Source organism: Mesocricetus auratus, unplaced genomic scaffold (assembly GCF_017639785.1).
Source record: "Mesocricetus auratus isolate SY011 unplaced genomic scaffold, BCM_Maur_2.0 Super-Scaffold_100004, whole genome shotgun sequence".
In the NCBI taxonomy this organism is placed as follows: Eukaryota; Metazoa; Chordata; class Mammalia; order Rodentia; family Cricetidae; genus Mesocricetus; species Mesocricetus auratus.
Window position 1 is genome coordinate 115,884,423 of NW_024429189.1, and position 60,948 is coordinate 115,945,370.

The window sequence follows — 60,948 nt, forward strand, 5'->3', positions numbered from 1 at the left end:
GACAGAATTTAAACAACGAATATACGTGGGATTTATTAGAATGACTTACAGGCTGTATATTATGCCAGAATCCTGAAGAATTCGGTTCTAATGTCAGGAAGGAATGACATTGCCAAGGAGAGCAAACAAGCAAAGAGAGAGCATGTCCTTTAAATAGGCTGCCAGCAAAGGGTGTGGTCCAGATTAAAGTGTGATCTTCCCACCTCAAAGGATCTGAATTAGACGTAGATCTTCCCACTTCAAATGGCTTAAGTAAGAAATAAATTCCCAACAGGTGTACCCAGTGACTTGGGTTTTAGTTAATTCTAGATATAGTCAAGTTGACAGCCAAGAATGGACATCACACCTTCTTCATCCCTCTCTCCAGCAGCATCAGCTTTGAATGAGTTTGTTTGTAACCACAAACCACTTTTTTGAATCTCCTTCCATATCCATGTGACTCACTGGAGGCATAACTACCTAGGTAAAATCCAAGAGTTGTAATTAGAGTTTTAACTGGAAGATACTGATTTAAGCAGCTTTCAACTGTGTTTTGATGCTCAAAGAAAATGGCAGCTCTCTATAGACTCTAAAGCGGGAATTCATTTTTTTGCTATTAGATAAATTAAGCTGTTTTGTAAGAATGTGGTTGGTACAGCCAACTTTCTGTGTGGTAGGGAAAGGGATACTTTGCAAATATGGTGAGACCTACCAAACAGGGTCTGCAGCTGTGGTCAGCCTGGTCTCACACAGGTCACACATGAAGGTGTGCCTGGAGCCCAGGACAAAAGTTCAACTCAGCAGGGCATGGGAATCTTGGATCTTGGATCACCATCTCAGATCTTGGCAGAAGATGAAGCAGGCTTGTGTGTTTGAAGCAAGCCTGGGCTACTTCCTGAGAACCTGATAAAACAACAGCAGCAACAAACAGCAAACAATTGGCAAGCTCATCTTGAAGGCAGCATTCATGCCTAAAGCCTGATGGAAGAAGAGACTCAAGGCTTGTTTTAAGCACCCAAAATGCCTCTCCATTTTTCTTTCCTTTCTTGATAAATAATAAAACTTATTTCCCCTATTAATGTGTATTTTACTAATCTATTTCATAAAGAATTGTCAAAACCTTAGAAAGAAAATTAGCAAAGGTAAAACAAGTAATTATAATTATAATTGTATGTAATTGTATATAATTGCATATAATTATAATTGTAATTATAAACCACAGTATCACAGGCAGCGCTCTCATTATCTCCCTCATATACGTGAGGAAACTGAGGCAGGGAGTGCTGAAGGAACCTTGACAGTCATTGGGAAAGCTGGCATGGGAATCTGATTATTACTCACCATGTGAACCACTTTTCAAAATTTAGTTTACTTTTTTGTTATCTTATGTACATGCATGTGCCTGTGTGTATGTGATGTCTTCTATGTGCTCTGCAGAACAGATGATTTAGCTGGAAAATGAGATTTATTACACCTTGTGTGGTAAAAAAAAAAGCCTTGTTCCATAAATCCTTTTTGTTATGAAGTACACACACACACACACACACACACACATACACACACACACACACACACACACAAAGAAATGATAAATGTGGGCTGGAGAGATGGCTCAGTGGTTACGAGCACATACTGCTCTTGCAAAGGACATGGGCTTAGTTTCCAACACTCACATTAAACAGTTCATACTGACTGTGACAGTTCCAGGGGATGTGATACCCTCTTCTGGCTTCTAAGGGCACCTACATGTACATATACATACATTCAGGGGCACACATATGCACACAAAATAAAAAAATATATTTTAAAAACATGGACTTTAGAAAAAACATTGTGATTTCCTGCAGTAAAAATAGTGCAGCCCATATTTGTTGGATACACCGATGCTTGCAGTATTGCCTCAGAATTAAGCAAACTACCACCATGGAGTTTTGTGGAGAGCAACCACTACCATTTGTGACAAATGATGCAATGAGATTTCACATGATATTTCTTACATAATCTTGACAACATGCCCTCAACAAAGACATGGTTGTTAGAGGTCAGCTGACTGGTCCGGATCATACTTGTTGCAACAGTGGAGCCGGCAGTCAGGTTGTGGGTAAGCACAGCCTACTGCGTGCCCACTGACTGTTCCTGTTCTAATCCTCTCTCCTCATGTGGAAGGATCCTGGAGCACACTCTCACCTCCTTCCATTTTCTCTGGCAGTCATTCAGGCTGGCACTCTCACAGTTTACTATGCCTTGGTTATTTTGTTTTACTTGATGTTTAAATCTGAGGCTAAAACTTCATCGATTTCTTTCACAAGTTCTACCTACACAGAACAGTGGCATTTCTGAGCACAGGCCCCATCTGTGCAGATACAGGTTATGACCAGGATGTCTTTCCCACCTGGAAGCTTATTGCCAACGTCACCATGACTGCTACAAGAGTGGCTTCAGGATCTGGGATGTCAGCGAATGAGCCCCCTGGTGTCCCTGGGGAGAGTGCCTGGCACAGGCCAAGTTCTTCCGAATACTTTCCAAAGCAGGAGAGTGGACAGAACAGGGTGCAGAAGGAGAGGCAAGAAGCACTCCCAGGATGTTGGCCAACAGCAGCATAGAACCCAGAAGACACCTTGTAGACTGGATGGGTACTGGGGATTTGGACACTGCTCTGTCTCCCACTGAACTATGGGGCTGAAAGTTAGACTCCCTCCATCCTGTAGAAACTCACTGCTCCGATGGCTGGCCCTCTGAACAGTCTTTCTGAGGTGTGTGAGCTCATTTGATATCACTAGTTTCATTCTTTGTGAGTTCATGTACCTATACTCTACAGAATAACTTTGTTATTTGTAGGATGGGACCCTTTACTTGAGCCAATAGTGAAGAAATGCCCCCAACAGTAGGTGACAATGAACCTGGCCTTGCCATGTGTCCTTGTGGTTTTTGTTGTTGTTGTTGTTGTTATTTCTCCTTGTCACAAGCTGGAGTCATTTGGGAAGTGGAACTCCCAGAGCTGCAGACTAGCCTAAAGGCACCTTCTTAGTTAATAAAGGAGAGCCCAGCCCATTGTGGCTGGTGACAAACCCAGAATGGTGGTGCTGGGTTCTATATCAAAGTAGGCTGAGCAAGTCATAAGGAGCAAGCCAGCAAGCAGCATTCCTCCAAGGACTGTGAACCGACTTCTGCCTCCAGGGTCTTTCCCTACTTGAGCCCCTGCCCTGACTTGCTTTAATGATGAACAGCTTTGGGCTCCCTTGCCATTATCACCCTTCACTTCTCTTTGGTAGAAGAGATCAGTAGCAACTGCAAATAAAGATGGCAAAGAAAAGAAGTTAGAATCACCTCTAGGAACATGTATAGCTATAAATTCTAGCAATAAAGTCAGAGATAGCTCAAAAACAGTCAGGATACACTTCAAGGGCACAGGGAAACAAGAATAAACCAAAAACACAGTGGATGGAAGGAAGGAAGAATGATCAGAGCAGAAAAGAAAGAGAATGGGAAAACAAAGAATCAGAGAAAGAAGGTCCTTATTTCAAAAGACAAAATGTTGACACAGTTACCTAAGGAACCCATCAACTGGGTAGACTCTAAGTTCAATCAAATTAGAAGAAAGGGTGATGTTGCATCAGATGCCACTCTAATCCAGAGGCTCCTTAAGCAATGCTTTTATAACTGATAGCCCTCTCAGATGGAAAATATTAGTAAATTTTTGACAACATAGGGCCTACTGAAATTAAATCAAGATTATAGAAACATTTAAGCAGATAAACAACAACCAACAAACATCAAGAAGTAAAACAAAGCCTATAACCCCAGAAAGGAAGCCCAAGACCCATGGAATCTCTATGAATCTCCCTAAGGTTTAAAGAACTGTGACCTGTGCTCCTCAGGCTACTCCATGAAGTAGAAGGGGAAGATGGCATCATCCCCACTCATGCCATGCAGCCTTTTTTATACCTGGATAAAGACATCAAATTCTCTCTCTCTCTCTCTCTCTCTCTCTCTCTCTCTCTCTCTCTCTCTCTCTCTCTCTCTCTCTCTCTCTCTCTCTCTCTCTCTCTCTCTCTCTCTCTCTCGTGTGTGTGTGTGTGTGTGTGTGTGTGTGTGTGTGTGTGTGTGTGTGTGTGTGTCCTCAACACTAGGCTAGGGAGATGGGTCAGTCACCACATTGCCTTCCAGGGAAGCATGAGGCCCTGAGTTCAAATCCCCCAGCATCTGTATAAAAAGTCGTATGTGGTGGTGCATAACTGTAACTAGCACTGAAGGGTAGGGGCAGAAACTGAAAGACGCTCAAAGATCATCAGCCAGCCAGTGTGGCACATCAGTGATCTCTTGGCTCAGTAAAAGATCCTGTCTTAAACAGTAATGCAGAGGGTGAGAGAAGACAGTGGACATCCACCTTTGGTCTCCATGCACACTTACATGGTACACGCACATGCAGTGCTCATGCTCACATAAAGTAGACTCACACCCACATGTAAAAGAGAGTACTTAGTGAATACACTTGAAATTCTGCACCTCATAGAAAGCCACAGTTCAGCATCAAATGAGTTTACCTTGGAATTAGCAGTTACCATTTACTCATTAACAGTCAAAAGATCTAAAGAGACACAATAACATATAGGATCCAGGCTCTCTGTATATTCCCCATCTTTAGGAGACTTATTATTTTTATTACTCTATTCATTTTTAAAGGACTTTATTTTAAACTACATATTTTAATCTAAGACTGTATATATTCTTTTCTTCTGCCTTCCAAGCCTGCACACATTTACAAACACATTGTGACCTGTTTAGAGGCTTTTTTTACACATCTGAATCTGTCCTTATTGTGTCTTTCTGTCTGCATAAGCAAAAGCCATCAACCTGGCATGCAGCATGCTAACAGACCTCTCAAGCCCATAGGCAGCTAAGAGAAGCCTCTCTGTACTTCGGCCATGTGAGAGACTGCAGGAACCTGCCACACCACTTAGCTCAGGGCGGTTGATGGCTGACTCGCTGACTGGCGGGAGACTGTGAGACAAGAAAGCTGTGTCCGGCCCCATTTTTGTGTATTTAGAACCTTCTTTTAAGCTTTTTTAGGTTTCATGTAGAAATTTCAGGCATACACTGCAACGCCATATGTAGTCGGATGTTTCTCTCCTCCCCCCAATTTCCAAATAACCAACTCAGAAGTCGAATATGAATTATAAGTGCTTGGCCGATAGCTCAGGCTTGTTACTAGCTAACTCTTATATTTAAATTAAGCCATATTTCTATTATGCTTTGCCACATGGTTCACGGCTTGTTACCTCATTTTCTACATGCCCTGCTCCCTCTGTGGCTGGCATCTCTCCTGACTCTACTCCTCTTCATCTCAGCATTCTCTCTGTGTCTGCTACCGGCCTGTCAGCTTTTTATTAACCAGTGAGAATAATACATATTCGCAGTGTACAGAAGGATTATTCCATAGCAAGTGTCTATGTCAATGTCCATGACTCCTATTTCCACTGAAGATGCCTGGGGTCTGGGCTGTTACCTGGAGCCATGTTGGAGTTCAGGGACCATGCTGCCTCCAGGCTCATAAAGAGCTGAGTGGCCTGTACTGTTACCCAAGGCCGTGATGACATCCAGATCCAAGCTGCTGCTGTGGGCCACATCTGGGCCCATGGTCCTGCTGCAGTTGAGTGTTGATGCCCATTACCTGTGTTAACATGGGGGCCCATGCGAACCAGGCATGTTGAAGTCTGAGGGTCATACTGATCCAGTCCTGCCTCTCATTGGCACTGGGAGAGTTGATCCTGCCCCTCATAGTTCCTGGGAAAGCTGGCCCCAATGATCCTGGCACAGAAAAGATGATTCCACCCCTCAGAAGAGACCTTGCTCCCACACTTGGGAAAGCTGGCCCCAGCCCCCACCATGGGCATGTGAGAGCTGGCTCTAGTCCTCACCTGAGGGGGATGGTCCCAGCACCCCAGTCTGACCAACTCACCTACCACCCAGGCACATATTCAGGGCTTTGAGTTGGCCCACCCCAACATTTACCCCTGCTATGACCTACTAGAGTACATGAAGGGACTGGTCCTGCAGAACCATAGCCACAGGAGCTCTGTGACTCGGGAATAGCAGGAGACACCTGGTGGAATGAGTGGAATTAGGATGCATGATGTAAAATTCCCAAATAATCAATAAAAAATGTTCAAAAAAGAAAATATAACCAACATCTTTTATAAAACTGTATTTTATTAAACATAAAACTTTGACAAAAGAAGCCAAAGAACTAAATAAAAGGAGTGATACTCCCTTTTTCGCTGGCCCCAGAGAATTGGAATGCTGGAGGGAGGACCATTCTTCTGCAGCTCAGGAATTGAAGAGGAGCTACAGAGTCAACAGACTAATCACACAACTGACTTTTTTATCTGAGGGAGTAAAACTTAATTCTCTGGGACCAGTGAAAAAGGGAAACACACACAAACACACACACACACACACACACACACACACACACACACACACACACACACCAGGGTACTGAATGGTAAGACTTCAGTAGGCCAGGGAAACTGAAGAGGAAATGCAGAGCAGGTGAACTACTGGATAGACAGACAGACAGGCAGGCAGGCAGGCAGGCAGACAGACAGACAGACAGACAAGGACTTTTCTGAGGGCCAAAGCTTAGTTCTTCATCTATTATCCTTTTTGTTGTTTGTTCTATTTTGTTCCTTTTCCGTCCTGTTTTTCTACCCTGATGCTTCCCTTCATCTGTTTCCTGATGGCTTCCTTCTACACTACCTCCTGATGTATTCCTTCTAGCTTCTTTGTTTTTACAGGTAAAAAAAACAAATTACCCAAGAAACCACATACATTCATGTCCAAACAACTTGTCCTAGATTAACAAAGTATGAGCAAGCAAGGTATTTTTCTCAGCCAGTTCTTCTATTGACAAGCTATATGGTTACAAATAAAAACCCAATCATTTTATTATTTATCTCAAAAGACAATCTTACAAAAAAAATCTTAAGAGAATCACAAATCTAAACTTTTATATATGGAAAAATAATCAGTCATTTCTACTGTAAGTCTCAGGGTGCATATCCACTCATCAATAGTTTTTTATTAAACCATATCAGGAAATTGAGGGCAGAAATGGGTACAAGGAATTAATCACCTTTGATCACCAGCCCATCCTAACAAGAAGAGTACATCAGCCTGCAATAGCCGGCTGCCACTGGTTTTGTTCCCTTACTTCAACATGTCCCTTTCTCAACTATTAAAAGTGTGTCTTTCTAAACTTTAAATTGTTCCCCAGATTTTCTACCTAAAAGTCATTAATAAAAACATCTTAACCTAACCTAAAAATGAGTCATTATTTAAAGCTCTGTTTTAGCTATGATGCACACCGAAACCTGTGGACACATCTCACAACAATAAGATTAAAAGAACTTGAGCTTGCCTAGCATCTGGGACTCAGTTGTTTTTTTTAATCATTAACCTAAGCCACAATCTAGCTCCTCAAGAAAAACTCATAAGTCCTAACTGTGTGACACTCTCCTGGTCCCATTTATACCCTCTGTAGCCCCTGCTCTATCAGGTGTGGGGGGCAACACTATATCCTACCTTTACCTACATTAATTTTCTGACTAAACTAACCTCTATCATAATTCCTTATTACATTTGTTAAAAACTGTTAGTCATCAAAATTATATTGCAATTAACACTATTATTGTATAAAATGATTATTTCAGTTAAACGGTACAACTTAAGAGGAAATCATCTTAATAATCCACAGGTAAAAATGCCCAGTAGACTGGGATATTTCTATGAGATAATCAAGGCAATGGGGTCCCCACACACACAATCACACCACTCGGACACTGAGAAATATGGCAGCGGTGAACATATAAAGGCCCAGCAGTAGCAAGGGACCTTCTGGAGCAGCAGCCCTTGGGGCCTATCGGAGATTCACCCATCAGGGCTTTGCTTCCTGCTGGGCCAATCTCCCAAAGCTCAGTTCCCACCTGTGCTCCTCTGACGTGGCCACCGCCACCCAACAACTCCATTCGAGCAGGGAACAGTAAGGTCGGCATCACCCAAATTCCTCTTCAGAAGGCTGGTCTGAAAGACGAGAACATGAAGTAAAAACTGGCCAGGCAAAGACCCTGCAAGCTGCAGTTCCAAGAAGGTCTGTGATCTCATCATCAGTTCTATCCTTGCCAGAAATACCAGAAGGAAGTCCTGGTTTCCTGTCATCTTCACTCCTCTCGGTGACCAGGCATTTTATAGGTGTGCCGCTGTGTGGCTCCCCACTCCTCGTCCCAGTTCCTGCCAGTGGTGTTATAAGAAGCTTCCAGAATGGCAGGTGTTTGATGGTACTACTTCCTGGAACCTGTCCCTGCCATCCAAAAGCTCTACCTTCTTTCTCCTAAGCACCCAGTAATAAAACTTTCTAAAACTCCTCCTCTTGCCCATGAATTTCAAATTCACAGAAGAACTTGGAGCCACTGAAAGTTTTGTATGGCCATGAGCTTGCAGCACTCCTGAGTTAAAGTCCACCAGAATGGAAAGAGAAAACCTCTGTCAAACTAAAAACAAAAAAACACCACAACCACCACTTCTATTCTCTTCAGGACAGTGTGAGAAATCAAAACTAAAAGGGAAACAACGTATAATAGTTGAAACTAAGCAATATAACCTGCAAAGTCCAGTGACCCGTCACAGAAGGTGCAGTAGAGGATATCCTGGGTGCCTAGATTACCACAGAAGAATCTGAGTGTGCTACACAGGGGTCTAGGCTCCTAACGCAACACAGAGACACCAATCAGGTTGCCAGGCAGGGTCATACCCATGTGACATCTCTCTAGCTATCCTAAATGCAGGGACAGTATCAAAGCAACTGCCTACAATGACACCTCAAGGCCACCACTAGTACTAAGGGACATCCCCTATAGTGCCCCCAGTTCTCTGGGGGCTGCACACACAAGGACCCCAGGGCAGGCCCAGTATCCAGGGAACTGCTTTAACACTGCTCCCCAGGGTAAGCCTTTTACCAAAGGGGGTCTATCATAAAGGTCATACAGGCATCAGTATCCAGGGACCATAAACAGGCTGCTTCCTAATGTAGGGTCAGTGCTTAGGAGGCATCTGTACATCCCTCACAGCAGGACAAGCACCCTGATGGCTGCTCTCGTGGCTCCTAGGATAGACCCAGTACCAAGAGGGTTATTCACATCTGCCCTCAAGACAAGTCCAGCAATATATGTGGGGTCTGCCTCCTTGCTGAACTCAGAACAGTCACTAGAACACTGAACCCCATGTTAGGCCCAGTACCCTGGGGCAGGCTGCAAGCTGACCACCAGAGAACTGACTGGCACTTATGGAGCCAACAGCATGGTTTTCAGGGTTAGAGTTAATATCTGGGTGACCATATGCACACTGCCTCCAATGGAAGGCCCAGCATCCAATAATTACAGGCTGGTCTACTGAAAGCCCAGAACCAGGAGGTACCCTCACACTTCTGCTACTCCAGGCCCTGTGCCACACGGACCTGAGCACAAGATCAGAGCCAACAGGGTCACTTGCACCATGAAATCTACACATGTGTAGATGCAATAACTAGGGGATGACCCACACTGGTCAGAATACAGACTTAGTACCCAGAAGGCTGTCTGCATGCGGACCTAAGAGCAGGCACAGTTCCTTGGGGGCTGCACAGAGGCTGACCTTAACTCAGGCTCAGTGTCCAGGGGTGGCCCACTGAGAATACCACCTTTCACTGACAATAAGCACCCACCAGAATTCAGGGGTTCACTATCCCTGCTTCACTGGAATCTTCCCATATCCTCCATCCCAACTTCCAGGGTCCCATTCTTTTGCAAGCAATGTTCTCATTTCAAGAGCTTCCTGCAAGGCTGGGACTTCTATTCAGACAAACTGGCAAATGAGATTCTGCATTTGATCTTCAGCAACCTTGGCTTTGCAGCTACAGCAGACACCGTTCTCCTCCAGGTCTCCACGGAAGCTTTCAGGTCCTTCGTGTAGCACATGAGCTGGGAACTCAAATCCCTGAATTTGTCCTTTCCTGCATCACACTGTCCAGCAATGGAAGGATCAAGCAGCCACCCTTGCTTGATCTACTGCCAGCTCACACATGGACCACTGATGCTCTGAAGATACAACAGCCCTCTCCTATCCTTGAGAGCTGTGTTCTGACATACAACCCGTCAGTGGATGTCTGAAACTGAAGCTAGCACTAGCAATGAATCCCAAATATACTGGAGATCTACATCCCAGATCCTAGCAGCCAAAACTGAGGATCCCGGGGCCATTCAGGGAAGGATCATGGAGGCTATCATAACAACCACCACTTACCGATTACTACCCATTACGCACAGCACTAAATACCAAACTACCCAATCAACAAACCTGCAAGCACTCAGTAACCTCTTAGTACCCCAGACTACATAGCTTGCCCATGTCCCACAGACCCTGACTGCTCTTTGGAATTCAGTAGGACCCAGCAGGACTCATCTGGAGCAGAGCTCCCCCTGAGCCTCCAGGATCTGATTACAGCTGCATGTCAGACAATCTGGGAGGCCTATGGGTCTCCTCAGGAGCAAGTGGGACCCAGGTATCCTACCCACACTACATTTCTAGCCTAGTTCTGAGAGGCGAGTAGACCTCCCCATAGAGGCCAGTTAGAGCTTGCTCTACTCCTGCCCTAAGCCTTGGCACTGAGGAAGTTCCCAATGCTTTAACACCATTTCCCAGGAGGTAACTGAGGCACGCCGGTTGTTCCTAATCTAATGACAGCAAGGGTTAGGAAGCAAAGCCTAGGCTCAGATTTAGACGTCTGGCTACAGGCACCTACTCCATGGAAGGGCTGGGCAGGAAGTAGAGGCACAGCCAGGATCAGACCTTTGTCCTCACAATGTTCTCTCCTCTAGTGGCTTTGAGCCTACAGTGGGCCGTGACCCCTAACTCGCTCACATGGTGCTGGACTTGTGAGAGGTGCAGAAGTCACATGCCAATGCTTCTCCTCAGGAACTCTGGAAAGTATGAGTATCTTTCCTGCAGGTGAAATCCTTCACACCAAGGGCAGCAGGGTTTCTCGTCTCTTGAGGGCTACTCAGAACGACCAAATGCAGGATGCAGGGGGCAGGGGAGGCTGGAAATTTAGAGAGTCAAGTGATTCTGCTTCTGAAAATCCCCTGGATTCTTCACATCAGCATCCCCTGTGTGTGGTGGGTGGCAGAAAACTCCCTCTCCCCCTGGGCAGGAGGGAGGGTGCTGTGCTCATGGGTCTCACTTCTCTTCCTCCTCCCCCGCAAATGATCACAACTTAGAAACTTCTCTAAAGGAAGTGGTTGTTCTTGTGGCCCCAGGTCCTGGAGATGAAGCGCTTCTGGTTAAAATGATTCAATAAGAAACCACGCCCCCATCAAGGCTATCTCACCCTGCCTAGGTCCCGGGGCTCTGCTTGCCAAGCACGTCTACACTGGTTGGCCTTGATGCACCGCATGCTGACCTTCACCCAGGCAACTATGTGGCTGGCCATTCTGCTTGCCCTCTACTGCCTGACTTCTGACTCCCACGGGGCATACTCCCCAGGTAAGAGAAGGGTCATCCGGTCCCATCTCAGGGTACTGTCTCGACCATCTTGTATGTAGGGGAGGCATTGGGGACCTAGCCCGTTACTCTCTCAACTTTCCCAGGACACTCTTGGAGGCCTGCGAAAGACCCTGGGCAGGGGGCTCGAGATCCTGGCAACAGCTACTTCCAAGCTGTGTCGACATCAGGAAAGGGAGAGCGACTTCTGTTCTGAACTAGGGCCCACCACAGAGACAGGCAGAGGCAGAGGCAAGGGTCTCAGACAAACAGCCTGTGGCTGACAGCTTTTCTTTCCTGCCTGTGACTTTACTGTAGGGACCTCAGTAAGACACTCATCCTTCCTGCAGTCAGCATGTTGGTGGCCAGTGAGGGGTGGAGTAAGCTGAGACACTGGAAGATTATCTGACTTGCTAGCCCAGCCATGAATGCCTGTTTGCCCACAGAGATCTGGATGATAACTGCTCCTGCAAGCAGATTGGGCACATAGATAAAGTTTGAGGGCCCTGCCTCTAATGAACGAGAACGCTGGTAACTGACCATCTCCCACCAAAGGAGTGCAGCAGGCATAAGGCTTTGTCGTTCTTCCTGTTTGAAGCAGGCTAGATCTTGTCACAGTGGATCAGGCAGAGGGTCCAGGGAACACATAGTGAAAGGGAATGCACAAGAGACACCAGGGACATAGGCTCCCTCTTCATAGCAAGAAGTCAGTGGTAGTGTCATCATTGGGGGGCACAGCCTCAGAACCCAAGACCTGATGTGTCTGCTGTGAACTGGGCTCTATGGAGATAGGACAAGAACATGGGAGGGCAGCTCCTGCTCTGAGACAGGGACAAGCCACAGCAGCCCAATGGGTGGTTAGCCAACAGGTAGTTAACAGCACTGATAGGAAAGGGGACACAGACCAAGTGTAGATCAGGCCACAGCCCCCACCTCCTGCAGCCTTCATGTTTACTAGGAGGCCCTTCCTGCCTCCCTCCTGTGCCCATGTCCCAGTTGTCCAGGAAGAGACACGGGCAGAATCTGGGGGTTCATTCTACAAAGCCCTCTTAACCTACATGTGAGGTCTGGGGAAGACACTGGTGCCAACTATCTCACCTGTCCTGGAGTTTCATTATTCATACTCAGTATTTGGAAGATGCTGTACTTGCATCCTCTGGAACCTAACTGAACAGAATAGCCACATCCACAATGTGATGGTTAACACCGCTGGACAGTCTTTGGGAGATGATATTGGAGAACTCAGTTCCCCGTCTCTACCATGTTACTTTCCCATTAGTGTGTGAAACCGAAAGGAGTCCTCCCCATTCCTCCTGCCTGCAGCGGCTTCTGAGTCACCTCCTTCAGGCCTGTCTGCCACTCTCTCTCTGGAACCTGAGAACACCACAGGCCCCCTACCTACCAGCTGAGGATTCTTGAACTTCCAACCTGTTCTTAGAAGTGACCAATAAATTGCTCCTGACTGGAGAGTCTTAATCAAACTGGTTCAGTGATGGCACTCAAAAGTGCTAGAAGGCCTGGGGTACTCCCGACAGTACCCACCCTTGCTTGCAAGTCTGTGGTCAGGCCTTTGCTGTACTGTGCTAATGAACCCCACCTCCTCCCACTGAGGTACCAACTTCCTGATGCTCCTCTCTCAGGACTCAAACAGCTGGGAACCTGTGCCCCTGAACGTCATCACACACGCGCGCGCGCGCGCGCACACACACACACACACACACACACACACACACACCATCTTCCCTACTTCCTGTGGGATTCTGGAGCCTTCTGTGAGTCCAGCGCAAGGGCAACAAGGAGGCTGAATATGTCTGATCTGAACACATGGCTTCACTCTGTACCAAGGAGCTAAACTGCCCAAACCCCGGGCAGGGCCCAGGGAAGTTTCCCCAGTCTTCAGAATTTAGGAAATTGCCACATTCATTTGCTGTTGCCTTCTTTCTCAATATGTCACCTCTTCCAAGAAGGTTCCCTGCTAGAAGGTTCCCTGCTGCTGGTCATCCTCTTCCTCACCCCCTGACCCTCTCCAGTAGAAGGTCTTTTGCTTAGGAAAGAAGCCTATAGCCATGCAGCCATAGAGAGGGCTAGAGACACAGCTACACTTGGGTATGAGAGATTCCTCTAGAAGGCTCTAGAAGCTGGTACAGGCTGGGTCTGGGCCTGAGTGGACCACTGGCCCAGCCTGTGTACTAGGATTTTCAATGACTATGTTTGTCTTCAGAGATCCGGACATATTGTACCTGATACATACAGTACTGAATAATACTGACGTTATCTCTTCATGCCAACTAGCTCACTTATTCTTACCCCGAGGGGTAAGTGTCATCATCATCCCCAGATGGGACATGGAGGCTCAAGAAGGTTAAAGCAGCTCACACAAGTCAGCACAGCTGATAAGAACAGCTGAGATTCTAACAATGCCTCAAAGAAGCCCACTCTACCCTCACAACTCAGGGCCTCAAAGCCTAAGTATGACCCATGAACTAATGGCAAAGAGTAGACTTGAGGAGTTTTGCTGGTATGGTGAGGGACCCTAAGAGGTACAAGGTATGGATAACTCATCTGCAGCTGGGCAGAACCAGGCATTTTTCCCCTCAATCTCAGTCCTCAGACTTCCTTTGGCTTCTGAGGGAACATGGTGTAAGGCTGGAGAGTATACTGAGACAGTCCAGAGGACACTGTGCAGGATCCAGCTAAGAGCAATCTACAGACCAGACCCAGTCCCAAAGCCTTACTGGACAAGAACACTAACAGCATGCTACTTCCTTAAGATAAAGGGCTTTAGTGGCCAATGCCTAGGAAGCCTGGAAGCAACAATAAGTTGTAACTGAATCTTGTGTCTCTAGCTTGTGAGCCTTTTGCCCAGACAGACCCTGCTTGGTCACACAGTCATGTGTCCCATAGACCACATTTTTTCTACTTTACCTCCCCTCAGCCCACATAAGAAGACCTGTGGTGGGCTGCAGATAGAGGACTATAGATGACACTTGTGCTGTCCTGTCCCCTCGTTCAGGTCCTAATAAGCAATGAGAACAGCCTTATGCTTCACTCGAGGGTCTCTGACAGATTGCTGACATCCAGGAAGCCTCCCTGCTGACCTGAGCTACCTCTACCTCTCATATCCGGTGTGACTGGAGATGTACCAACAGGCCTGACCACCCCACACTGAGCATCACGATTCTAGCAGCCACATAGACAGCCTGCCTTAAATAAAGACTGTGTTTAATATAAAGTCTGACTCCTTCCCTGGCCTTCCAGTGGGACCCAAAGCCTCCTACTTTTTGACTCTGAGGTGTCATCTACCTACAGTATTAATTCTTAATCCCCAGGTCAAGGGAAAAGGCATTTCCCCTCCACTTCTATTGGGCCTCAACCACCAACTACTCAGTTGGGATGGGGGAGCATCTTGTCCTCAAAGGGAACTTGGGATCTATGGTTGTTATAACAACACAGTCACAACAGCTAGCACCTCTATCTTGGTATCCATCTCCAGTCACCAGCACACTAAAATCTCAGCAAAGTCATATAAATCTAAAGCCCTTTATCCCATCCCTCACTAGGCTTGAGCTTTTGGGTTTTATTGCTTTTTAATTTTTAGTCACTTATTTATGTGTGGGGGCACACATGGACAGCTTTGGAGGTCAGAGAACAACTTGTGAGTCGGTTCTCTCCTTCCACCAGGATCAAACTTAGGTCATCAGACTCAGCAGCAACAACTTTTACCCACTAAGCATCTCATCAGCCCCTTTGTTTTCTTTTTGTGGCTTCTTTTTTTTATTATTTTTTACATTCCAATTCCAGTTCCTCCTTCTCCTCTCCCCTCCCACCTTCCATCTGCTCCCAGAGAGGGTAAGTCCTCCCCTAGGAAGTCTACTAAGTCTGTCTCATCATCTCGTTGAGGCAGGACCAAGGCACTTCTCCACCCCCACACCACTGTGTCTAGGCCGGGCAAGGTGTCTCTCCATATAGAATGAGCTCCACTGTTCAGTTTGTGCATTAGTGTTAGATCTTGGACCCACTGCCCATGGCCTCATATATTGTCCCAGCCACACCATTGTCACCTACATTAAGGGAGTCTAGTTCGGTCTTATGCTGGTCCCCCATTTGTTAGACCTGAGTCAGTGATCTCTAACTAGCTAGGGTCAGCTGATTCTGTGCATTTCCCCATCATGGTTTTGACTCCTTTGTTCATATTATCACTTCTTTCTCCCTCACTTCGATTGTACTCCAGGAGCTTGGCCCGTTGGTTAGTTGTGATTTCTGCATCTGCTTCCATCTATTCTGGAAGAGAGTTCAAGTTTCTCTGGGGTTGTGGATGGTAGGCTGGGTATCTCTTGCTTTATGTCTGGTATCCACTTATGAGTGAGCACATACTATATTTGTCTTTCTGGTTTTGGGTTACCTCACTCAGGATGGGTTTTTTTTCTAGTTCTGTCCATTTGCCTGCGAATTTTAGGATGTTGCTGTTTCTTACCGATGCCTTTTTTTTCATATGCAATTCATCCCTAACCACTGAAGAAAAAAGAAAGTTAAAAATAAAGAGAAACCTTCAAGACATTAAGAAGCACAAGCCCCTCCCTGGGGAAATGAGGGGATAATGGGGGGTTGGGGGAGGGCACAGGAGGAGGGGAGGGAAAGGGAGAGGGACCTGGAACTGACTTGTGAAGCAACCTTGTTTCTAATCTAAATTTAAACTTAAAAATAAAATAAAATAAAGAAGCTCAAGCCACTTTCTGCTATAGGGAGCCAAGTAGTTCACTGATTCTTTTAGTTTCCTATTAATAAAGTCCAGACTCCGAAACTAAGGGGCCAAATGCAAACACTTGGCCAAGCCCTGCCCCCCTCACTTCAGCCACCCTGGCTGCTGGGATCCTGGGGTCAGATCCTATGAATGAGCTGGCAAGGGACTAGATCAGGGTCTCCAATGAGGTGAGTCTTTTTCAGGATCAGTTAGCCCCATGCCTCTGGGAGCAGGCAGTCCCAAAAGCGAAGTTGGAATTCCAAGTTCTACCTAGCTGTAAGATGGATTCCCCTTATGCCATTTCCCCAATTTTTTACTCACAAATATGAACTCCTTGGTATAGGAAAACAGATCTAGGTAGAAACCAGCTGACTAGCCAGGCGGTGCTGGCGCATGCCCTTAATCCCAGCACTCAGGAGGCAGAGGCAGGCGGATCTCTGTGAGTTCGAGGCCGGGCTGGTCCAACAGCCTCCAAAACAATACAGAGAAACCCTGTCTCGTAAAAAAAAACAAAACAAAACAAAAAGGAAACCAGCTGACTAGCCTCTCACACCTCAGCATACAGGCTCTGGACCCAAAACTCAAGGGATAACATTCACTCAACAGGAGGGAGATCTGCACACCAGTACCTCAGGAGCCAGTGCACAAGAGGCGTTGGGGTCACAGGCTGTGTGTAAAGTGTGCCTGAGCAGACATGGAGGAAGGCCACTCTGACAAGGGAGAGTGAGTGCAGGAGGGGCACCAGGGGAAGCAGTTAGCCTCAAAAAACAGTCTGGGCAAATTAACACATTTCCTGTCTGAAGTTCTAGTGCCTGGGGCTCCATGTTCAGAATAAGCCTGGGTTCTGATAAAGGTCATATAAGCAGGGACCAGGTGACAGGAACTATACTATTGTACAGCCCATGGCATGTCCTCAACCTCGAGTACAGCACACACTGAGGGCGCAGAGTATCCAGGAGGTTGGCACAGGTGAAGACGGGCGAGGAGCTAGGACCACAGAGCTGAGAGAACAGGGAACCACCAGGGGATAAGGCATAACACGTTGATCCAGAATTCCACTGACATCCATGGCTTTTCTGATCCTTCTGTTTCTTTCAGATTTTTGTTCCAAAGATTTGAACTCCAGTGTGAAGCCAGGATTTCCCAAAGCAATAAATACCAGTAAGCCAGGAGTGCTTAAGGCAGCCAGGCACAGTGTGGAAAAGTTCAACAACTGCACAAATGACATCTTCTTGTTCAAGGAGTCCCGGGTCAACAAAGCCCTGGTACAGGTGAGGAACTAGGACCAACAGCTGGTAGCTCAGGACAGCTCTGAGGAGCTGGGCCACATAACCTATTACCTACAGCATTCGGGCAGAGTTGCACTGCGGCTAAGAACAGTGTCACCCAGCATGACAGTTGGGGACCTTTACTTAGTAAAAGCCTCTGGCCAGAATCTATCACTGACAAGAAATGGCAGCAGAGGAGTAAGGGTCCCACAGTGGTGTGCTGAGGCTGACGGCCCAGCAGGGAGGCCACGGCAGTAACTAATGAGCTGCCCTACCAGGGCCCAGGGTCTGGTCATCTCCTGCCATTATCCCTCATCCACAGTCCACAAGCCATTGTACTATTTCCACTGGATCCATTCATTTTCCTCCTAGAGCTGGGCCCACTCCCTTCTCAGACCCACAAACCAATTCTTCCTCCAGTCTGACTAAGTGTCACCATCCAAAGTCAGCCTTCTTAGTGACTGATTATATCCCTGGATATCCTAGAAGGCACAGCCAGCCTTGCTAATGTTTGTGTCCCAAAACCAAGTGTTAACATGACAGGAGGGAGACACCTGGCCCTATGCAGCACTTTGCTGACATACCAAGCTGGCTTTAGATGCCTGTGTGCTGGGGCCTGCAGAGAAAAGGCTACAGAAAGGTCTTGCTCTGAGGACAATGGCTTTACTGCATTCATGTTTGTTCTGGGCCATGGCGTGGCTTCTATAGTCTTCTTTTGGCAACTATAAGCTCTTTAAGGGTGTAATGGTGTATTGGGAAGAACACTTTGTGGACACGCTGGTGTGTGGCACTATCAGCACTCCAAGGACCAGCCTCAGATCCCCGGGCCTCAGTGCCCATGGTCCCCCACAAGGGGGATGAGCATTCTCCCTCTGTGCTACCGTGATGTTGGAGACTATTTCACATGATATTTGGTTAAGACTGAGATTAAAAGCTGAGGAACTTTCCTCCAAGTATACAGAAACCACAAACAAGAAAAGAACTAAGACTCGATTGTGTCCAACTCAAAATAAATTAATTTCCACGAGAGTGCAGAAGCCAGCAGGCTTGACACCCATTTAAACATCACTGCAGGTTAATGTTGGGTAGGTTGAGATGACAGATAAGAGGAAGAGTCTGGCAGGCTTGACCTGTGGCTGTGGCTACCCCACCCTGATGTTTCTCCAGAATGCAAAGCTCCAGGCAGAAAACAGCTATCTAAAAGGGGGCTGTAAGGCACGCCAGCAGGCGAGGAGGACAGATGGCTCAAGTCTGGGTCTGCTCATCAACAGCAGCTCTCCTGGATGTCCTGAGCGGGCCTCCCCTGTGCCCAGCACCACAGCACGCTCCTCACCTCACTCACCAGCTGGAGAGGCAGTGACCCCCCACCCCCACCCCTTGCATCCTAGACCAAGCAACCTAGTTCTTGGGTCTTTGGTATCTTCAGGTGGTGAAAGGCCTGAAATACATGCTGGAGGTGGAAATCGGCAGAACGACATGCAGGAAGACCACACATCCCCATCTGGACAACTGTGACTTCCAAACCAACCCTGCCTTGAAGAGGGTAAGCAGAAGAGGCTGTCTGCTGAGTCTGGTCCTCTCCTCACCCAGCGCACCTTTCAGGATGGCAGGCCCTTCAACGGCCCCACACCTCCACACCTCACTCCCAAGATGCTCCTTCCCAACCATGAACATGGGACAGCAGGGGCAGGCGCTCTCTCAAGGGACACAGGGTTGAAAGGCAGTATCCTCTCACCCCTCACATGACCTACCTGACTTTCACTTCCTGAGGCATCTTTGCAGAGAAATACTCTGAATTTGGGATAAGGAGATTATAGCAGGGAAAGTTTTCAAATAATTCAGAAATCATACACAATACCTACATACATAGAATATTACATATAATATACATTACATTAATCATACATACATTAAATATATGTATCATGTATGATATTACTACATATGATCTCTACAGAGAAAAAGCAAAAGCTATGTGGGAAACTTTAACATTCCATAACTACAGGTGAGAAACATACACTCTTGAATCACTCCAACTTTTAGTAGGTTTGAAGATTTTCAAGATAAACACTGAAGGTGGGTAAGGAGAAACTGCCTCAGCACAGAATACATGTGCATGCATACACTTTCACACACAGCTCCCGTTGCCTAGCATGCACAAGGGGTACCAAAAGAGCTGCCCGGGGTGGGCAGTCTCTGTGGCACTCGGGGTTCTCAGATGAGTGCTTTTGATGTGTTTCAGATTCTACACTGCTACTCTGAAGTCTGGGTCATCCCCTGGCTCCACAGCTTCGAGGTACCTGTTCTCCACTGCCACTGACTTCTCCCTCTTCAGCAAGATCAGGGCTGTGATAAATATACTCACATGTACCCCGCTACTCCTTCCTTTCCACCCAGCCTGGCCATCTCAAATCTCAGGGCTTCTTCCCAGTGAGCAGATGGAAGCGCCAGGGGGTTACCAGGTGACTGAGCTGGCCAGATTAACTGTATCCACATTTTCTTCTAAAATCAATTCTTCTGGTGCTGCACACCCAGATTCGGGATGTGGGCATAGACAGAATCCTTTGATGGCATTACTGGAGCATGGGTAGAGCAAAGCAGATACAGTCAACAAAGTAGTAATGTGGGAGGAGTCTTGATCCCTGACTGAACAGATTCTGTATCCATCTCTTGTCTACCACTGCTAATGGGAATGGTCTGTCACAAATAAAAAGCTCATCATCTCAAAGCAATACTTTGTATGCCACCCTTTATAGAAACCCAAGAATATGGGCAGCCTGGTGAATTTAGCCTCAGGAGGTTTGATATAGTAATAAGCTATAAGCACAAGCGTGCTGAAGACCTAAGCAACTGGCCCAGACTTGTCATCAACATGGTAGCAGCACCCAGGGAATGGAGAGGAAGTATTTCTGAAGGAACAGCTCCTCCACCCAAGTTCTCTGCTGCCATGAAGGCAAATAGTTTGGGGTGCTCAACACATGGGGAACAGGCTCAACACAGAGTAGAGTAAATGATGGGACCCGTCACAGCCATCCACTGGAGCACAGATGGAGCCTGGATGAAGTGACTGGCATGGGGTAACAGGCTGGGTGGGGCAGTGGAAGAAGGAAGAGGCAGCCAAGAGATGCAGGGCACTGGGAACTTGGGAAAGACAGCAATGGAACTTGAGCTGGAAGATGCTCAGGGACAGAGCAGAGGGTAAACCCAGAACGAGCTGACAGTTGGTCTCAGAGCCTTCATCCTGAGGGAACCCTGACTGCGTACCAAGGAGCCCCAGAATGGACAGAGGGGCCACTCACTGGACTTCTTTTCTGGGTTCTCCTCAATTACAAATGCAAAGCAGAAAGATGTGGATAGAAAGCAAATCTGCATCCAATGTGCATGGCAATACAACTGCTGTAACCCCTACAACAGATCACCAATCATCTGCCTTGATGCCCTTCAAATTCCATTTTATCTTTGTCCTGACTATCTCCAGGATATTTTAACTCAGGACAGTGATAGCAGCAATGCCACAAGACACTGACTTCACTGGGCAATTTGTGGAGCTTTTAAAGCCAATTTTGAGAGTCACAGGGTACACAGCCAAAACCCTCAGGACTCAGCTGTGTGACATCCAAGATAAAGCAGTAGGTGAAGGGTCCCATGTCCTGGTTTTCGTAAGTATTACTGGCAGCACACCAAGGTCTGGAGAATTCTGACAGAGCTCAACTCTGATGTTCTAGGGCTTTCTCCAGTCATACCATTGCCACACACTCCTCACTAGAGACATTGTGCCAGCTTGCTTCTGCTCGGTTTAGCAACCCTTGCAGGTGGCAAAGTGAGCTGACCGACAATTACTGCTCCATAAAGTATCACTCTCATCCCTGCTCATGTGAAATCCTCACACCACTATCCAGACCACCATATACACTCTAAGGCATCTTAAGAGACTCTGCTATACCACCAAGGTCCTGACCCAAGCCCATGACTTAAAAACTGCAGCAGCCACTGCCTCAAAAGCCTTGGGAAGGCCACTTGCTCCTGTCCAGCCTTTATCAGAACAAGGACTCCATTTCAGTCACGTACTCGCTGTGACACTGAGCAGTCACTAACCCTTGAGCCTTAGTTCTCATGCACACAAGGCCACCCATCCCTGCATCACTCATTCCACATATGCAAGCTGGGTATGGTATATATACCTTTAGCTACTCAGGAGCTGAGGTAGAAGAATAGCGTGAACCCATGAATCTGAGACCAGCCTGTACAATGTATCAAGACCATGTCTCAAAAAAATTAGTAAGACAATATATGCAAAAAAACCTTTTAAAATCATACAGAACCACTCTGTAAGGATATGGTGACCAGAAAAATCTCAAAAGACATTTCATTACAATGTCAGGCAAAAACTGACTCTTAACAGAGTTTTGAAACAGTATTGAGGCAATTATTTATTACTTGATCAATCTTATGAGCATATTACTAACTCACATTAGAGAAGATTCCCTTTATGTTTATAAGAAAAGCATACCACATATTTAAAACTTCTAAGACAACCCTCGTTAGCACCTCACCATGCCAAATAACCAGATAAACACAGGAAATGACACTTGGGAGCTGAAAGCAACAGTCAAGAATCTTTTGCTTAAAAATTTTTTTAATTAAATTAAATATAAGTTCACCAAGGAGAATTTAGCTCTAAAAGCAAAACTCTCTTCTCAAACAAACTGAGAGTCAACTTACAGGCCCAGGTGATGCAGAGTTCTTAGAGTTTCATTCCTATTATCCAACTATTTATGTATGCTTGATGGAGGGGACATATCATAGCTATTAAAATTATTTACATGACTGTTCAATTTTCTTTCCTAAAAAGTTCCATAAATAGTACTGACAGTTGCTTAGCTGATGAAACTCAAGTTGCATTCACTGGTCTGACGCCCATCTTACCACAAATCTACTGTTGCTTTGTTACTACAAAGTCAGTCCCAAGGAGGTGACACAGATTAGGAAAGACAATTCTTCAAACTCCAGCCACTTCTCCAACTGAGCATGAGCAGTGTGGGGAGGTAAGGGGCCAGCCAATGGTTTTCATTTACCACAGCTACTGACTGTTTTTCAGTTCTTGTATCATTAGCTATTCAAACCACTTTTCTGTCAAATTATTTCAAACAATTCCAGAAACAAACAATTTTTTCAGCATTCTCACACCCAAGAAGAAAAGAAACAGGTGCCAACAGCAGAGGACACAAACAGGAGAGAAGGCCAAAATCAACTTACCTGGGATGAATCAAAACTGGGAGATGCCACTTGAGGCCCCTGGGTGCTCTGAGAGATACCTAGCTTAACTTCTAAGCAAATCAGATGGCTGTCTGGCCCTAAAGCAATACCCTTACCAAGGTAATTTCATACTGACACTGTTAAGCAATTAAAGCAGAAAAATAAAATAATTAAAATAGAGAAGAAACTCCCAGGCTACTTCATCAAAAGGAATAGCCAGAAGAAAGGTTTATTTTACAATATTTATTATCAAAATTAAGACCAGTGTATAAACATACTTGCCAAGAAATAAGCAGCTCTGAGCTTATTACATTGCACAAACATTACATCAACAGGTCACTACTCACATTTGTGGGTCTAAGGTAAGGAGTCAAGCCATAAAAAGGACATTTCTGAAGCACCCTGTACAGGTACAGACTGGCTGGGTCACTCAACTCCAGTGGGGGAGGTAGTCACAGAAAGAAACCCAATGAAATCCTCTTAGCCACTGAAATAGGAATCCTGAAAACCCTCTGGCATGAAAAGAGGCCAGACTACAGCATGGAGAGGTTGGTAGGACACTGTGGAGGAAGAGTCCACGTATTCTCACACATCACACATGGCCCCTGAGAACAAAGTTTCAGCTTGCATGATCCCAGCCAGCAACCTCGGCACATGTGCACCGGCACTTCCATGCCATCCCCAAAGGTATGACCCCACTTTAGAATGAAGACACTGAAGGTGGCAGACAGAGCCACTCGTGACAGAAAGGTCCCTGCATAGCTAATCCCCTATTCTAATCACCAAACCCTGAGCCCTCTGACAAGTGTATGAAATTTTTCAAGTCCTACAGACTTAGCATAATTTTTAAGAGAGATGGCTTTCTGTGAACTGTCTTCCCCAAAGCAGGCACCTCTTGCACACCTTCTCCGGGTTACAGCAGCGACTCCCACACTTCCAAGGACTAACAGGAGCACAGGGATAAAGCTATGTGCATCCACGGCTCCCTCCGGGCTATGGTGGCTGAGTGTGATGATTCCTGGCATGCACAGTGGGAACAGCTGCTGAGCGGGCTAAATAGACTGGAGGCTGAGTCTGCAGATGAAGGGAGATCTGAAGGAACCCAAGTACAGATGTCCATCATGTTCATGTGCTTCACTCACATAGGTGACCACGACTCCATCAGGATCATGCAGGCTTCTCCGGAAGGCACCACTGTCACTGACTTCTAGGACCAGGCTATACCGTGGCACAAACTTCATCACCGTCTCCTGACTGAACAGCTGGAAAGGAAATTATCAGGGAGGAGAGCTGACCTTCTGGCCACACAAGAATAGGAGGTCCCATAGGACAGGAGCAAAAATCATGTCCCCCACTCCCATGCAGATCAGACTAAGGTCAAGGCTGTACAGGGACAGCAATGGCTTAGCTAACCACAGAGGAATGTAAGGTAACATTCCAAGAAATCACCACACTGAAGTCAAGCTGAGAAGCATCTTTGCCCAGCTTAACCCCAAGTCCTCTAGTTGGGTTTAAAACACTCAAGGAGTGTAAGAAGCAAGTGATGGGTATTTTAAAAGTCCTTTCACAAAATCCCAGCACTCGGGAGGCAGAGGCAGACGGATCCCTGTGAGTTCGAGACCAGCCTGGTCTACAATAGTTCCAGGACCGCCTCCAAAGCCACAGAGAAACCCTGTCTCGAAAAACCAAAAAAAGAAAAAAAAAGGGCTGTGAAGTTTAAGTGGGCACAGCTACAAACAGATGCAGCCTTGTGGAGCTCATAAAAAGTTTAAGCTGAGAAATCCCATGGGGGAACATGATTTCTAGCACTAGAGAAAGACACTGGAAAGGAACAATCTGTGTAGAGTTTAGAACCAGGCCTGAGTCTCCTCAAACAGGAGCAATAGCTATAGCATGGATGTACTTGGAAGAACTGATTAAAAAGTGAACACATCTATGTATTGTGGCAAGCACCTATAACCCCAGCACTTGAGAGGCAGAGGCTGGTAGAAAATGAGTTCTAGTCAAATCTAGGCGGTTATATGGTAAAACCCTGTCTCAAAAACAAAGGAAATATATGCAAGATAAGGGGACACAGACATCTCATTGTAAGACAAGGAGGGTACAAAGACAAGTGGAACTAAGAAAACTAGAATAAAGCCCATAGGGTTAAGTTATACTACACGTAATCTGCATAAACTATGGCTTTTAAATTTAAATGAGTATGATAAATAAATGTAGGTGCAAGAATGTACTTGCATTTCCTAGCTTTGCCCCTGAGAAACCTATGAATAGTACTGACCAAAAGGATGAACACTTGGCACCCAGAAGCCCAAGCACTCCGCCAGAGAAATGGCCAATTCTAGAACAGGGAAAAATGCGATATGGGGGTATTTATTTCCTCAGAATTAAAACATTCCCTCCTGGAGAGGAGAGAGGGGTTCATAAGATCCAGGAAGTCAAATAAAGTCATGAGACTCACAAGGTATGGAGGAGGGCAGAAGAAGGCTAAAATAGCCACTGTGGACAGCAGCAGGACTAACAGGTAGGGGGTGGCCTCTGAAGTCATGAAGGTGAAGTGACAAAAATACTCAGAAGCAAGAAAAACAGAAGAGAGGAAATGGAGGCTCAAATGTGTCATCTTCGATTTTATTCTGTTTATTGGACTAGGGGAGTGCCTTTGTCAGCAAAGTGCTTACCACTCAAGCACCCAGGTACAAAGCCAGAAGTGGCCGTCCACACCCAATGCTGGGGACATGGAAATAAGCAGATCCCTGAGGCTCAAAGACTGGCCAGTCTTACCTACCTGATGAACCCCAGATGAGACCCTGTTTCATAAAATAAGGTAGACAGTTTCAGAGGACTGACCCCTATGGCTAACATCTAGCCTTCACACACATGCACACACCTAAGCATGAACACACACACGTGTGACAGGTACCAAATATTCTAAATAGAAATGATGTTTGAGAGTTAGGTATTCAGGCCAATGGAAACAGATCATTAGACTGCCTGCCATCTTTCTTTTTAGAATCAGTTTTCATAATTACCTTAAAAATCATTCTCTTAATAAAAGGCTTCGTAGATAAGAAATCCAACATGGAAAACCCAGGGTTAGCACGAATTGTCGCAGCAGCAACCCAGTACCCGCCAGAACTGCTGGGCCGGATATTGTCAGGAAATCCAGGCATGTTCTCCACAAACATATCTGCCCCTCCTTTCATCAGGCCAGACACATAGACTCTGAAAAACATGCCCAAGTAGGCAATGCAAAGTAGAAAAAAATTTAGGAAAAATTTTAAGAATGAACACCTGGCACCCAGAAGCCCAAGCACTCCCCCAGAGAAATGGCCAATTCTAGAACAGGGAAAAATGCAATATGGGGGTATTCATTTCCTCAGAATTAAAACATTTCCTCCTGGAGAGGAGAGAGGGGTTCATACGATCCAGGAAGTCAAATAAAGTCATGAGACTTACAAGGTATGGAGGGAAGAAGCAGACTGAAACAGCCACTGTAGACAGACAGCAGCAGGATTAACAGGTAGGGGGTAGCCTCTGATGTCAGGAACTGGTCTTAGTTCAAATATATGTATACACCATGCTATACATGTGCAAGCAGAGTGAGATGCTGGCACAAATCTTGATGTCCACAGAGGCAGGGAAACAGTCTGCAGGCTATGCAGACAGCATGAAGTCAAGACATACTCTGGACTGTGACCCTCACAAAGGCTGAGACATGAGGAAGGAACTTTCTCATCATTACACAGAGAAGGGGCCCAAAGCATTTCAGACATCCATTCACCTCATTTCTATCCTACCACAGGCCACGACAAGCTCTGGAGAAAAAGTGACAGCTCTGTTCACACCACACCACACACACACACACACACACACACACCTTCTTATCCTGGCCATGGTCGTCTCTGCCACCAGAACAAAGTCTTCCTCAGGAGATAGCTGAACTCCATTAGGGAACCACAACTGGTCCAACAAAACTCTCACTTCTTTTGTCACAGTATCATACTCCAACAGGCTGTGGAAGGCCCAACACAGCAGTCACAAAGGGGAAGAGCCCAAGATCTCCCGTGGGCTTGGGGAAAGGGAAAGGGACTCAGCCTCCCAGTAGAGTGACAAAAGCAATCTGTATGGACATGGTCCCAGGCTGGCTAGTAAGGACCCTCCCTGTCCCTACCAGATCCAGTATCCCCTTACAGACCAAAGAACCAGGTCAGCAGTGAGGGCCAGCACACCAGCTCTTAGAGCATGACCTGAAACCTAGGCCTGCTGTGGGCCCTCACCCACTCTGTCTAGAACCCCTTAGATAGACTTTTTTATTTGCTCTGAAGAAGGGAGATCACAGTGGCCATCACCTGACTCCAGAGCCACTAAGGTCTTGCTCCTAGACACTGACATACTGTACTAAGACCTTGCTAAGGCTTCCAGCAGAAACAAGGTCTGTTACCTGTCACGTGGCTAATCTACCAGTTGAAGGGAGGACCTAAAAGGGACACTTGCCGCCCATCATCAGTGCCCTCCATCACCAGGAACAGGTAGTCCCGTCTCTGCCACTTGCTGCTGGAATCTGTGAAATAAATCTTCCTCCCATCCCGAGTGACAGTGAGGTCATTCACAAAGGACATTTTCTTGCCCTCAATGGGAGTCTCAGAAGACAGCAGCAGTTTCACTGCACCTGAAGTCACACACAAGAAAAAAAGAAAGATTTGCTGTCATTTTAGGAACTTGTTTCTTGATAATTTCACAATGTTAATCAATCCAACTGATGTCAAGAGAAAAAATTAAAATGAGTTTTTCTATTCCCCAGTGAGAACAGTTAAAAGTCATAAGGTAAAAATCTTGGTTTTTTTAGACTAAACTTTACCAAAGGCAGAATTACAAAGTTGAAGAACACGTTTTTTTTTTTTTTCATTGAAATCAACAAACTTAAAAAAGAAAAAACTATTAAGAGCAATATGCAAAAAAAATCTAGCACTAATGTTAGCTGGAGAGGAAAAAAAAAATCAAAGATTTCATTCATCTGCTTTTATATTAAGTGGCAACAATAGTCTGCAGAGGCAGACACCCAGCTGTGAACCAAATTGAACTCCTGGAACCCAGTTGCAAAGAGGAATGATGACCAAAGGAATCAAGATCAGGCTGGCGAAACCCACAGAGGCAGCTGACCTAAACAAAGGGCAACACATGGACCCCAGACTGATAACTGAGGGGCCAGCATGGGACTGATCCAGACGCCCTCCCACCAAACCTGGGTGACAGAGAGGAGACCTTGGCAGTCTGTGGGACCTTGGAGAGTAGAGCAGTATTTCTTGCTGGCATACAGATGGACTCTGGGAACCCATACCACGTGGAGGGATGCTCTCTCAGCCTGGACACATGGGGAAGAACCTAGGCCCTTCCGGGGATGATGTGACAGACTCTGAAAATCCTTCATGGAAGCCCTTGCCCTCCCTGGGGAGCAGAGGGGGGATGGAGTGGGGATGAGGGGTTGGGAGGATTGGGGGTGGGGGAGGAGGAGAGGAAGAGGGAACGGAGAGTAACATGTGTAAAAAGTTAAATAAAAAAATATGAAAAAAAAAAACTAGCCAGGAATGAGGAACATATTACCATCCTAGGTAGGAGAGGCAGAGGCTGGAAGAGAGTTTGAACTCAGTAATTGGAAGCCAACTTGGGCAATACAATGAAACACCTCTATGCCACAAGCTCAAAACTCCAGTAACAGAAAGGACATATATGGGGTGTCAAGCTTCCTATATACACTTATTATTTAACACTGTGCAAGAATCCACAGGTAAGGTCCACTATTAATCTTCCCTACTACATGGAAAAACAGGAACAAAGAGGCTATGTAGCCTCCCCAGTCATAACCACCAGAAAGCAGAGGCCAGGCTGCAGCACCCATGGTCAAGCCCCATGCACAGATCCTATATGCTGTGTCCTCCATGGAGACAGCACACAGCACATATTATAATACCAGTTCTGGTAATATTTCCAGTCATGGGAGAGAAAGAAGGAACTGTCTAAGGGGGAAAAAAAAGATTCTCAGACAGGAGGATGAGGAGTAAATGTTTACAACACAACCCTTCTGAGAGCCAGTGGCTAAAACACAGATGCAGAGCAGGGCAGGGACCAAGGCAGGCTCAGAAAGGGAGCTCTCTGGTGGTCAACACAAGCATCTGTAGGCAATACTTGTGCTGTTATTTAATAAGAAAACACTGTAGTTGCCTGTAGACTACATTTAACAATCTTATTAAGTATGCTTTACATGTATACTGTTTGAAAGAGCTGAAAATATCAAAGAAACAAGTTGTCACATACGTTTCTGAGGATTTACTTCAAATAATCCCTTGTATGCATCAACCACAAAAAGAGTCCCATTGGGCCCTGCCCGGATGCCCAGAGGTCTCCCACAGGTAGGTTCATCATCTCGGGTTTCTAGGAAGATAAACAACAGGAATTGGTGGCCACTCCAAGATTCTACCTGTGCCCTCTTCAGTGTCCAAGTATCTCTTCCATACCTCCCTACACAGACACCATGCTGTACAGAGCAAAAAAACCACAGCGTTAGAAACAGACCTGCCCCTCCTCAGAGACTCAATGCAAGAAGCTCCTCATGGGTGCTTACTAATAGGTGCTACCACCGCATGTACTTACAGAATGAGTGAGCTATAAGGTGCTTACTGCAAGGGTTACTGCACCACAAGGGGTGCTCCCTGTCCAGTGCTCAATGCAGGTGCTGAGTGCAGGTGTTATATGTGGACTGGAAAGGGACTGAGAAGCAAATACAGAGTATGAGCGTGGGTGTCCATGGATGCAAAGCTTCCTGAAAAGGGACTCATTCAAATGTTGGACAGTACTTTTCAGAAGACCCTAAGTGATTTTTATTTTGATTTATTTATTTTTTATTTTTATTATTATTTATTATTATTTATTTATTTATTATTTATTTATTTATTATTATTTATTTATTTATTATTATTTATTATTATTTATTTTTATTTTTATTATTATTTATTTTTATTTTATTTATTTTTATTTTATTTATGTTTATGCTGCTTTTATTTTGAAACAAAAATGTACAATTTTTATAAAACGTCCCAGCTATCAAAAATGGTAACTGGGCTGTGAATCGTAGTGGTAGACACTTGCCTGGTAATCAGGAGGTCCTGAATTCTACCCAGAATACCACAAAATAAATAAAATTTATAGTAAGTTAATTAATTTAAAAAATGGTAAGAATCCTGTGGACCAATTTTTAAACAGTGCTTCCAAAGTCTAAATGATGCAAGGCTTCTCAGACCTGAGTAACACAACTGAAATCCCTGAGGAGCTACTAAAGAATCACATGTAAGCCCCAGTCACAAGGCCCCTGCCTGATATAAAGCAGCACCCGCACCCGCAGCAATTAACAGCTGAAGTGCCCACAGGGCAAGCAGAGACTGAATGGGAAGATGAGGGGATATAGCACCAGGAAATACTCATCAGGGACATGGCCAATGCCCAACCTGAAAGCTAGGACATCAGAGAGACTACCACGGGCTCTACTGGGCACTCCAAGGCCAAATGATCACCTAGTAATAAAAAAATGGAGGTGACACCACAGTGTGTCCAGTCTGCCAAATGATCAGCAGTTCTCCAACAGTGAAAGTGACATCTAGGGGAAAGGGACAACTTTCTGAGTGATGTGTTACCAACTTACTGCAAGGGCCTGAACCAAACCGGGCGATGGTCTCTATTTCCCCATTTTCAAGTTTTACAACTCTGCCATCTGCTGTGCCAGTAAACATCACATCTGTTTAAGAAAACAAAAAGGGAAAAGATCATTAAAGGATTGGCCAAAGAGCTATGACCACACTGTTTCTTTTACAAGGCAAGCAGTTTGGTTGCATTTTAACAGCCAGAAAGGAAACAGCAATTCTGAAGATGGAGAAATTATGTATGTGGGAAATATTTAAATCCTTAAAATTTAAAGTAACAAGCAAGGCAGTGGTGAAGCAATCCCAGCACTTTGGAGGCAGTGGCAGGATGATCTATCTCCGTGAGTCCAAGGCCAACCTGATCTACAGAGTGAGCAGAGTGAATTCCAAGACAGCCCATCCAGGGCTACACAGAGAAACCCTGTCTTGAAAAATCAAAGCAAAAAAAATTTTTAAATAACAAAACTATGGGGGCTCCCTCAAAGGATATAACTGTCCAAATCTGTCTAAAGTCTGCACATAGGCAATATGAATAGACCTATGTGTTTTAAAGAAACTGAATAAATAATTAACAATCTTGAAAGACAGAAAGCACCAGCCCCCAATCAGCTGGCTCACTGGTAAATTCTTCCTTAAGAAATTACAGTCAAATCTCTAAAGTTTGCTTTAGAAGGCTGAAGCTGGAAAAACACCTCTTAATTCATTCTATGAATTACAACTTCTGTATTGCCCTAATGAAGACATTAAGAGAAACTACAGACCAGTATCTCACAAACACAGTTGCAAGAGGCCACCTGAAAAGACTATATGATTCTAATGCTACATCTGGAAAGGGCAAACAATGCAGAAATTTAAAAGTCACTAGTAGATTAGAGTTAAAGAGGAAAGGAGAACAAAGGTGTATTTTATGAGAGTGAAATATCTTTTATGATAGCATTATAAAAGTGTCCAAATCCAGAGTTCACAATGCCTAGAGTAAACCATAATTAAAACAGACAATTGGAATACTAACCAACTGTGGTGGGAAATGGCAACAGTAGAACAGCTAAGCCTGTGTGAGCCTAACTAATACCCATTCTAATAAAATCTCTACTTTTTGTTCTATTACTGTAAGCCTAAAGCAGATCTTAAAATAGTTTGCTCTGCAAATGGGAGGGAGGAGTGGGGGGAGCGGGAAGAGAGGAGGGAGGGGGAACTGGGATTGGAATGTAAAAAAAATAAATTAATAAAAATTTTTAAAATAAAAAAAGTAGTTTGCTCTGGTCAAAAGCCCAAGACTGGGGAGCTATTCATAGGTCCCAGAGGGGAACCTACTGTCATTTTGCTAAATAGAAATGGTATCAAACTGCCTTCTAAATATATGTGTTTATACACATAAATTAGTGCTGCCCTCAGCCTTGGCCAGAGTTTCTCTCTGCAGTGGGTGATGGCTAATACAGACTCTTAGTCAAATTGCTGAGGATATGTGATTACTCAAAAGACATCCATATCACCCTCAGGAAACACCCCAGAAGAGGGGGACAGAAAGAACATAAAAGCCACAAGATAGGGAAGAATGTTGTGAGGTGCTTTCTTCTGCATGTGCCATGGCTACATTCATGAACTCAGAAGATACGGTTCCAGTACAAGACCGGGCCTGTCAACATTTCATCATGGACTAGGGAGGGACTCATGAGGAGATAACTGCAATTAGTGGCTGCTGAGGGAGGGGAGTGGTTTTCTTCAGGGATACAACCTCTGTTATGCTGCCTATGCTCTCTCTAGTAAATAACCCCCTACCCAAACTCTTTTTACAAGCAATCCTAGTTAAGCTCAGTGGCCCATTTTAAAAATAAATAATAAAAATACAAACAAAAGATGTGAGAATAGACAACTCATTGGGAAAACAAGGCATTCGGAGGGAGTGAAATCAGGAGAAAGGATGAGGGAGATGAAAAAATGACCTGTGTGTGTGTGTGTGTGTGTGTGTGTGTGTGTGTGTGTGTTTGCAGTTACTAATAATAACAAGTAAATATATAAAACTGAAACCATTTTGAATATCTGTGACAGAGAGTAAACAAAGCAGGTTTATAAATGTCGGGAGCCATGCAGCCTAGTCTTGATCACTTTATGAGTGCCTGTCTAATGGGTTTCCCTGAGGCAAGACCCGTGGTGATGGCTTCTCACTCTGCAGTGGACCTGGGGCAGCACAGGACACCGCTAGATCTGCACGACTGCGGGCTGTCTTCTCTTTCAGTATGTGGTTGATTCCTTTGGTGCTTTTAGTTTCACTTTGTCAGTCGCACATTAGACAGCTGTAATTTTCCTTGGAAATTCTGTTCTTTCTCGATTGTTTTCCCCTAAGATTTAGCAGGGAGCTAATGCTTCTCAAATTTCTTATCTGGAATTACTAACTGCAATCCCTAATCCTGGAAACTTTTCTGACTTACAATTGTTCTAAGGAAAAGGTAGATAACACCACCTTGTGGGGAAAGGGACTCTTACATAGAATGGTACTGACAGGAAATACTGGGTGCATATAAGGAAACAACACCTGGAACATTAACCATGTCTCACAGTTCTGGGAAGGAGATTAAGGCAATATATATGCAGAAAAGGGGGAAAGCCTCGGGGATACACATAATACCAACTGTTAAGATTAAGTTCTCTAGAGGCCAAGCATATAGAATCAATGGTAGGATCTGGAATGCTCCAAGAGGAAAAACTTCAGTGCCAAATGTGGGATGGATAGCTCCACCTTCTCCATACCCAGGAGCTTACACTGGTGGAAGAAGAATGGAATGGTGGGATGGGAAAGAATGCCTCATCTAAGTCTGCCCTTATGAGAGAATGAGACAAGATATAAGTGCTGCAAGAACAGAATGTGCCTGGCTCAATAGTAAGTAAGCCTGCAAGAATGCTCAACTCTATGTCTAGCAGGAGGCTATGTAGGGGGTGAGAAAGTGTATTTAAAATATAAACTTTGAGGTTAAATAACTCCCAAGGTTCATCTTGGATTCCTATTTGCAAACAATTCAAATTCGCTGTCTAGAAAGAATCTCTGCACTATTCCTGCTACAAAGGTTGATGTTAGTGAAATAACAATTGCTGAAAAACATTTTTTAAATGGATCACTTAAAAACAAAGTATGCTAATTGGTTGTTGCTCTCCTCTAGCACCTATCCTGAGGCAGTCAGCACCTGCCAGTCTCCCTAAGGTTACCCTCTAAACAAAGCTGCAGCAGCAGGCGTCTGGGTGCTAACTCCTAGCTCACATCAACGAGAATAGAAGCAGAGAGGCTCCCTTGGGTCCACACCAGAAATGGCACCCAGTACACACAGCTCCTCAATATGAAGAAAGGGAGAAGGTAGAACAGGTGCACTCACTTAGGCAGCAAAGAGCACCAAGCAACACCAAGTTCCAGTAGAACCCACAGTGTCTGGCTTGTCACTAGAACTGATGAAACTTACTAACAAATGCCAAGGCCTTTTAAGAGAAACTAAGCTCTACCATGATGTATTTACTCTATTGAAATAATGAAAACAAAATGCTTACCAGCAATATAACAAAGTAACAACTGCAGAGACTGGCAGCCTTTGGGCCTCTATGGAAAAAGTAGAGGCAAGACTAGTTTATTAAACACATGCAGCAATGGCCCTGGCCAGCTGAGAAACTACACAAAGATGCACAGTGCATAATGTCTATAAACACTGCCCAGGTAATGTAATAGATGCAGGGCTGCAGCATTTCAAAGCTGGTACTCAGAAATCCTCACACCAGTACAAGTTTGCTCATCTCATTAACTGTGTCCTTTCAATACTACGCTTAATTTCATCCTAAAAGACAAAAAACAAAAACCAAACCCTACTGTCTAGTTGCTAGAGTCAAATTCATTATCAGGCCCAATTCTTGTTTTCAGGAATCCCATCCTGAGATGCATGGGATCAGTGGAAACACTGAGAACCACTCCTCTTCGCTTCAAAGTAAAACCTATGCAAAACTAAGACAGTGAGCAAAGAACCAGGGTGCTATCAAGTAACATCTTCCTAGCTAAATAAATAGACTCAACGTCAGTGTCTGTGTGTGCCTTTTGCCTCCTCACAATACTGAGCACAAGAAAGTGTTCTGTGGAAATCCACTCAAACTCACCCCACATAACCCAGCATGATATACACCTTTAATCCTAGCACTCAGGAGGCAGAAGCAGACAGATCTCTGAGTTAGAGACCAGCCTTGTCTACAGAATGAGTTCCAGGACAGTCAGGGCTACTTAGAGACACCATGTCTTGAAAAACAAAACAAACAAATAAAACATAAAAAATGTCATGCAAACCAGGCATCAAGAAGATGCTCCCTTGAGATGTTTACAGCTGAGAAACAAGCCCAGGGCTCCCCTTCCTGCAACCTGTGTGCCACTGCAGCTGCTCCCACAGAACCCATCCACCCTGAGCAATAGCAGCCTGGAAATCAGCCAAGTGCATTCCACAGATCCCTGTTTACTTACCCCCGATATTTACCAGGGACTCTGGCCCACTAAGCTGGTTTTCAAATAGCCTTTCTGCTTGTCGCAACTTTGTATTTGGTTGCAGAACGCCAAACATGAAAGGGGGTTCTTTGAAGCTGTAACACAATACAATTGCAAGGATTTGTGTATAAAAATATCCATGAAGGAAAACATTTCCTGAGGACTGGTGGCATGTCTCTCTCCCTGTTCTGACACACAGAATACATTACTAAAATACTCTTGAATGCCAGAAAAATAAAGGTTAAGGTGGAAATTTAAAGGATATCAGCGGAAATAATTATGAAAATACAAATATTGCATGTCCCCATACCGCAGGGCCTCAGGACAGTTACTTAGGCCTCCTCACACCTTCTGATACAGACAGCCCTGTAGCTAGTACTGTCTGTCTGGCACGGGGAGAGCTCTGTCCACCTTTCACAGCTGACCACTTTCTTGCTTCATGTGTAAGGGAAGGGAGGCTGCCAGTCATGGAACAACATCCAGTGCTCATGACCTCCCACAGGTACATTCTGCTGAGTCCGAGACTATCTTCCCCTCCCAGAGTAACTCCAGCAACTTTCCTCCAAATCCATTCCCATCCACAAGCAAAAGTGCCATAGCTCCCAGCTACTGCTAAGGCCACTTTTAAAGAGACATGACTGGACCTTCCTCCCAGATCCTCTGCTGTCACTCTGCCCTGGCCAGTATCTTCTCCCCTCTGATCCCTCGTCCCTACAGTATATTCTCAATCACAGCATTTGTCTGTTGATCCTTACAATTGCACCATCTCACTCAGAACCAGAGTCCTTGGAGTGACTTCTTATGCTGCCCGGTCTGGCCCTGTCACCCGTTACCGTGCTGTTTCCTCTGTTCCCCATAACCGCCCCCCCCCCTGTTGTTAGGTCTTGAGCACCAGGCATCTTGTTCCTTAACCCTAACTCTCTCAGAAACACCTCTTTTTTCCTCGGTGAAGCCTACTCTTGGAACCCAATTGAAAATCTGTCACCTCCCTGGGCCTGGCCCCAGCCCCATACTTGCTCTACTCTGTCTCGTGTACTTTTGGATTTGCTTTTCTGGTGTGTTTGACTCTCTAGTCCCACCAGAGGGATGTTATGTGGACCAGGGATTCCTTCCTGCTTCCTCCTGCTACATCTCAAGAACCTGGTAGGAAGGGAATTCCCAATGCACACTAAGGCGGAGGAAGAGGAGTACTTCCATCCTCCATGAAACCCCGTCATCAGAGAGGCTGTTTCCTGGCCTACTCACCAGTGGAGGAGAGGCAAGGGGACTAAGGGTGGCTGAGAATGCGGGAATAAAACGCTCTCTATTCTGCCTACTCTCAGTTCACAACAATGTACTTTACTCTCTGTTGCCACTCCTGAGTCAGGACCACACCCAGATTAAACTGTCTTTCCTCCCTCTGCTCGGCTCTCAACCACGGCTTTCTACTAGCCACAAAGGCAAACCCTTTCAGCTTAACTAGGAAGTTTCAGTTCCAAAGGAGGAGGCAGGAAATAGTCTGCCTGCTTTGGCCAAGGAGTTCAGTCCTCACCCTGATAGGTCCCAATCACCAAGCTGAGCTTGCAAAACAAACCATGCTTGAGCATAAAGCCAAGAATAGAGACGCTCAACCCTCCCCACCTTGGCTTAAGTCCTTCCACTCAGGAAGTTCTCAAGAAGCATTTGTGTGCTTATCCCTGCCCACAGGCAGCCTGAGGACAATCTTAGTTGAGAAATAACAAGAAAGTTGAAAGTCAGGCACAGTAGCTCGTGCCTATCGTCCCAGCACTCAGAGGGCTACAGCTGGAAGACTGCCATAAGCTTGAGGCCAACCTGGGCTACAAAGGGAGACCTTGCCTCAAAGAGTTGGGGAACATGGACAGGAACAGGCAGACTTGGATGCAAAAGGGCAAAGTGCAGGCAAGCAAGGTCCCCATGGCAATAGTTTGTAGTAGAAGGACAGTCACCAGGAAGTCCAAATCAGACAATGTCCTAGGGCCTCACCTCCAGGCCACAAGCGCCCATTAACGTTAAAGCCAGTGACACGAGTTTACCCTTGCTAAGTCTGTGGCTGTACTGTTTATGTGCAGTTTTTTTTATCTTTTGTCATTGCTGTTCTAGTTTTTCAGCCAGGGTCAGGTTTGCTCTTTCCTCTGAGATCAAGCTTACTAAACCCCTTCGTTGGCTCTGAGTGTGTGCTGAGTGTGTCTCACACCAATGTCCACATCCAGGACACAGTGCTGTGGCATGCCACCTTAGTAGCTCTTTCCTCCGTAATTACATCTCACAAAGCCTGGGAAAGCAGCTGCAATTGTACTCAGAGAGGAACAAAAGGTCTGTTTTCCACGGAAGGACATGGGCATTTCTGGGCATTATAAAAATATACTTAGCTGCATCTTACCACTTCTTGACTTATCGGGCTCCCCTACAGCAGCCAGTGCTCACTTTGCACAGCTTCAAATCCCCACTGAGCTGTTTTTCCATTTGCCATGGCCACACACCCCGTTTCAGCTAAGTTTCATCACCATTTTTCCACACACAAACTGGCCTTCCCTGAGATCAAAGGGAAACTCATGTCTTCACCTGCTGTGTGCTGTTCCCCTTGGCAAGGCTGGATCTAACCTACTTCTGATTACCAGCTATGCACACTGTTCATTTCCCTGTCTTATTCAAAGAGGCCTAAGTCAGTTCTTCTGGGAATAGACTGAGACAGTTTTCTACATGTTAAGAAGGGCCTCTGAAAAACAAAGAGCCTATGGCCGGGCGGTGGTGGCGCATGTATTTAGTCCCAGCACTCAGGAGGCAGAGGTAGGCAGATCTTTGTGAGTTTGAGGTCAGTCTTGTCTACAGAGCTAGTTCTAGTTCCAGGACAGCTAGGGTTGTTACAGAGAGACCCTGCCTCAAAAAAAAAAAAAAATGAGGAGGAGGGGGAAGGGAGGAGAAGAAGGAAGAAGAGGAGGAGGAGGAAGAGAAAAAGGGGAGGAGGAGCCTCTAAGAAGACTACCAGATATCCTCAGGCCTGAGGCTCAGGAAGTGTGAAAGAGAACCCACTGACATATGAATAATTAGAACCAACCCCTCAAGCTGACTAGGCCAGCATTCCTTCTGGACAGTAAGATGCAAGCTAATCCCATACCTACAGCACTATACAGATTTATTTGTAGTCAGTGATTATTTGGGTTTTGGTTTTTACAGTGTTGGGGATCAAACTGAGGGTCTTTGCACTTGCTAGGCAAGTACTCTATCCATATCTCCCAGACTGTTTAGTTACTAAAGTTTAGTAATTCTAAAAACAAACAAGGTGACTCTTGCCCACATCTCCATTTAGGATCAGAACTGTGTCCTCCCTCATCTCTGAAATCTGCTGGACACCTACTTAGCTGCTGAACATGTTCTTAGTTAATTGAATCTAATATAAAATCTGAATTTTTACACATAAAACAGCAGCACATTTTTCAGTTGTATATGTTATCTTTGCTCCATAGTCAGACAAAGTTCTTGTGTGAAATCCTTAAAGCTTTACATGACGTAAGTTCTAACTCATCTGAAATAAACTTCAGATGGGTGCACTCCCACTAGTGTCTCCAAGGGGAACCAGGGATCTTCAAAGGCTTTTGGCATGATGTTGGGTTAATACTATTTTAAGGTGTGTGACTTTTGTTTATGTTGTATTTATTTAACTCTGTGAAGTTGTGTTATTGTGCCTGTCTAAAACACCTGGTGATCTAATAAAAAGCTCAACAGCCAATAGCGAGACAGGAGAAATAGGCAGGGCTGGCAGGCAGAAAGGATAAATATGAGAAATCTAGGAGAACAGGGATCTGGGAACGAAAGAGGAAGAAGGACTTCAGGGGCCAGCCACCCAGTTACATAGCCAGACATAGAGTAAGAAGAAAAGGTATGCAGGAATAGAGAAAGATAAACCCTGAGGCCAAAGATAGATGGGATAATTTAAGAAAAGCTGGCAAGAAACAAGCCAAGCTACGGCTGGGCATTCAGAGCTAAGGATAAGCTTCCATGTGCAATTTATTTGGGAGCTGGGCGGTGGGTCCCTCAAAAGGCCAAAGAGTAAAAAGAGTAAAACTTCACACTACAGTATCATAACTTGGAGTTTCACCATTGCAGAATCTGTGTGAGTTCCTTATGTGAATTTGTCAAACTTTCTCAACCAACTAGAAGAGCTAGGATTTCTTTTGATTTCTAAAGGTGGGAGATACAAAACGATTACAAAATTAGAGACTAAGGAGTTGAAAGAGTCCAGCTTCTTCACAAAAATCTCAACCTCCTTCCCTTACTTTCCAGGCCAAACCACACAACCCTTCTCCAACCAGCCCAAGATCAATATCAACAAACACCAATAAAAGTCTGACTCTGTCCTGTTGTGATTACAAACATGACTAGATATTAAGAGGTTTTCAAGTTACAATAGACTAATTCCTCACAGACCTCCACTGGTGAATTATAACTTGGCAAAAACAGATTATAATTAATTACAGATCTTAAAAGTTAATTATTTACAAAAGTTACATAAGGTGATTTAAGTCACTGAGTGTGCTTCTTCTACTTCAAATTTTAAACTAAGGTCAGTTATTTCTAATGCTTAAGCTTCTTTTATTCTGATTTTTATAGCTGCTTTCTGTCACAATAGAAGGGAAAATTTCACACGTACTGAGTTAGATCTAATTCAACATGAAACTCAAATGCTAAAGAAATAGAGCTCTCTTATTCGTAACCAAGTTCCAAATTACACTGATTCTATCGCACACCCTCACTTGGTGGGGGCACCCTTCCCAAGACTGCTGTGCACTTACCTGAGAATCTGAGGATCTATGGGGGACTCCAACAGCATCATGGCTCCAAGCAGGGGAATGACAAGGGAAACAGCCAGCATCAAGAATGTCATTCGGAAAACTCTGCCACTGAAGGAGCTGCCAGAAATAAAGCACAGTGGAAATCAGCACACACACAGTGACAAACCTGTCTGCTCTGGAGGCTACCCTGAAGCACAGCCTCTCGCCAGTTTCTCTGCTCACCAGATCTCCCCATTGCAACGTCACTGGCTTTGTGATTCATGGTTAAGCTTGAGCAGTTTGTCAATCTTGGCAGACATGACTATTTCTTTGTGTAAAATCTTGCAGCTGTGTGAAATACTCTGGTCAGTTATACTCCAGATATTCTTTCTTCTAACAGAATTTCAAAGGAAAAACTCAAAATACTGATGAATACAAAATGTAATGGGAGAGCCAGGCACAACTCACAAACCCTAACCCCAGCACTTATAAGTCTGACGAAGGAGGATTGTAAGTTCAAGCCCAGCCAGGACTAAATTCCAAGATTCTGACTCAAAAGATAGGAGAAAAAAACTTGCAATGATGTGATGGACATATTCACATCCGGGGGGGGCCTAATTTAGATTTTCATAAAGGAGTCCTGCCAACTCTCTGAGGCCCTAATTTCTCAAATATTTTACACCTCCCCATTTTTAGGACTCAAAAGAAATTCTTGCTCTTCCTTTGGTGGAATTTTGGTGATGTTCCTCAGAAATTCACATATTCTGCAGTTAAAATTCCAAAAAGCTTTACCAGTCTAAGAGGTACCTTTGGAATTTGGGTAGCTTTCAGACAAATGACAGGAATAACTAGAACTCCTCACACACATTATTATATTTATCTGGTTTATTAAAAGTGACAATCTTTAGCCTCTTGCTACATAAACCTCACAGAATCACTATCTGCTTATAAAAATCACATTGAAATTTTACTAAACACTTGACATCAAGATTAACTTAAGAGGGGTGGCAATATAATGGATAAAGGTTCTTGCTGCCAAGGCTGATAATGTTGAGTTCAATCCCCAGAACCCGCATGGCAAAAACAGAGAGAGACCTACATGCACACTGTGGCATGGATGCATTTACACACACACACACACACACACACACAAATTTTTAAAAACTAAAATCATGACCTTATAAGAAAGTTTCTATCTGTAAAATTTTGTAGACGTAAAGAAAAAAATGAGAAGTCATATCTAACAGAACAGATTTGAAGAAGGGGTTGGGGACAGGTTTTGGTCCTGACAGGCAATGCCCACTGCCAAAACTGAAGAACATCAGCAGAGCACAAAGGACTCGAGGCTTGCTCTCACCATTAGCAATTAGCAGAGAGTGGAAGATGTCTGGACCCAGAGCCCTCAGGGTTTCAAAAAAACTGTAAAAGCACATGGTGCTATGTTTCTTTAATGCAACCATACATGTGACTTTTAGCAACTAGTCTCCCTCCATGACCTGCAATTGGGGCAACTTTAACCCAAAATCCTTCATTCTACTATTTCTTGTTAGCAGCTGCCACTTATCCAACAATCTCTTGGTTCTGGGGTGTCAGCTTGCAGCCACCGTGTTAGTCCTTTTCCACCATTATTAGCCCCTGCAGGGCTTGGAGGACTAGACAGGCCACACTCGTGAAGTCCCTTCTGATGTGGCTGGCCTGATGCTATTTCTCTTAAGTTCTCCGTAGATCTTGGTCACAGAGCCAACTCCATCACCAGCCCAGAGTTACAGGTGCTGAACTGTGGAAGCAGTTTGTATGTAAAACCAGTTCTCAGAGAATGATCTTTCTGTTTGGTCAGAGAGCCTGTGGCCACTCATTCAGGGACTTTCAGTTACCTCTTTCATGGTAACACCAGGCCCCATGGAGCCTTTGTGCTGCCCACCAGGGAAAAGGGAGAACTTCTATTACTTGGCATATGGTCTTTCAGGTTCATTTATATATTCATGATATACAATATCAGTATTGGCTTTCACTAGTATAAGCCACCTCCCAGAGAAAGAGAGAGAGAGAGAGAGAAAGAGAGAGGGAGAGAGGGAGAGACGGAGAGAGGGGGAGAGAGGGAGAGAGGGAGAGGGGGGGGGGAGAGAGGGAGAGGGAGGGAGGGAGAGAGAGAGAGAGAGAGAGAACACCAAATACATTTCTCTACTCATCCCTATGGACATCGTATGTGAATAGGGAAATGGTTTCTTTCACATAGTGTAACTATGATTACTTATTGGCTAAAAGGTGTCTTAATGAGATGATGAAAGTAACTGACCAACACTGCAAAAACTGTAAATCCACTGAGCTTCACACATTAAAATGGTAACTTGTATGTTACATGAATTACATCTCTACCAAAAAAAAAAAGAGATCTAAATTTATATAGTGGCAAATTATTGCAAAACTCCATCACTTTACAAAACAAATAACACTAAATTGAAGATATTTAAGTAAATTCTGTGGTTTGTTCCCACTAAAGGAAAAGAAACTAGAAGTTGGTGACACTGTACAACAGTGATTTTCTTGAAGTGGCCTAAAGCTTTTTACCACAATAGAAATAGAGAGGTATGTATCTATTCAAAAAAGCAGGGTTACTTACAAGTACCAATGATAGAAAAATGGTTGTTTAAAAACAAGAGAGACAAACATATTCAAAGTACCCAAGGAACATTATTCATTCCAACCAGGATATTCTTTTTATTGTTGTTTTGGTTTTGGGGGGGGTTGGGAGTTTTGATGTTGTTTTGTTTTGTTTTGTTTCTTGAGACAGAGTTTCTCTATGTGGCTTTGGAGCCTGTCCTGGAACTCATTCTGTAGACCAGGCTGGCCTGGAACTCACAGAGATCCGCCGGCATCCACCTGGGATTAAAGGTGTGCACCACCACCCTCTGGCCCCAACCAGGATATTCTTGTCCTTTACAGGACAATAATACAATCCTCTACTTCATCTGAACCAGCAGAGGAACACTATAATCCCAGACCTGTGGTTGTCGGTTATCATTAACCAAAGTAAGCAAGACAATTCAACCAAAGTACAGCTTTCTTTTTTTTCATTGCCTAACAAAACAAATTCTCCTAATTTGTGTCAGACTTAGCAAACTCTCCTTTACCGCACTGCTCCTTACATGGGAAGAAGGGTGATAGAAATGGTACCCAGAGCCATGCACATGCTAAGTATGCACTGTCCCATTAAGGTCATTTCCAGCCCTTATATTTCAAAACTTAGTGATCTTATTCAGAGTATGTGATATTCCACTTGGGTCACTGCCCCTTCACATGATGGTAAAAGGTTCAATTGTGTCCAAAGTAAGTTCAGCCAGGACTCAACACAAATGTTTATAGCTGGAAAGGCAATCGTCCAGAGATGACATGCAATGGGTGTCCCACATCTCCCATCTTGTCGGGATCTGGGCAAGCACCTTCTATTATTTTCTTTCTGTGGTCCTGACGATGGAATTCAGGGCCTCTTACATGTCAGGCCAACACTCTTAGCACTGAGTGACACCACTGGCCCCTTGACAAGACTTGTTGGAATCTAGTACTACTAGTAGTATCTTACAGTTAATAGGATCAAAGCTGGAAAAGAATTTAGAAGCCCCCTGTTGGGTACTCCCAACTGAACCTCCTCCATCAAGACAATGTTCACAGTTTTGTTGGTTTGGTTTTGTTTGGTTTGGGTCTGGGTTTTTATTTTGTTGTTTGTTGAGACAGGGTTTCTCTATTATACAGCTCTGGCTGTCCTGGAACACACCAGATAGACCAGGCTAGCCTCACATGCACAGAAATTTACCTGCCTCTACCTCCAGAGTACACCTGGCATATTCACAGCTTTAAACAACACCTGGAGATTCTGGTCTATGGATCCAGAGTGGGCCTGGAAACCCAGTTTTCTATCAGTTGTTTCTGATGAACAGCTGGACACCATTAATCTTACCCAGTTTCCTCCTGGACTTCATTATCCAGCTAGTAATTGTGCTGGTCAAGTTTTATGAAATCTCTGTGCACACTGTCCAGTGGAATCTCCCATGATGGTGAAAATAAAGTAGGCACTAACTAGGCTTAGCTACTAAGCATGTGAGATGACAGGGCTTGTCACATAAATGGGACAAACTGCTCTTGTACTCTTATTCTGCACACACTTATTTCAGCCTGAAATCAACTTTTTGACCCGCCCTCCTCACACTGACCCTGGGAATTCCCAGTCTACTTCAAGCCCTCCATGTTTTCTCTATGTTGGCCTTCCTCACACTGTGCACCTACATAAGTTTAGCTTAAAGAAAGAACTACACCTTAACCTCTGTTTTCACTTACAGAACACCACACACTCCCTGTCTAAACTCAAATAATCAGGACAGCTAGCAATTTATTTTCCAGGTGCAGCCTGAACAACCTACTTGTTTGTCCAAATCTCTTAAGAAGAGCCTAGAGCAATGCTTGCTCCCTTGAGGACATGGGCATCCTGAATCGCCTGCAGTCTCTATGGGAAAGGGTATAGTCACAGTGATGCAACCTGTTTTGACAACTTACGAAATCCTCTGCCATTTCACCAGTCAAATTTGAAAGGTACTCTCCAACTCTCCCTGTATTTGCACACCAGGACACATGGCCTTGAATCAGATTAAAAGACACCAAGAATGAACCGTGAACTCTGTAGAAAAAAATCTATAGTCTCCAAACCCATGAGGTACAAGCAACCTTGGGTGCCAAGGAAGCAGCACAAGAGCCAAACAGCAATAAGTTTCATCTTTCAAAGTGATGAAACCACAAATTTGCTCACTTTTCACATTCCGGCCTCCTAGAATTATTTTTTATTCTGAAAAAAGAAATTAATGTCTTAATTGAGTAATTAAAGAAAAGTAAGTTAACAGACCCATTTGAAGACACAGGCAGTGCTGAGATGAAAACACTGTAATACCAGTTCTCTTCTTTGCCTTAAACTGGAAAATGGGAATTAGACCTGACTGATACTTTTACTCCGAAAACCTTCCAAAGCTTACTGAAACACTGTTGTCAAATCCTCAATGTATCCTTCACTTCTAAATAGTTACAAGCATTAAAAGCTAAAACCTTCTCTTCCTGGACAGAAGGGTGTTTCAAAAGATAGTTCATAGTGTAAGGATTACTCTTTCAATAAAGTTCCTAAAGCTTTTGGCAAACCAATGTCCAACAGTAACTCTAAACGGCAATGACATGCTAAATGCCCCACTCATCTGTGTCCCACACTGAATAAAAGGATTGAACAGTTAAATTCCGCCTTGCAGTTCATTCAGACATCCAGAAGCTCTAATGCCAGAGCTTACTTTCAAAGCATGGTTCTGAAAGACGCTTCCCAATCACGGTCCAGCTGCCAGTTCCACCCTTCATTTACTTTCATCTCATTTTTTCAGTCTGTAACTTCATTCAAACCACCTAACTCACAGCCACCTCCATAACCTCTCCAGTCAAACAGTGAATGCTGCTTTTTCTGCAAGTCGGGAAACTTTCCAAAGTACTTCAAAGAGCCCTTCCACTATTAAAACCTGTTTTCCTTCTGTTCTGAAAACCCAATAATCCACCACTCCATTCTGAGGTGTGTCTAACACTCTAACATTGCAATCCCCCATTGTCATCTACAAAATTCACACTCAACCCTGTAATAAAAAAAAAGGAAAGAAATCTCAATGTCTTTAGGCATTCACAATTTTGTGTTAGGCTTGCAAGTTTTAGCAAGTATACTCTAACTTTTTGTTTGCTTCTACTTTCTTCAGATTCCTTGCTTTCTTTATTTCCTGCACTGAAGATCAAACACAGGACCTTAGGAAGGTGTACTAGGTAAGTGTCCTATCTCTGAGCTCACAACTTTCAGATTTCTTTACTTCACAAAACTTTCCTGTTCGCATTCAACCCTAGACCCTTATGGTAATCAAGAAGATAAATGGACAAACTACTAGAAATTACTGCAAAAAATAAATGAATAAAAGTGCTGATGAAAAAGACAAATAGGAATGTTATTATAGTAAGTGTGGAGAGAAAGGTGGGTGACAAGAACTCACTTTAGAAGCAACCATTACAGATCACTAAAGAAAGATAGAAGACAGTAAGAAACATTTACAAACAGCAAAATCAAAACCGTGTGAGCACAAATGTAAGACACTGGAAAAGATCAGGTGGAAAGAGACAATTTTGGAACTAATTTGTAGTCATTAAGGAAGTAATCCCCACAGAGAACCAAAAGCAGAATTAAAATTTTTTTAAAAGGTAATTAAAAATGTGCCTTTGCCCGGGGATCAGAAGTGTCACAGCGGCTGTTCTAAATGTTGGGCCCATCTACCAAGGGCCCCCAGTACAGGGTGCCCAGGCTTCAAAGCACTGCCCTGAGTAGGGCTCTGCTGCTCCATCCTTTTTCCTAGTTCTCCTGGTGTCTACCAGTAGACTTGGCCACTTCTCGCCTGTCCATCCTAAAGACTCGCCAGCCGTTAGTAATTACTTCGCAATATCCACAACAAGCAGGGTGAGCAATCTGTTCAAATCTACCCACATTTAGCAAGAGGAGTCCTAGGAAAAGGGACCTCGAGGCAACCTAAAATCGCTCGTCTCCCTAGTCAAGACCCATACTAGCACTTTCTGCGGTTTCACAAACTCCTTTCCAAAGCCAAAGCATGTTTTGTGTTCATCTTATTATCACAGTCAATAAAGCTCACCACCAGAAGCAAAAAGTATGTACCACACTCCTCATCACACTGCTGGTGACCTACTAAATACTTCCAATATTTCTAGCACATAAGTTAATTCCACAACTTGGAGGCTGATCTAGAAATTCAAAATATAAAACACATCAGAAAACTGAAAAGTGAATTTTAAATGTCTTATATTGGGATGCTTCAGCTTTTAGCTAATAAGAACACTCTTAAATACTGTAAGACTGGGGCCAAAAAGGGGAGATTTACTACCATCCCTATCAGAAAAGCTGCTAACAATGTCACGCCGGTTCTCTATTCCGAGATGAGGACTACAGACTGCACCTACAGTAGGTACAGACGAGGATCTTCGCAGGATAGAGACCCTGCATCTTTTCTGACTCCCCTTCAAGAAAAGTGAAAACGGGAACGCGAAAAGTGTCAGGTTGAGCAATGGCCAGGCGGCTGTCCCAGGAGTAACAGGATCCAGCAAGGTCAAGTCGGGAAGATGCCAAAAGGCGATGACTGCAGCTCCTGGGGTGCGAGGAGGGACAGGGAGGCCCGCAGCAATGCGAGCGCGGACAGCCCAGGTGCGCGCGAGGCCTCGCCCCGCAGATGCGTCCTTTAGGTCAAGGTGGGGTTAATGACGAGGGTTCTCGTCCACGGAGAGGATGGTCCCGGTCCAGGTTCGGCCTACCTGCCCTCCTTGACCTCCGGGGCCTGGCCATCGTCCGTGACGACCTGCGGCCGCAGGGGCCGGCGCTGCCGCAGCCCATCTGCCTCGCTCATCTTGCGGCCACACCACTGACTCCACTGGCTCCACCGCCTCGGCGGGAACTGAGCAGCGCGGGTTCCAGAACCGCCCCCCAACCCGGCGCGCGGAAATGACGTAGCGCCTAGCGACTGAGGTGCATGCCTGCCCCGCCCCTTTCGGGAGATTGGCACAGCAGTGTGACACTACCCCTAGCCTTGGCGAACCGCGCTCTGGGGAGTGGTGAAGGGGTCGGTCCTCCTTCATCCCAAATCTGGATGTTGAGGCCGTAGCCGGGGTCTCCCTCACGTCTGTGAGCTGGCCTTGATGTCTGCAGTAACACGCGTGAAAAGAGAGGATGCCACTGATTCTTAACCAACTGTGTGAAAAATTACGCGTTCATCCCCTTGGAGTGCAACAATCCCCACCTGAAAATCACTCTTTTCTGAAACGATTTCCGGAAAGATTCAAATGTTTCCTTTTGGTTAAGGTCAGATGTTGACTACTAGATCTTCAAGTGGTTACACAACAGACATTTGATAAAAAATTTCTAAAGGGAGTTATCTTTAAGACAGGACCACGTAGAAAAGACCTCTAATAACAAAACTTCAGGAATCACGAAGCAAGCAGCAGGTGGTGCGTCCACAGTATTACAGCCAGCCAAACATACTCCAGGAGTTGAGGTGAGCAGACCACAGATAAAGAGCTAATGGGAGCCACGACTTCAATAAATTTAAATTGTAATACAGTGGTGGCTTTAAAAAAACTTGACCTTGTGGAAGCATTTGACCAGTGAAGGAATGGGATATGAGGGTAGGATTGGGAGGAAAAGGCAAGGAGGAGAAACATTCAGGCAGAAGAAAACAAGTCCTGTCACTTACTGCACTGGGAATGATCTCTAGGATACACATGTTCAAAGTGCAGCCACTAAAAATTTCTTGCTACACTTTGGAGGATTTACGAAAGCATACATGCCATTACCTTCAACACAAGATGGCGCTAGATTGCCACCTTAATGTTTTATTTTTCTTCTCGCGTGAGGAAGTGGCTATTTCTTACACTTACTCAATTCTGTAGGAATCCCGGGTTATATAATTCTGGCCTTGACGCCACTATATTTGATTCCATTGTTGAAGGCAGACAGTATCATGGGTAATTTTAACAGATGTTGTGTGGTCTGGCACCTTCCTGCTTGCCTGGATAGCTTGCCGTTTCTAATTCCATGTCTCTGACCTTGACATATTATTCTTATTTCCTGATGATACACTTTTCTTTCACCGCCACCTAAACCTTTTTTATCATCCAGAATCCACTTCAAGTATCATTGCTGAAAAATCTCTTCTTCGACCCCCAGAGTATCTTTCTCTCTGGGAAGCTCTTTGAACATTCCTGAACTGTCACCAGAAGCCTATTACATCAACTATGTGTATCCCGTGCCCAGTGTGAAATGAAAGCACATGGACCAAAGCAACCAGAAACTTGCACACGAAAAATAATAAAAGAATTGAATACACTGAACTTGCTAATAAAGGAATTCACCAGAGGACCCATGAGCCCCTCAAAAGAGGGCAGTTATGGAAGGCTGCTCATGCAATTTGGGGCTAAAGCTATGTATGGTCTTGAAAGGGATTGGTTAGGATATGTAAACTAGAAGGGCATCTGAAAGAGGCAGCTATCTGTGTAGCCAGCGTCTTAGTGGAAGTAGGCTGCATCTTAAGTCCCAGGATGGGGAGTGGTCTCACCAGTGTTTCTCAACCAAGGGCTATTTTGTCCCTTAGAGGACATTTGGCAAGGCTTAAAGATTTTTTTAAATTATCGTGTGTTTGTAAGCTCTTGTAAGAGCTCTTGTTTCTAAGAGCCTGTGGTCATATCTCTGAAACACATGAGTCCACAAAGAGTTACTGGGGGTGCACTCGTGGCCTTATCTTGGAGCACATGAGACTGACTGAGCTGGGGTTAGAAAGGCTGAGCTTCCATTGTTTGTGTTATGCAACACGGCTTAGGAAGTTTTCTGTTTGCATGTCGTGGTAAAGTCCATTTTACTTGTTGTGTCTTGTTTTAGTGCTCTATTGTTCCATTCTGCCCTCCAGCCCTTAAGTCAATCAGCGTCACTGTCTCATTGTAACAAATATTTGCACAAAGAGGAATGGATCCGCCATGCCTGGTTAGGTCAGGTTTCTCAACTTCGGCACTATTAACATTTTGGACTAGATAATCCTTTGTTGTGGGAGTTGTGATGTGCAGTATAGGATGCTTAGCACCACCCCAGCCTTTACCCTTTACATGCCGGTAGCAACCCACCTAGTTTTGTGCTAGAGTTAACCTGGGCCTCCAAAGGCCCATGTTGTTAAAGTTTGGTCCTCAGCATGGGTGACTCTTGGAGGTATCACTGTGTTAAAAGGTAGGCCATACTGAAGGTCTTCAGGTCCCTGGAGGCATGCCTTTGATGAGAATGATGGGACCTTATCCCTTGTCTCTTTTACTCCTTTCGTCTCTCCACACTGAGGTAGCTGTTGCTCCACCACATACCTCCACCATAATGTGCATCACAGACCCAACGCAGTTGTGACCAACTGATGATCGGCTGCAACCTCTAAAACCCTTTTCTCTATACAAATCAGTGCCTCGGTGATTATTATTGTGACAAGAGCTTACAAACGCATGATAATTTTTTTAACATCTTTAAATCTTGCCAAATGTCCTCGAAGGGACAAAATACACCTTTGGTTGAGAAACACTGGGTGAGACCACTCCCTGTCCTGGGACTTAAGATGCAGCTTATTTCTACTGAAACACTGGTGTACCCAGACAGCATTCATCACAACAAAATGGGGGGGGCTATCCCAGCATGGAAGAAGAAGCATGTGGTCTAGAGAAGTCATCTCCCAGTGTGCTAAACTAGAGGGGAAAAGCTGAAATAAATACAAGCTGGAATTCTAGTCCTAGGCTTAACCCCCTAATCCCATACTGTTTCAGTTCCTTATACAGATACTTCCCAAGCCTGCCAGCTCTCAAGTGCTGTTACAAAACCAAGGGCCTAAGATGAGCCAATATTCACTGTTGTGAATAGGGAGGGAAGATAGAAAGCATGAGAACTATTTTAAAGGATTATAAGGATTAAGGACTGCCACCTTCAGAGAGAAGCTGAGCTGACAGATAGGAATAACCAGAGGAGCTTGTGCACCAACTCTGTGTAAGATTCCAGGTGGTAAGTTGGAAGGAGAGAGAGGGGTAAGAGACAAAGTTGGAGGGTTTGTTGAGATTGGTGACCAAGGGGAGGACGTCCAAGGGTAAGCTTCAGGATTACTGACTGACCAAAGAAAAACCAGTCTGAAAGGGACAAAAAGGATTAGAACGTGGAAGGAGAGACCTGGAGAGATGGCTCAATGGTTAAGCACAATTGCTGCTCTTGCAGAAGACTCAGGTTCAAGTTCCAGCACCCACATGGCAGCTCACAATTGTCTGTAACTCCAGTTCCATAAGATCCAAAGCACTTTTCTAGTCTTTGTAGACACCAGACACATATATGTGCACATACATACATGAAGACAAAACACACACATTAAATACATAAATAAACAATTTGCGGGAGTTTTTCAAGATAGGGTTTCTCTGTGTAACAATCCTGGCTGTTCTGGAACTCACTTTGTAGGCTAGGATGGCCTGGAACTCACAGAGATCCACCTGCCTCTGCCTCCCAAGTGTTGGGATTTAAGGTGTGTGTCACCACTGTACGGCTTAAATAAATAGTTTGTAAATGGAAATGACAGTGGCCTACTGAGAAAGAGCTTCCAGGTAAGCTGCCACGTCACAACGGGAAGCTCTGGTTTCAATGCAGGGAGAGCAGAAAAGATATGAGGCTCAAGAACATAAATGAACCTGTGCTCAGCTGACAGAAGCAGACAGCCACAAGAGCCAGCTTAAGATGCAGGAAGGGGAGCAGGGACTTTGGTGGCCCACACCTTTAATCCCAGCACTCAGGAGGCAGAGGCAGGCGGATCTGTGAGTCCGAGACCAGCCTGGTCTACTGAGTGAGCTCCAGGACAGCCTCCAAAACAATACAGAGAAGCCCTGTCTCGAAAAAAAACAAACAACAACAAAAAAAAGATGCAGGAAGGAAGGCTAAGCATGACGATGCAACGATGTATTTCCCAACTAGTCCCGAGGCTGAGGCAGGAGAGTCACTGAAGCCTGGGAGTTTGCGTCCCACTTGAGCAACACAGCAAAGTCCATCTCCAACATAAATTGAAAAGAACAATCAGGAAGGCTTTATTAGCAAGACAAGGGGAGATTCTATAGACTCTGGGTATAGAAAGAATAGCCAGGTCTAATGGGACTGGAAGTGGATATGAAGGAGGTAGAGGAGGAGGAAGAGGGAGGAGGAGGAAGAAGGAAGAGAAGGGAGGAGGAGGAGGGGGAGAAGAAGAGGAGGAGATGATAATGACAACCACAACAAGAGCAAAGTTTATTCCTTTTCACCACTCACCACCAAGTCCCAGCAGGTACAACCTTTGCTTTTTTCCCCAAGCTTCCTTGGCAGAGCCTGAAGTTTGGCTCCTCTCCTTCCATTGTGAACCAGTAAAATGTCAACTGCTGCCATTCTATCCTGTGACAGTAAGGTGGTCACATCAAGGATCTTGCCGTAAAATAAATACAGAAGTGTGGGAGTCCCTTTGAAAAGCAATGTTTTTGCTTGGTTGATTTTTAAAAAGAGACAAATGGGACCAACATATCATTGAGAACAGAAAGACCCATGGAATACCAACTCAGTGCCTACAGCACCAACTCTAGGCTACTTGCCAGCTGAGGAAATGGTCCCTTGCTGTCTAAGCCAGTCAACAGAGAAATTCACGCTACCCCCGAGAACATCATGTTGGACACACCAACACCCTTTACCACCTGGTTTCAAAACTAGCTTTCCATGACTCTTCATTTCACGTGTCCCACAAATCCCTGCCCAAGTCCCTATTCCTGGGCAGAACATCTTGTTTCGCAGCATCCAGTAGGATTCTATGGTCCATGGAACATGCAATGAAAAACCCATGGAACAGACAAGATGCTACCTGTGCAGGCAGGGTTAGACTGGCAGGCTAAGTGATGAGTGCTCCCCCAAGTAACAGACAGGAGACAGGATGACAACTGAAAATGGGTTGCCAAAGAAAATTGCTGTAATTGTCCCATCTATTCTTTCAGTCAGTCCAGCCTCAGCAGCCACAGGCTTAGTACATTCAGCAGGTGATGCCTCTCAGTGGAGTGGGTATTTGTTACCTTATTGGGAACTGAACTTTACCAGCCCCATTGTTCTCTTAGCACTGACTTTTTTTTCTTTTTCTTTCTTTTTTTTTTCTTTCTTTTTTGGAATGACACCACTTCCTCATTATTTATGTTCAATTACACCAAGAAACCATTTTGGTTTTGTGTTTTGCGGTTTGTTTTCCACAGTGCTGGAAACCCAAACTGTACCCCTGAGCTACATCCTCGGGCCCTGGAAGCCATGTGCTGTTTTAATTTGTTTAATTTTGTTTTGAAACAGAATCTCTTTGTATAGCCTTGGCTATCCTGGAACTCACTCTGTAGACCACTCTGGCTTTGAACTCAAATTTGAATACCTATGCCTACTGAGTGCTAGGATGAAAGGTATGTACCACCACTCCTGGCTTTAAAACCAGAAAGTTATCAGCTGGACGTTGGTAGTGCACACCTTTAGTCCCGGCACTCGGGAGGCAGAGGCAGGTGGATCACTGTGAATTCAAGGCCAGCCTGGTTTACCGAGCAAGTTACAGGACAGCCTCCAAAACAATACAGAGGATTCCTGTCTCCAAAACCACAAAAAAAGAAAGTTATCACTTTTATTTTGATGATTACCAACCTGCCTTTTATTCTTTTGTTGCACCAACTGACTGACATCTGTAAAAGTTCAGTGTTTCTGGGACTCCCAGTGATAAAGAGATAAGTGGCTTAGGTTAAGTAATGTCCGTCTTTAGGAAAGGAAATGGTCCAAGGTGTGTTTGCTCATTCGCAAAACTATCACAGATTTATAGAAACAGAGGAAGAGAACCCAACTGATTATTTTTACCAAGAAAATTCCACCCACAGCAGAAGTGAGTGGTGCCTGTTCTCCCAACAGGGTTGCAGACTCCTCCAGCCCTCACTGGCTCATAGATCTGTAATCTAGGAGGACAGCTAACACCCCACTCTCTAACCTTTCCTATTTCTAGACTTATTGAAGGAAGAATTCCTGTCTCCTGGCTTGTCACCTCCTTGGCCAGCACAGATACCTGTGGTCCAAGTTCCAAAATCACTACTCGGTGCTTTTACTAGCATTTATATGACATGAAAGAATACGCCAGTGTGGCAAAAAACCAAATGCAGACTCAGAGATCTGCACATGGCCAGTGTGAAGGGTGATGGCATGCTTCTAGCAGATTCATTTGGGGGAACAAACCTGTGGTTCCCTGAATCTCCCCCACATCCTTAATAAAGGGAGAAGAAGCCCAATACCTATCAAAGCGGGGGCCCTCATCCCAACCCTAGAGAGAGAGACTGAGACTTCTTCCCTGTTCCCTGCCTTCCAGAGAACAAGGCAGGTGAGGACAATAGTATCTCCCTTTTGAGCTGATGGAGCAGCCAGGCAGGCTTTGGGGTCAGGCAGCTCGGTAAAGGGCTTTGGTCCAGTCGTGTCCTTCACGTCTGCTCTGTTCTCTCACGTGGCCGGTCCCCTTGCACTGTGATATGAGCCCAGTTCTCTTTACTAGGGTCACTATCTCAAACAGGAAGAAAACTAACTTTGTTGAGCTTGATAGGTGGTTATCAAAAGCTGGTCCCGAGCTGTGCATTTCACCGAGGGGTTCTTAAAAATCACAGACTTAGACACCCCAGCTGTTATGATAAAGCTCGAAGGGAACCTTGATCAAGGTGGAGGGACAAACACGACAGGCAGACAGAGCTTAAATGAGAAGTGTTACTAGAAAGGAAGGGGGAAGAGAAAAGAGGTAAAGAGATACAGAAACAGAGAGACAGAGAGAGGACAGAAGAGAAGAGGGAGACAGGAAAAGTCCTATCTGCCCCAGGGTAACAGCCGGAAAGAAGGAAAGTGAGAGTGTAAGTGGGCAGGGGTCTTTCTTTTAAAGGGGTTCTTTGCACCTGCATGCAGAGTACACAACCATGGAACCCTGGGCTGACCAGGGTACTGCCTGAGTGCATTCTGCCAGGTGACGGAGGCAGACCAGAATAATGCCTGAATACCAGCCCTGTGAGATTCAATCTCAGTGTCTACAATAAACCCAGGTTCTATGTTGTATTGGACAGTCAGGGGGCCTCATATAATCCCTAGGAACTTCTATGAGTTCCAAAGACAGTAGCACAGTAGAACCAAGTAAGGGACTTTGGCCTTGAAAAGCCCATGGACCCTAAATGCCTACAACTCTGAGAGTAGCAACCATCGAATAGCTGAGTTAGAGCTAGTCTGGGAAGGAAATGGAACTAATTAGAATCAGTGCCTTAATGACATAAAGCAGCAATCTCCATCCAATGGTTCAAAGGACAAAATGGAAAGAAAAGTCACTGTCTGAAAACTTATCCTCTTACATCTTATCACTGGTGAATAACCTCCTGTACAGCTGACAGCTCATTTATAATGAGCCTAACTTATAGGAGGTTGCGGCTAGATAAGTCCTGCAAAATTGAGGCCAGCCTAGGCTACTTTAATAAATGTCAGGCCTTCCTGAGCTACAGTGTAAAACCTCAAAAGGAATTTAAAAGTCCATGTTATGTAATACCTTCTCCTTAGATGATAGAGAACAGGTAATCCAGAGTCATGCGATGAACAAAATGCTTTCAGCATTTGTTTAAAGATATCAGGAAAGCTGTGGCTGTGGTCAGAAGAGCATCTGAGACAGGCCTGCTGTCTGGAGCCACCTCTGCCCTGAGGGTCCCATCTAAAGATATCAGGAAACCCCAGGGCTTGCTGAATGAACATCCAGCCTAGCTGAGCTAGTGAGTTGCAGGTCAATGCACGATCCTGCCTCAAAAACTAAAGTGGGAGCAACTGAAGATAACCTGTTACTGACCTCCAACCACTACACTAATGTGTGAGTATGCACATGTATACACACACACACACACACAAGCACACAAACTATTTTTTACTTTAAAAATCTGAAGAAGAAGAAGAAGAAGAAGAAGAAGAAGAAGAAGAAGAAGAAGAAGAAGAAGAAGAAGAAGAAGAAGACGACGACATCAGGAAAGCTGTGGCTGTGGTCAGAGGAGCATCTGAGACAGGCCTGCTGTCTGGAGCCACCTCTGCCCTGAGGGTCCCATCTAAAGATATCAGGAAACCCCAGAGCTTGCTGAATGAACATCCAGCCCAGTTGTGCCAGTGAGTTGCAGGTCAATGCAAGATCCTGCCTTAAAAACTAAGCAACTGAAGATAACCTGTTACTGACCTCCAACCACTACACTAGTGTGTGAATACACATGTGCTCATGCACACGCACTCAAACACACAAACTATTTTTTACTTTAAAAATCTGAAGGGAAAAAAAGATATCAGGAAAGCTGTGGCCATGATCAGAGGAGCATCTGGGACAGGCCTGTTGTTTGGAGCCACTGATGCCCTGAGGGTTCCAACAGTTAGCTCGGAGAGAGTTAGTTTGACATACATTTGATAAGATCATGAGTCTAGACTGCGACGTGGCCATATCGGCGTCGCTGGTCCACGCCACAGTGCAGGGCCGTGAGCAAGAGGAAGCTGCAGCCCATGCGGGTGGCGCTCACGCTGACCCCCTCAGCTGTGAACAAGATAGAACAGCTTCTCAAAGACAAGCCAGAGCACATAGGTCTGAAAGTCGGTGTGCGAACCAGGGGCTGGAAAGGCCTCTCTTACACCCTGGAGTATACAAAGACAAAAGGAGATTCTGATGAAGAAGTTATTCAAGATGGAGTCAGAGTGTTCATCGAAAAGAAAGCACAGTTCCCACCTTTAGGAACAGAAATGGACTATGTGGAAGACAAACTATCCAGTGAGTTTGTTTTCAATAACCCCAACATCAGAGGAACTTGTGGCTGTGATGAAAGCTTCAACATTTGAAAGCTCAGGACTCCAAGCTCCAGGAGAGCTGGGATCTACCTGGGAGCTTTCTGAAGAAATCATGTGATTGTCACGTGTTCAGAGTTTATAATGTGTGGGCATCTTAAGGCAAAAAATAAAGTGATGCATATTGGAAATCAAGCCAGTGTGCTAACAGTCCCAAAAACTTGGTATCTGTATCTGAGAGACCATTGGTTTCTTTGGGCCATTCTTCTGTTCTATACAGAAAACTCCTACCTTGCTCTTAACACTGCAGTGTGCTTTGTGGCCACGGATAACAGGGGTGCACCCATAGATCCAGGAGGGACAACTGTGGGTGACAGCGTAGTGGTACCTTATTCCCCTCTCATATTTGTCATGGCCTTTTATATTTTTATTAGAAACATGGTTATCAGATGCCTCGTTTGTCTGCCCCTCAGCAGTTCCATACTTCTGAGTGATGGTGTCAGAAGGGGAGAGCTGCCAGGCCTGGTCTCAGTCCATCCTTTAGGACGTGTTTGGAGATGGTTTGCTTAGACCTTTCAGTTGGAGGTTGCTGTGACCAGCAGCCAGCTAGCTCACTGCACTTCACCCTGTGCGTGTGGAGACTAGAACTGAGCACAAGTTAGAAGAGCTAGACAGTACCCAGCTCTCCTTTCTGTACAGGTGACACCGGTGCTGTGTGAGACACTTAGTGGAGGTGAGTGGTGGGTGGCCTGGCTTCCGTGCCTGGGCAGCATTTTCATTAGACTTCCTTAACTTATGGGGATTGCATTAGTTTTCTTTTGAATGGAGAAGTCTCATTTAAAGCCTTTGTACGGATTGCCATCTTGTTTGTTTAGAACTTTGAAACAGTAGTTTGTTACTCTTGGAGCACAGGACCTACAGAGCAGAACATGGAAGTGTGGTCTTATAGTTCCCGATATACATATACTCTCTGGTTCCTAAATGAAAGAGCTGAATTTTTAGTATTTTTATCACCCATCTTTCGAGGTGTGGTTTTGCTGTATAGTACAGGCCAGCCTCACTCTCGACCCTCCCGCTTCAGCTTTAGACATGCCAAGCTTTTCTTCAGAGTGGTCTTGACTTGTGTTGACATCTTAAGTGACCTGTGATTTTCATGAAGTAGCTGGGGTTAATATTTGCGCTATTTACTAAAGTACCTACCACCAAAATACACCGTGTAGTTTTATATGATTGTTGGTAAGTCTGTATCATAAACAGAATTGTTGATACATCTTTAATTTGTGCAATAATGTATGTAGCAATTGAGTGTCAATTAAAAAACACCTCTTTGTGATCCTAAAAAAAAGATCATGAGTCTAGCAAGATGGAACCTTGGCTAGATTTTCCCTCCCCTACTCTGAACCCTCCCCTGTCCCTTTCTGACATACTTGTTCCTGGAATTGTATTCTTAAGTTACCTACATTCAAGCCTTTATCTCAGAATCTGTTTTCAGGACAGAGAGAGATAGAGAAAATAGAATGTGAGACTTTCCAACTATGGGAAATCAGGGTTTAAAAAAAAAAACAGGAGAAAATAGGTAATGTAGGCAATGGCAGTATTCAAAGAAGTGATGTTTAAGGCATTTCCAAAACTGACACACACAGATATCAAGCTGAAGTTTCAAGAAGTCCAAAGCCTAAGCAGAATAAATAAAAATGAATCAAAAGGGCTGCAGAGATGGGTCGGTGGTTAAGAGGACTGTTCTTCAGAAACCCTGGTTTAAATCCCAGCACCTACATGGTGGCTCATCTCAGATGTGATTATTATAAAATTGGTGGTAGAGATTAGATGTGGTAATGTGTACCTGTGATTCCCCAGAACATGCTTGTAGTCCCACCATTTGGGAAATGGAAGTACAAGGATCAGAAGTTCAAGGTCTTCCCACAGAGTAAAATCAAGCAGTCTGAGCTATATCAGACCTTATAAAACACAAAAACACACGAACCCATACACACACAAGCACACACATACATGCACACAAACACACACAGAAACACACACAAACACACACACTCGAAGAAAGGGAAGGAGGGAAGGAGAGATGGTTGTCAGCTGATGCATGAAGAAAGCCTCTACCAACTTCAGAGGACTGCAACCCTAATAGTGTAGTGTCAGGCCAACATGTAAATGAGCTAAACCACTGTGACAAAAGCTGGAAAATTGTCAGATGTAGTTACACATGTCCGAGGCAGAGGTTTGAGGGTTGTAGTTCCAGGACAACTTGTGATATATATATATATATATATATATATATATATATATATATATATATATATCAAGATCTTGTCTAAAACAACAAAAAATCTTTGAAAAATACACACATTTAGACATTTAGATACTTTCCACCTAGTATTCACACCTATCTCCCAGCACTTGGGAGGCAGAATGAGCAGGAATTCAAGGCCAACTTGGGCTAACTAGAAAGTTCCACACCAGCCTGGGCTATGGTCTCAAAAAGCCAAAAAAGGAAAAAAAATTTTGGGTCTTCTACACACGCACACACACACACACACACACACACACACACACACACACACACGCTCCACATGTTAGAATAGTTGTGCTATGATATAATAACATGACCAGAAGCAACTTATGGAGGAAAAGAGTTTATTATGGACTTAAGGTTCCAGAGGTATAAGAGTCTATCACGGCAGGAAGGCATGGCAGCAGGAGCAGGAAACTGAGATCCACATATTCGACCTCAGACACACAGCAAATGGGAATGCGTGCGACTATGAAATCTCAAAGCTGGCCTCAAGGGATGTACTTCCTCTATCAAACTTATAACCACCTAAGCCTCCCTGAACAGCACCACCTGGGGCCAAGTGTTCAAATACAGGATCTTGTGGGGGATATTTTCGTTCAGACCACCATGATAGCCTTCTAAACAACCAATGACATAAGGAAATCACAATGCAGATAGAAACTTCAATAAGGTCAGGTGCCTCTGCTGGCTGGGAGAGGTTGGAGGCCCAGCAGCTCCTCTGTGGAAGGGCAGATGAAGGGCATCAATACCAAGTAAACACAGACAAGGAATTCTGGGCACTAGAAGGTGGAACCATGCCCAGAAATTCAGAGCCTTTGTTATTAACTCTGTGGTAACCAAGGGAGCCCGTTTGCAGGCCCCCAGAATGTAAACAGTCATTCAAGTGTATGTAGAGTTTGCCCGATAACTTTCACAACGTCTTTGTATTGAAGTCCTTATCTGCTTAGAGGGAGGCAGCTTCTCAGAATTTGGACAGCCCGCCCTTTCCCCACCCCCTTTTCCAGTACAATATGAAGTGAAAATGTTGTGCTGCTCTAAAAGAACGCTGTAGATTGGGTGGCTCAAATTGGGTGGGTCATTTCAAACAGTTCTGGAGACTGGAAAAGTAAGACCAAGACGTTGGCAGATTGCATGTTTGCTGAAACTACTTCCTGGCTTGTGTGTGTCAGTGTCCCTGCTGTGTCCTGAACAAGGAGGAAGTGGGTGCTTCCACATCTTTTTATAATGGCACTGAGCCGTTCATGGAGGTGTCACCCCTCCTGACATCATCAACTTCCTCCTCATGCCGTTGCTTTAGGTGTAGGGTTTCAACACACATTTGACCCTTAGTAAAAGCTGTTTATACCTATGTGTGATACCATAGTTAAAAATGAATTGGTAGGGGCCAGGGTTGTCATTCAGTAATGGAGGCTTAGCAAACCCTAGCTTCCATCCTCAGCAGCAAAAAAGAAAGGAAGGTAGGAAGAAAAGAAAAAAACAAATGAAGCATCAACAGACTCAGAAATATCATATTTAATTGGTTTAATCCTGTTTATTATCCAACAAAATTTTTGAACAAGATGACAGGGGGATTATATAAATCAGATTAGCGGTAGTTGAAGCTCACTGGCATATTTCCTCCAAAAAAATATCATCACCTTGAGGGAGGCTTCCTCCTGGTCTTCCTCTAAGGTAGCCTTTCAGTCTAGCTCTAGACTGCATCACTTTGGTCCAGAGATAGAAGACAGTTCCTTAGTCTAGACCTAGAAAGGATTCCCTTGGTCTGGACCTAAAACATGGTCCCCTTTAAGTGGACCTAGGCTACTTTTCTAACCAAATTAACCCATTCAGAGAGAACCTCAAAGTTCACAATAAGATACAAACTAGTAAAAGTTACAGCTGTCCCTGCCCCTCTCCAAACTGCATCCTATAGAGAATGGGCCCTGCACCGTCCCAGGGCAGCACAGTGGAGATGTCTCTGTTGGTGAGGTGTGCGGGAGAGCTGGCCTTGAATATACAAGGGGGGGAGAGCTAGTGCCACAGACTGTCATCACAGGGTGGCATGGGCGAGGGAGAGAACCCCCCTTGCTCCTTGCCCCTCAGTGATAGATACTGCCTGATAGTCCCAGATCACAAGAATGGGATTGCTGATGGCGCCCCTCACCCGCTGCATCACTTAGGAGAGTGGGCCCTGCACTTAGCGCAGGCAGCAGACAGCGCAGTAGAGCTGACCTTGCTGATGGAGGCACAGGTGATCCTGCCTGTAGGCGATCTGACTCTACCCTTCATCTACCGAAGGTGGGGTGGGGGAAGGAGAGATGACCTCCTCTCTCTGCAGCTGCCTGTGGCGGGTGGGAGAGACGGCCCTGAGGTCAGGAGAGTGGAAAATTGGCACTGCACTCCACCACTGGCATCAGCTG

The 60,948-nt window shown here is 44.9% G+C and overlaps 3 protein-coding genes across 4 annotated transcripts; 2 read left to right on the top strand and 1 right to left on the bottom strand.

Annotated features, from left to right (window-relative positions):
* The first annotated feature begins 11,335 nt into the window (after positions 1 to 11,335).
* Positions 11,336 to 20,291, top strand: Cst7 (cystatin F). Its single transcript, XM_005072552.4, has 4 exons — positions 11,336 to 11,553; positions 17,390 to 17,562; positions 18,986 to 19,102; positions 19,802 to 20,291. The coding sequence occupies exons 1-4, from the start codon at positions 11,454 to 11,456 to the stop codon at positions 19,877 to 19,879; spliced, it is 468 nt and encodes a 155-aa protein (XP_005072609.2). The 5' UTR covers positions 11,336 to 11,453; the 3' UTR covers positions 19,880 to 20,291.
* A 2,752-nt stretch (positions 20,292 to 23,043) lies between these two features.
* On the bottom strand, positions 23,044 to 47,332 carry LOC101833754 (adipocyte plasma membrane associated protein). 2 transcript variants are annotated; one of them, XM_005072551.4, is made up of 9 exons: positions 47,154 to 47,332; positions 39,801 to 39,917; positions 34,990 to 35,105; positions 30,509 to 30,601; positions 29,128 to 29,244; positions 27,310 to 27,484; positions 26,693 to 26,827; positions 25,845 to 26,037; positions 23,044 to 24,077 (listed from the first exon to the last, which is right to left on the bottom strand). In XM_005072551.4, the coding sequence occupies exons 1-9, from the start codon at positions 47,243 to 47,245 to the stop codon at positions 23,868 to 23,870; spliced, it is 1,248 nt and encodes a 415-aa protein (XP_005072608.1). In that variant the 5' UTR covers positions 47,246 to 47,332; the 3' UTR covers positions 23,044 to 23,867. The 2 variants fall into 2 exon arrangements, with proteins under 2 accessions (XP_005072608.1, XP_040602396.1); XM_040746462.1 differs by lacking the exon at positions 47,154 to 47,332 and adding an exon at positions 46,806 to 47,071.
* An 8,548-nt stretch (positions 47,333 to 55,880) lies between these two features.
* Positions 55,881 to 56,333, top strand: LOC101828371 (iron-sulfur cluster assembly 1 homolog, mitochondrial). Its single transcript, XM_013115212.3, is given in 2 exon segments — positions 55,881 to 55,934; positions 55,936 to 56,333. Coding segments are annotated over 2 exon segments (414 nt in total). The 3' UTR covers positions 56,296 to 56,333.
* The last annotated feature ends 4,615 nt before the right edge of the window (positions 56,334 to 60,948 follow it).

Bases quoted from the DNA above. Each gene is read 5' to 3' on its own strand.
- LOC101833754 (XM_005072551.4), bottom strand. From the start codon at position 47,245: ATGAGCGAGGCAGATGGGCTGCGGCAGCGCCGGCCCCTGCGGCCGCAG. The intron at 39,918-47,153 runs GTAGGCCGAACC...TATTTCTGGCAG, and splicing joins CCGGAGGTCAAGGAGGGCAG to CTCCTTCAGTGGCAGAGTTT. The intron at 29,245-30,508 runs GTAAGTTGGTAA...TTATCTTCCTAG, and splicing joins GTTTGGTTCAGGCCCTTGCA to AAACCCGAGATGATGAACCT.
- Cst7 (XM_005072552.4), top strand. From the start codon at position 11,454: ATGCACCGCATGCTGACCTTCACCCAGGCAACTATGTGGCTGGCCATT. The intron at 11,554-17,389 runs GTAAGAGAAGGG...TGTTTCTTTCAG, and splicing joins CCACGGGGCATACTCCCCAG to ATTTTTGTTCCAAAGATTTG. The intron at 19,103-19,801 runs GTAAGCAGAAGA...GATGTGTTTCAG, and splicing joins CCAACCCTGCCTTGAAGAGG to ATTCTACACTGCTACTCTGA.